The sequence below is a fragment of the Chanodichthys erythropterus genome, chromosome 24 (assembly GCF_024489055.1).
Source record: "Chanodichthys erythropterus isolate Z2021 chromosome 24, ASM2448905v1, whole genome shotgun sequence".
In the NCBI taxonomy this organism is placed as follows: Eukaryota; Metazoa; Chordata; class Actinopteri; order Cypriniformes; family Xenocyprididae; genus Chanodichthys; species Chanodichthys erythropterus.
Window position 1 is genome coordinate 1,240,040 of NC_090244.1, and position 72,089 is coordinate 1,312,128.

The following is a 72,089-nucleotide window of genomic DNA, read 5'->3' on the forward strand; positions in this document are numbered from 1 at the left end:
CCACGCCAGTCCATACACCAACTCCGACGCCTACGCCGACACCAACGCCTACTCCAACTCCTACCTCTGAGATGCTACCAGGGGGGCATAGCTTGACCAGAGAAAGCCCTTGTTCCCGAATGGCACCTGTTACCCCAGTGGATAGCATCTTAGGTGGTCGCCATACACCCATCAGCACTCCACTGTCAAACTGCAGCAGCAGTGTTCCTCCAAGTCCCATTGAATGCCGCAATCCCTTTGCATTCACTCCTATCAACTCCAGTATAACTGGTTATCATGATGGTAGTGTTGTGTCCAGCAGTCCAGTGAAACCCATGCAGAGGCCCATGGCCACCCACCCAGATAAAGCCAAGCTGGAGTGGATCACCAATAGGTACAACAGCACCGCAGGGTCTCCTGTTATCTCCACCAACTCCACCATTGGCATCCTGCCCAGTTACCAGGATCTGGTCGAGGACCACTTCCGTAAACCACATGCCTTTGCCATCCCTGGCCAAACTCTCCAGTCTCAGTCAAGGCATCAGGATGGAAACTTGGGAAGGTTAACAACCGTTTCTCCAGTGCAACAAGGACAGCAAACCACCCTTAGTAGCAAGCAAGAAAGTTTTGCCGTCCCAGCTCCATTGGACAACAAAGGGGCAGGAAGCACATCTGCATCTGGAGGTGGAACCTTCCGGTGTCGCAGCGTTAGCCCGGCAGTTCGCCAGCGTAACCTCAGTGGCACCACTGCACAAACAGTCACCACCCCACGCTCTGTTGTTTCTCCCTTTAATTGCCCCCTGACATCTGAGGTCCTGAACATTCTGTCCAACAACCAGTCTGTGGTCAATGCCAGCACCTTGGCCCAGAGGAGCCAATCAGTGCCACTAAACATCATGATGCAGTCAGAGCTGCTGCCCGTCAGTCACCAGGCGCAGCAAAGCAATAGCGCCAAGATCACCACCGTGCTCCTCAGCAAGATGGACACGGATGGAGACGATGCAGTGCGAGGGCTTGGTGTAAATAACCTGCCCGCCAATTACACAGCACGGATGAACTTGACCCAAATCTTGGAGACGACACAGGGCTACCCCGGAGGCCCCAACCCTCAGAACCAGCAGCTGCCTCTGGACTCAAGCCCTTCGCCATTTGACTTCCAGAAGACGGGTTACCTCATAAGCACGGGGGAGGAACAAGTCACCTTCACGAGTGGTGATAGTCAAGCACAATCAGGCCCTGGACTGCAACAACCGGAAGAGCAGCTTGAGCTCCAAGAACCGGCATTGGAGCTGCAAGATCAACATCTACAACTCCAGAATCAACAGCTGCAACTTCCAGATCAGCAATTGCAACTCCAAGACCAACAGCTGCAACTTCAAGACCAACAGTTGCAACTCCAGGACCAACAGTTGCAGTTGTCGGACCAGCAACAGTTACAAGATGATCCAGACCTCACCCAGCAGCACTTGTTGCCCCAAACCTCGCAGCAGGTTGTGGATCACGATCAGCAAGAGCAACTGGACTTCAACACTACCGTCAAGGATCTCTTGGGGGAGGACAGCCTCAACCCCAGTTCGCAACTTGTCGGACAGGTGGCGTCAGAACTCAGTGCTGTTGCCTCTGACTTTTCCAGCGACATCCGGTTGACTTCTGACCTTTCTAGTAGCATTAATGACCTGAACACTTTGGACCCAAACTTGCTGTTTGACCCTAGTCAGCAGCAGGACCAATATGAAGATGCCACACTGGAAGAACTGAAGAACGATCCTCTTTTTCAGCAGATTTGCAGCGATACTGTGAACTCTGCTGGTTTTGATTGGCTGGAGAATAAAGACCAGCCAACCGTGGAAATGTTGGGATAATATTATTTCCTGTTCCTTTACTGTTAATGTCGCTGTTGTCGTCGTTTTATTTATGGTTTCTGTTTTGGTTTTTTGTATTGCGATGTTTTGTGTATCCAAAAATATTGAATGACGTGTCTGTGCAGCAAAAATCTGGATGCTCTGGACTGTCCAGTGTAAAGTGCCAGCCTGAGGTAAAACTCTTACAGGCATGTGCTTTATCTGAATTTTTTACAGTTGTTTTGTTTGTATTCCTGTTGATTTCATAGATCATTCCAGTCATTTCTCCCTATTCAGAAGTATGGTCAAATATTTCATCTGGTTCCAATTGGTAGTAAAGTTCGTTCAATATAATGAGACATCACCTGGTGCACAAGCATATCCTTGATTTAATTCACACTGTTTTATATATTTCCATCCACTAAAAACAGTGGATATTGAGGACCTGCATGCATAATTTGCTCTTGTATTTCAACGAAATGCAATATTCCAAGCTGACTTTGGGGAAATGCCCTTTCTAGATGGTCATATAAGTATGTTTTTGGAGACCAAAAGAGTGTATTCAAATATCGTAAGTACAGCAGAAGTGAAATATCATCTACATATCGTAAATCAGTCAGTTCAATGAACTGCAAAGATCTTAGGTGCTACTTGGTGCTGACTTAAAAAATCGCATTTACTGAATCTTTCATCAGCCGTCATTTGTTTTGTCAAAGTGATTTTACACATTTTTTGGGGGGGGGAAGTTATTTAAGGCCATAAAACTTGTACTGTTAAATCCAAACTGTTGGGGAGGGATGAGATTTCTGCTATATACGTTTGTTTTTTCCAGAAAAATGGGAAGAGAAGAGACTCGTCTGCCTTATTTCCAGAGTCTTAAGGCCTTATTCCATCTCATAAAAGGCTTTGATGTTCTGAAATCAAGAACGAATTTGGTGCACTTAAAAAAAAGGTGTTGTGAATTAGTGGTGAACATTATGGATCATCTCTTTAGATGGTTGCTAGCCATTTGTAGGTTTATGCGCCTTTTTTTGCACATCATTTCGAACTGGTAGTGATGATGGTATGGTGATGGCTAAATATTCTTTCCAACTCGAGATCAACAGGCAAACCTGTGTCGTTTCTCCAGCCTTAACTCCATACCAAAGAGAAGCTGTCGAAGAGCAAGAGACGTTGCGGTTTCCATCTTTAATTGGCGTCATTTGAAAGGGGGACTTATAGGATGCGACAATGTATTTGTTTTGTTTTTATCAGATTGCGGGATGTAAATTATGTATATGGCGGATGTACAGATAACTATGGATGGGGGAGCATGTTGTGCAAGTTCACAAAGGCTAAATTTCTAGGCTGTTCATAGACATTAAGGTAGTGCGACATTTGTAAAAAAAGGACATAGTGGTCATTATGAAATTTCCATTTTATCAAGATGCTAATGGTGATGATTTGTAGGTAGATGAGAGTGCCCAAAAGAGGAATCATAACGAGTCCATAGCCAGCACGATATCTCGCTTGTTACGTTTCTGGCTTCCTGTGATGTGCTAGTAAATGCTGTCTGTTGGATCTGTAGCTTGCTAATGTACCATTTTTCTTAGGAGTTTATTGGTTCCTGCATACGCAGATGTGATGTGTAAATGGAGAGAGGATGTTATAGCATGGATTTATCGAGGAAAAAATAAGAAATTAGATGAGACTTAAATATAAAGGCGTTAATTTTATCGTGACAATGTTGTGTGCAGAGACGAATCAAAGGAGCAGACACTGGAAATGGTTTGAAATTCATCTTATTGCACTAAAAGCTTTCTTATTGTTTGTTTATTTCTCTGTCATTTTAAGGAACAATTGGTGCCCACGCTGTTTTTCTTCTAATGACAATAAAAAGCTAAAGGGGAATTACTCATGCTAGAAAATGACAGTGAATAATTGCCTTGTGTAGCAATGAGCTCTAATCTCAATGAGATCCGCGTTGTACAACTTCTCATACCCGAGAAGAAAATATGAAAATACAAGATTTAAAAATGACATTAAGCAGTGTTTAAAAAAAAAAAAAAAAATTCCAACATGCTTCACCATGTTATAAAATGACTGTATGTGCGCATGTATGTTAAACTATCTATGGTAGTAATTGTTGTGACCACTCCTTTAGCCAATCAGAGCACTGGTATCATTAACCAGGTCAAGAGGGGGCAAAAGTAGTTCTATATGCATTTTATGATGTTTACTAAGTTAAAATAAGTCTGTTTCTGTTCATGAATGTTGTTTTATTGTTACTGTTTCTTATTTCATTTTGAATATATCCTTTTTATATATAAAAAAACGCCTATGTGAAGAAAGCTGTAAATATTTTTTATGTTCTGGCATTCATTAATGCACTGATTAATAACGTTTTTTTTTATTATTATTTTACAAGTACGACTCCAGTTCTCTTTTGATACGCAGGGATTGATGCCGCAGTTGGTCCGATGTCTGGTAGGAAAACATGTTCATCCTGTCTGTCCGTTTGGATTTGTAGATTTGAGCCCTCTGATGTGCTTGTTTATCTGCTCTATGTGGACAGTAGCTTGTTAATATTGCAAAAGCGTTTCAGCGATGTTTTGTTCTTTTCTCTTTTTTTTTTTTTCCAATGGAAAGTACTCACAGGTGAGATTTTTTAAGTGGTTTTAAAAGCCAATAAACATTTTTTAAACAACACTGTGTTGTGTTGTCCTGAGCTGTGTTTATGCCGTTTTGGTGGTTGAGTGTAACGCTGCCCTCTGTTGCTTCATATTGACACTGCAGCAAAAAAGAAAAAAAGAAAAGAAAATGAGGTCATATCATGCATGCTGGGATTTCACAAATCCTTAAATCAGCAACATTCTTCAATATAAATATTAAAATATATAATCCAAAAATTCTGTTCATATCAGGCATGCGTATTAGGAGTTTTTAAATCTTATTAGGTTAGCTTTTATTTCATTTTACCTGATTTTGTGTGTGTATATATATATATAATTTCTTTAATGTTTATATGCAATATTCTAAATAATTGTATTTAACAATAATTATTATTTATTAATAAATATATGTATAATTATAAATATAAAATTATATATATTCTAATATTTGCATTTATACCTGCTTTTGTATTTTATGTAAAGTGTATTCTTTTAGTCATTATTTTTATCATTTTATATATATATATAATTATATTACAGTGCCCTCCACAATTAATGGCACCCTTAGTAAATATGAGCAAAGGTGGATGTGAAAATAAATCTGCATTGTTTATCCTTTTGATCTTTCATTCAAAAAATTCACAAAATTCTAACCTTTCATTGAAGGAAAACAGGTGAAAGTGGGAGGAAACTTACATTATGAAATAAATGTTTATCTCCAATACATGTTGGCCACAATTATTGGCACCCCTAGAAATTCTTATGCGTAAACTATCTCTGAAGTATATTTCCATTCATATTTACATTGTTTTAGCACACCAAGGTGACTAGGAGCATGAAATTGTCCAGCCATGACTTCCTGTTCCACTGGAATATAAACATGAGGAAACACAAAGACCAAATTCCCGTAATCATTCATCACAATGAGGAAAACCAAAGAATATAGTTCTGATGTGCAGCAAAAGATTGTTGAGCTTCACAAAATAGAAAGTGGCTATAAGAAAATAGCTGAAGCACTGAAAATCCTCATTTCCACCATCAGGGCAATAATTAAGACGTTTCAATTAACTAAAGATGTCACAAATCTGCCTGGAAGAGGATGTGTGTCTAAATCGTCCTAATGCGCGGTGAGGAGGAGAGTTTGAGTGGCCAAAGACTCTCTAAGGATCACAGCTGGAGAATTGCAGAGATTAGTTGAGTCTTGAGTCTCAGAAAGCCTAAAAAAATTATCGAACATCATCTAAATCCCCACAAGTTGTTCAGGAGGGTTTCAAGAAAAATCCTCTGCTCTCATCCAGAAACAATCTCCAGCATATTCAGTTGTCAGACAAGACTGTAACTTCAAACGGGACCGGTTTCTATGGTCAGATGAAAATAAAAAAGAGCTTTTTGGCAGCAAACCCACCAGATGGGTTTGGTGCACACATGGATAAAAAGTACCCCATGTCCAACGGTTAAATATACTGCTGGATCTTTAATGTTGTGGGCCTGTTTTTCTGCTGGAGGTCCTGGACATCTTGTTCAGATACATGGTATCATGGATTCTATCAAATACCAACAGATAAAAAATCAAAACTTGACCGCTTCTGCAAGAAATCTTATAATGGGTTAGATCATCCGTTGGGACAATGATCCAAAACAAACATCAAAACCAGCACAAAAATGTGTCACTGAGCACAAAATGAAGCTTCTGCCATGGCCATCCCAGTCCCCTGACCTGAACCCTAAAGAGAATGAGTGGAGTGAACTGAAGAGAAGAAGCACCAACATGGAGCTGGAATCTGAAGGATCTGGAGAGATTCTGTATGGAGGAATGATCTCTGATCTCTGGTCAGGTGTTCTCCAAACTCATCAGGCGTCATAGAAGAAGACTCAGAACTGTTCTCTTGGGAAAAGGAGGCTGCAAAAAGTTTTGAATAAAAGGGTGCCATTAATTGTGGCCAATGAGAAAAACATTTATTTCATAATGTAAGTTTCCCCTCACTTTCAATTATTTTCCTTAAATGAAAGGTTATAATTTTGTGAATTTTTTGAATGAAAGATCAAAAGGATAAACAATGCACATATATATATATATATATATATATATATATATATATATATATATATATATATATATATATATATATATATATATATATATATAATTATTTAACAATAATTATTTGTTAATATTTAATTTAATTTGCCATAGTGACATTTCTCATTTACATTTAATTTAACTTAATGTGCTAAAATAACTAAAACTGAAATAAAATAATAAAAAATAGACATAAAAAAAACTAAAAAACAAAAAACAAAAACCTGAACAATAATGAAAACTAATTGAAACTATTAGTAACTAAAATAGCATATCTGTGTTATATCTAAAATAACACTGTTACGAATTACATGCCAAAGTTGAATTACGGCTCCTGACTCATCAAACCGCACTAATAATAATGCTCTTCTGCATATTCGATCATATCTGCTTTCGTGGGGAATAGAGGTCATTCTGTCCAAGCCAGAGGTCAAAGGTCAGAGGTTCCTGTAGATGGAGGTTCACCCTGGACGTGGATCTGACCAATGAGAGCGCAGCGGCCGAGTGTTGTGTCCCTTTCCCATGGTCCAACGCATATTCACACAATGCTAATGACTCCGGCCCTATTGATCCTCGCCCCTGCTGTCGCTCACGTCACACATCACGTCTGTCGGACAAACACACAAGTACAAATATTATATTTTAGCATAACTTGTCTTACTATGCTGAGAAAGAAACCCACGACTGATCAATCAGTGATCTTCTCTAATCAATAACTGATTACATTGAGCACACAAACACATCTGCTGAGGTTCACTATTCTCCTCTGACTCTTCATGTCATAGTGATTGATAATACTGATTTAAGAATGTTTAGATATTTGTACTGACAAATATCAAGGAAGAATACTTAAATTTTGAAGTAGAAAGACTGAAATAGTATTAGTATTTTCTTGTAAAACCCTCCAATGATCTTTGTTTTATTTACAACTTTGAAAAATCATTTTTACTGGTGATTTGAAACCACTAAACGTGCCCAAACTGACCCATCCTGTCCTCTGGATGAATGTAAACAGAAAGCGAGTGAGTTTCTCTGATCTCACAGCTGTTTTGCTATTGTCCTGCAGGGTGAGGGGCGGATCGGCCGATACAGCTGCTCTCTGGATCAATAACCGCATTTGCTGCGCATGCGCACACGCACAAGACCCGTCGCACGTCATAATTACTCTGCGTTCAGCTGTTGACCATTTATTTTTTATTTATTTATATATATAAAAGGTATTTTTAAAAATTAAAAATAAAAATTAATATTTTAAACAATATTTACACTTGCGGTAAGTGTGTCAGATTAGCTAAAAAAAATCACTTCATTAGTTTACCATGGTTATGTTGACCAAAAATGGGATGAACAATATTTTATGTGTTTACATGTTTTGTCAAAGAAAATTTATGATATTTACACTTGCTGAAAAAGACCACTTCATGTGGAAAAATATTGCACATCTTAAAATATTTATCAGAAATCTTTCTTGGTCTAATTTTTATATTTTATACATGTTACTACCTACTTTCACTAATTATTCCCTAATATTTACTAGATTTAACTTAACGTTTCAACAGTTAATCGACTGCTGCACATTTGACAAATATAACTTTTTATTTGAATTCATCACGAGTCTGTTGTAACTTATTGTATTCAGTTCAAAGATGCAGAATGATCCCGATGAAATCAGAAATGATATAACTGGAAACAAGAGGAAATCATGGTCGATAGCAGGAATATTTAATGATGTGTGTGTGCTGGGCGTGTGTCACGTGTTCAGGGGGTGCGCGAGCAGCGCGAGCAGCAGCGCGAGCTTCAGTCAGTGATCGGATCTCTGGAGAGTCATGACGCGCTCCGGACTCGCGCGGGTTTAACGCACGGAATGATTGTGAATTATCGATAAATGGGGTCTGTGAAATGGAAAACACATCAGCAACTGCTGATTTTTCTCTGGGTTTTATCGTTTTCAGGTAAGAAATGTTTTATTCACTCATATTTTGACAGGAATCTCGTGCGTAAAGACTGAAGGTCTCCAAGTTCAGAATGAAAGATGCTGAAGGCAGATCGCTTGTTTACTACCGCTGAACAACACCTAAACTTGATCCATATTACATTATTTGACTGTTTTTGTTTGATTATTTAGTTGGGAAATAAACTTTTGAGTGAATATCTGATCATGAACCAAAATTAACCACGGTTTTACTACAAATAAAACCCAAAAACCATGGTTATAATAGATCAACTATGGTAAATACAATTTAACCATGGTTTTGCTACACTAACCATATTTTAATCATGATATTTGTGGTAAAACTGATCAATCCGCTAAAAAAAAAAAATTACTATTTTACTAAACCATTCAGTTTCAGTAAATATTGCAGTTTAAACTGAAATATTTGCGTTCTTCGGTGTTTGTTTTTATCATAATTGATTATTCTTGTGTGAAATTATTATTTTTAACAATAATGCGTGTTTTCATCTGCTATATTCATCATTTGGATGTAACATCACATCTTGAAATGGCTTTAAAAGACATATCATAAATAAAGCCAAATATATTATTGAACTGACTTATGACTGAACCAACCTGACTACATTAATTTTAAGGGTCAGATTAGGCTCCTTACCACACCAACACATGGCTCAATTTCACTTTTTATTGTGAGAAAAAGCCAAAGTCCTGAAGATTAGAATGAAAATGCATCAATGTCCAGCAGAAGCACCATGACAGGCTGATTCTTCTCGCTCAGTTGACTGTGACTAAATGGATTAGGCTCATTCTTTCATATTCAAGTCTTGGTTCGCTGGAATCATAATTTTAATTGTGTAAGCTTGAACAGAATGTGTTGATATATGTTTGATATACCAGAAATACCAATGTTTGTAATGCCTTCTCATCTCCAGGGGTTTTTGGCTTTAGTGAGTTGTCTTTCACCATCCAGCCCAAGGACGTGACTGCATCTCTGGGCGAGGATGTTATTTTGGACTGTCAGGCTCAAGGCGAGTCGCCCATCGCTGTGCGGTGGAGGAAGAACGGCGTCCAGCTCCAGGAGAGCGGCCGCATGCGCGTCCTGTCCAACGGATCACTGTACATCTCCGATGTGAGGAGTTCAACAGAGCAATCAGATGAAGGCTTCTATCAGTGCCTCGTCCAAAACAAATACGGAGCCATCCTGAGCCAAAGATCCAGCCTTACAATCTCAAGTATGTATGGAGGGGGCAAATGGGTTGGAAATGCAAATGTTAAAGAAAAGTTGGGCCATGACTGACCACATATTTTGGGGGTTTGTGAAAGATAGAAGAAGCGCAGTGCTTCCAGCTCTATTTATCCCAAATTCTGCTATTTTTTTTGTCCCAAAATCAATGTAAAAAAAGGCCACACACACTATCTGGACCTTATACATGCAAGCATTTGAACTGGAAATGAGTTGCGGCAATGATTCAACGATTGTTATGTGATGAGGCGGCTACAATAAAAAGGTTTTATATGTTATATTTGGGCAAAATGTTAAATAATCTCTCACAATGTGCTCGGACACATTCACAGTGTTGGAAATCTGTATTGAAATGATTCTATAATATTTAATTAAATATAATTCAATAAAATAAAACTGCCCTTTAGATATTTTTCTCACAAAATCAATGAAGAAAATGTAAAACAAAACAAAAAAAAAAGGCCACATGCTCTATCTGGACCTTATACATGTAAACATTTGAATTTGAAATGAGTTGTGGTAATGATTCAATGATTGTTATGTAATGAGTTGGCTATAGTAAAACGTTTTAATAAGTTATAGTTGGGCAAAATGTTAAATAATTTTCGTAAAGACTCAGTAAAAGAGCTCAAGATGTGCTCTGACAGATAAACAGTGTTGAAAAACTGTGTTGAAATGATTCTATAATATTTAATTAAATATAATTCAATAAAATAAATCTGCTCTTTAGATATTTTTCTCTCAAAATCAATATAGAAAATGTAAAAAAAAAAAGAAAAAAAAAAAGCCACACGCTCTATCTGGGCCTTATACATTTGAAATGGAAATGAGTTGCGGTAATGATTCAACGATTGTTATGTAATGAGTCGGCTATAATAAAAAATTTTAATATGTTATAGTTGGGCAAAATGTTGAATAATCGCTCAAGATGTGCTCTGACACTTGCACATTGTTGAACAATTGTATTGAAATGGTTCTATATTATAAAATTAAATAAAATAAATCTGCTCTTTAGATATATTTCTCTCAAAATCAACATAGAAAATGTTGAAAAAGACCACATGCTCTATCTGGACCGTATACATGTAAACATTTGAATTGGAAATGAGTTGTGGTAATGATTCAATGATTGTTATGTAATGAGTTGGCTATAGTAAAACGTTTTAATAAGTTATAGTTGGGCAAAATGTTAAATAATTTTCGTAAAGACTCAGTAAAAGAGCTCAAGATGTGCTCTGACAGATAAACAGTGTTGAAAAAGTGTGTTGAAATGATTCTATAATATTTAATTAAATATAATTCAATAAAATAAATCTGCTCTTTAGATATTTTTCTCTCAAAATCAATATAGAAAATGTAAAAAAAAAAAAAAAAAAAAAAGCCACACGCTCTATCTGGGCCTTATACATTTGAAATGGAAATGAGTTGCGGTAATGATTCAACGATTGTGATGTAATGAGTCGGCTATAATAAAATTTTTTAATATGTTATAGTTGGGCAAAATGTTGAATAATCGCTCAAGATGTGCTCTGACACTTGCACATTGTTGAATAATTGTATTGAAATGGTTCTATATTATAAAATTAAATAAAATAAATCTGCTCTTTAGATATATTTCTCTCAAAATCAACATAGAAAATGTTGAAAAAGACCACATGCTCTATCTGGACCGTATACATGTAAACATTTGAATTGGAAATGAGTTGTGGTAATGATTCAATGATTGTTATGTAATGAGTTGGCTATAGTAAAACGTTTTAATAAGTTATAGTTGGGCAAAATGTTAAATAATTTTCGTAAAGACTCAGTAAAAGAGCTCAAGATGTGCTCTGACAGATAAACAGTGTTGAAAAAGTGTGTTGAAATGATTCTATAATATTTAATTAAATATAATTCAATAAAATAAATCTGCTCTTTAGATATTTTTCTCTCAAAATCAATATAGAAAATGTAAAAAAAAAAAAAAAAAAGCCACACGCTCTATCTGGGCCTTATACATGTAAACATTTGAAATGGAAATGAGTTGCGGTAGTGATTCAACGATTGAGGTGGCTTTAATAAAAAGATTTAATACATCATAGGTGGGCAAAATGTTAAATAATCTTCGTAAAGTCTCAGTAAAAGAGCTCAAGATGTGCACAGACACATGTTGAAAAATCTTTTGCATTTGAATTGGAAATGAGTTGCGGTAGTGATTCAGCGATTGTTATGTGATGTTTCTGTCAGTAGACGTCTATAATAGAAAGTTTTAATCTTTCATAAGAGGCAAAATATTAAATAATCTTCAGTATTTGTGCACTGACACATGCACAAGCAGGTTTTCATGTTCGCTCATGCTAGAGTTTCAGCTGCGTCATTCCTGTGGCCTCCAATGCAATTGTTTCCTGGTCTGTTAAAGGCTATTCGCTGCCTTCTTTTGTCCCGCGTGGCCCCGGCTGCCCTCTGAGCGGGGAGAAAAGAGCTCTGCTGTGGGGACGTTTGTTCGGCCATGAACCTGTGGACAGAGAAACATCTGTGCCTATTGAACTCGCTCAGCCCTGACCTTCACAAAGAGACCGGGAGAAGTTCAAGCACAACTCAATGCGGTTCCATACAGCTTTATACGGGATCAGGGATGCTAGGGAGAAATTTCTGATGTGGAAGATATTGCTGGTGATGGATTGACATGACACTCTCCAATAGGCCATTTGTAGTGATTGAATGATCAGGCATTATTATATTGAATTCATCAGCATCAACTGGCAACTTTTATAATATAATATAATATATTTTACAATTAGCTGATATTACATATTATTATTGGATATTATTCAGTTATTAGATGGGCTAATGCAATTAATCAGACATAATTAACACAAAATTTTACGTAATTTATTTAAATTATCATTATTATTACAAGCATAAACCAGTAGCTTTTATAATAGAATAAAATGTTTTCTCTAGATATTGGCATTGTAATAAGCTGATATTATTATTATTGGATATTATTAGATGGGCTAATATATTGATTAATGGGATTAATCAGGCGTTATTATTTTGAAATGATTGTTATTATTACCAGTATAAACCAGTAAATATTAAAATAAATTAAAATAATATAAAATATGAAATGCTCTCTAGATATTGCAATTAGCTGATGTTAGATATTATTATTAGATATTATTAAATTATTAGATGGGCTAATATACTGATGACCAATGGGATTAATTGGGCTTTGTTATTTTGAAATGATTGTTATTATTACTAGCAAAAACCAGTAATTATTTAATTTAATTTAATTTAATTTAATTTAATTTAATTTAATTTAATTTAATTTAATTTAATTTAATTTAAAATAAAATAAAATAAAATAAAATAAAATAAAATAAAATAAAATAAAATAAAATAAAATAAAATAAAATAAAATAAAATAAAATATGACATGCTCTCTAGATATTGCTATTGCAATTAGCTGACGTTAGATATTATTATCAGATATTATTCAATTATTAGATGGGCTAATATATTGATGACTGATGGGATTAATTTGGCTTTATTAATTTGAAATTATTCTTATTATTACCAGAATAAACCATTAATTAAATTAAATTAAAAATAAAGTAAAAATTCAATTAAAATAAAATAAAATAATAGAAAAAAATTATAATAAAATAAATTAAAATCTGCCCTCTAGATATTGCTATTTGCATTAGCTGCTGAAAAACCCATTTTTATTTTGGTCAACCAGAATAATTTTCATTGCTGATTATTAACTTTATATCTGATTTGTAATTTAGCAAAAAATATATTAAACTACATAACCTTTGAAGACCTTCATAAGTCAGCGTCTGAAGGGTTAAGGGACCTGGAGCAGAAGAGAGGGGGTGTACACTGCAAAAAATGCTGTTCTTACTTAGATTTTTTGTCTTGTTTCTAGTCAAAATATCTTCACGTTCTTAAATCAAGACGCATTTTCTTGACAAGTAGAAATTATTTTCTTGTTTTCAGGAAAAATAAGTCAAAATTAAGTAAGTCTTTCCTTAAAACAAGCAAAATAATCTGCCAATGGGGTAAGCAAAATAATCTTATTTAAAACCAAGAATAAGCTATATAATCTTGTTTTCAGTTTGGACTAAGATTATTTTGCTTACCCCATTGGCAGATTATTTTGCTTGTTTTAAGGAAAAAAGTACTCAATTTTGATTTATTTTTCCTGAAAACAAGAAAATAATTTTTACTTGTCAAGAAAATGCTTCTTGATTTAAGAACTTTAAGATATTTTGACTAAAAACAAGACAAAAATTCTAAGTAAGAACAGCATTTTTTGCAGTGTATTGGTTTGCCTCACCGCCCGTCTGTCCAGAGGCCAGTGTGGGAGGTCAGAGGTCACAGGGGTTGTGGGACTGGCTTTATTCTGCAGTGGGCCGCCCCATGGCCTGGTCCGCCTGCTGTCCACAATCAAGCCTGACTGATGCGTTGGATTCATTCACAAATGCTGGTCTTCAGAGGGGCAGTGGGGTGTTTTGTTAGAGCTGTCAGACGCTGGAGGGGGTTTGTGCTTACAGCTCAAGTACAAGAACACTGGATCTTTTCAAGGAACAGCTGGATAATTGTTCGTTTCTTGGTATCTGGATGTTTCTTCTGTGTAACCCTCTAATTTAAGATCAAGTTCAAGTCAAATACAAGTTAAAACCCACAGATTTGATTTGTGTAAATAACAATTTGCCAGGAGAAACTCAAACATGCACATACACACACATATAATTCCTTATTTCTTCTGATTTGGGGATAAATTATGACTCAGTGATGTTATTGACAGGTCCGTATAGCTCCAGATTTTATCTCTGTTACTCATTTTACATGGTTTCATCTCAAAGTCAAACATGTTATTCGTCTTTCTAGGGGTGTAAATGAATTATTTTGTTAGTATTCTAACAGCAAGTTTCATTATTAGAATCTTTCTATAAATTACACAAAATCACTGATGGTTTCCATCCTAAACACATTTAATCAGAGTCTCTGACTGAAATTGGGTGGACAGACGGATTTGACTGACCTCTGACTTTTGGTAGGAAACCTTTGTCCTGTTTGACCTAGGCATTGATCTGGCCTTTACAACCCAGCTGACCAGACACACACACACATACACAGACCCTAAAAAGGCCTGATTTAATACTGTGGCTCAGCTTTGGCTTTTTTGTGTTATTGTGTGTTTGCATGGCTATATATGTGCACATATGTGTTTCATGTAAATATATTGGTATATGAATATGATAATCATGCAGTATGAAGGTATACTCATTTCTTAGTGATATTCACTTTGCTAGTTTTACACTCTTTCCTAAAATAGCATCAACTCTTTGAAGATTTTGATCAGATATCTGCAGTTTCTTTCTCCGAACAGTAACAGCTGTGTAACCAGTTCAGCTTAATGTCTACAGATAAGATCTTTAAAGCAATATTGAATGTTTTTTTAACATCGAACCAGTGTTGTTCTGTATGATCGTTTGTGTGTATTCAAGCGAAAAAAATAATAGTAACTTAAACCTGATTTTATTTATTTTTATTTCATTTTCCTTCTTTTTTTAACCTTTCTGTGCAGAATAAATGGCCCAGCTAATAGGGAATGTTCTCAGAACGTTCTAACGAACAAACATTCTTCCAGTAACGTTAATAGAACGTTCGTTCAAAGTGTTCTGGTCTTTAATAATGTTCTCAAAAACATTAATGGAATGTGTTAATGTTACTACTTTTTTTTTGGAATGTTCAGAGAACATCCAAAAGTAACATTCGTGTAATGATGCAAAATGGAATGTTCCCTTAATGTTCGTATAACCAAGGAAAAACATGTTTAAAACATTTTAAAAACTAGACATTTTGAAATTACGTTTACATAATTTAATGGTAATGGAACATATTTCGTTAGCTGGCGTAACCCTAACCATAAAGTGAGAGCGCTGAGTTATTTGACTGTCAGTTAGTGGTAATTACGCCTCACATGTAAATAAAGGTGCTTTTTAATTCCTGTCGTCAGCTTCGAACACGACTGACAAGGATTCTATCAGGAGATGAACTATCATTGATTGCCTTCAGAGGATTTTGGCTGGGCTCAGCAGGAACAAGAGGGGGAGGGAACAAAAACCAGTGGTTTATGGGTAAATTTGGGGGCTGGTCTTTATGTTATTGTTTTGAGAATGCAGAAATGTCCTGCTCTTCCCATAGTGCCATTTGTAAAAATGGTGAACAGACAGACGAGATTGTTAATGTTATATCACCTTTTGCATGTGCTCATTTCATTCATTCAAACTCGATAATACACTCCTCGAATTACAGTACTGGTCAGTACTGGTCGTTTGTTTAACAGTGCATAAAACATCATTTTCTGCATTTATAAGCCTGTTCATCGCCTACAGTAACAAGCATATATTGACACTCATTAAAAATGGGAGCATCATTGATTCATGCTGATCTATAAAGGGTCATTATTCACTGTCATTGGCCAATTGATTCATTGATTAGAGCAGCTGTTTATTATTGGCTGCTGTGCACTCTGGCCCTCAACAGACAACCAATCACTGTTAAGATCAGACAGAGTGCTTTATGCTTTAAGCTTCATATAAATACACCATCTGAAACAGTTTGATCTGATTTCATGCCCTAAACCCTCAACATCACGGCCTGAAACTGTTTGTATTGACATTATGTTTTGAGTCCACTGAGCAAATTATCAATGGAGTTTATAGGCGAGAGCATCCTGCTGAAAACACATTTAAGTGTTAAATGGCCGTACAGAAACTGAGAGAAGCATTAGGGAGGACGGTCAGATGTGTTCTAGCACGTAACTCGTCTTGTGTTATTAGTTAGCGTTTACTCTTATCTTCAGTTTCAGACCTCATTACTGATTATGATGGATTTGTCTGTGCTGTTAACTTGATTCATTTTAAAAGGAATTATATTGATTTTTTTAAAAAGAAAGCCAAGAACTTTCAGTGTTTGCTACTGATCTAGGTCCAAAACAACTAGTCTCTTAATAAATGATAAATATATTACAAATTTAGATCAACATTAAAAGCTTAATTGGCCCTATTTGCTTTGTACATGTTTGTGAACCAATGTTATCAAGATACTATTGTAGATTTATTAATATTTTGATATTTAATTAGATTTTTTTTTATTTTAATTTTAGTTTTAATAATAAAAAATAACCCTGCTGTTTTTCATATTTTATTTTATTTCAGCTAGTTTATTTTATTTCAAGTAACAAATGTTTTTATTGTTTTTTACTATAATAAAAAAAACTAATAACCCTGCTCAATTTTATATTTTATTTTATGTTAGTTAAAGTTTCATTTATTTCAAGTAATTGTTTTAAGTATAAAATACTTATAAAAAAAGTTTATTTTATTTCAATTAATAAAAATGTGTTTTTTTATGGTTTTAACTAAAGTAACTATAATAATAATAAAATAACCTTGCTGTTTGTTATCTTTTATTTGATTTCAGTTAAAGTTTATTTTATTTCAAGTAACGAAAATGTTTATATTGGTTTTTACTATAATAACTATAATAAAAACTATAATAACCCTGCTATTTTTATATTTTATTTTATTTCAGTTAGTTTATTTTATTTCAAGTAATAAAAATATTTTTATGGTTATAAGTATATAATAACTATAATAAACTAATAACACTTTTGTGTGTTTTTTTTATATATATATATTTTATTTCAGTTAAAGTTTATTTTTATTTCAAGTAACTTTTTTATGGTTTTAGTTTAATATATAAATCCTGGTATGAACCATTTAAATCTATTTTCTCTCAGAAATGTCACGTTACAGTGGGATGTGAATGTGGTTTGATGTTGACTTCGAACATATAAGACTTGGTTATGGACTCTCTCTCTCTCTCATCCATGCTCTTCCACAGATGTGTTGTTGTTTGTGACCCATCCTGTCCCAGTGGAGGTTATGCTGGGCTCCGTGGCCCGATTCTCCTGTGCTGTCAGTGGATCTCCAGCGGTCATCCGCTGGGAACTCAACCAAAGATCTCTACCTCTGGATTCAGACAGGTGCGCACTTCACCAACAAAACAACAGGAGCTTTTTAAATTATAATATTGAATATTTATTATTAATAGTAGCCTGTTAACTGTTAGTATTTCAATAGCGGGACACTTTAGGTTCATTCAAATGTATAAACACTCATCTTGTGAAAACCATTTTGAAAATGGACATTGTGTTACTATAAAAACCTTTTACCAGCACAATTTTTGTGATATAAACTTCAAATTTGAAACACAACTTGGTTGGACATATGGCTTTGATTCTACCAATTTTAGAGTCCATATTATTCTGTAACATACACATTATATATAAAATAATAAATGTTTAGTTCAGTACATTTGCTTTACAGTAAATGTAAAAGTCTATATTGTAAATAGCATACTGAAAGCCCTTGGGATGAGTAACTCATTAAACATGTTTTTGTTTGTTTCAGAATCACCGTTTTGCCAAATGGAGTGCTGCATATCCGCGACGTGACAATGAGGGATGCTGGGAATTATCGCTGCTTAGCAACATACATGGCCAGTCGAGTCAAGAGCCGAGAGGCCGAACTGTCCATCATCCCAGGTCTGTGTTTGTGTGAGGATGAACAGTGATCGTTACCAGAATCATTTCAGAGGAAGTATTATAATATTCTGCATTCTCTGTCCAGCATCAGGACCCAGGCCTCTCATGAAACCACACATCATAGCTGGACCTCAGAACATCAGCGCCGGTCTGCATCAGTCTGTGGTTCTGGAGTGTTTGGCGGAGGGCAACCCTCGGCCGCTGGTGTCCTGGAGCCGGGCCGATTCTAAACCCATAGATGTGTTCGGAGCCAGGGTGCTGGGAAACGGGAACCTGATTATCACAGCCATTAAAGCCCAGCACAGCGGCACGTACCTGTGCCGGGCAACAACACCGGGAACACGCAACTACTCCATAGCGGCCGGAAACCTCACCGTACTCGGTAAGAGATAACAGTTATATTAGCGTTCATGGCAAGATCAATAACTATAACGCTAACTATAATAGCGTTCGCAACTAGAAAGATAAATTTAACAATAACTATATTAGTGTTCACACTAAGATCGATAACTTTACCGATAACTATATTAGTTCACACCAAAATCTATAACTTTACCGATAACTATATTAGAGTTCACACTAAAATCGATAACTTTACAATAACTATATTAGAGTTCACGCCAAGATCGATAACTTTACCGATAACTATATTAGAGTTCACACCAAGATCGATAACTTTACCGATAACTATATTAGAGTTCACACCAAGATCGATAACTTTACTGATAACTATATTAGAGTTCACACTAAAATCGATAACTTTACAATAACTATACTAGAGTTCACACCAAAATCTATAACTTTACCGATAACTATATTAGAGTTCACACTAAAATCGATAACTTTACAATAACTATATTAGAGTTCACATCAAAATCGATAACTTTACAATAACTATATTAGAGTTCACACCAAAATCGATAACTTTACAATAACTATATTAGAGTTCACACCAAAATCGATAACTTTACAATAACTATATTAGAGTTCACACTAAAATCGATAACTTTACAATAACTATATTAGAGTTCACACCAAAATCGATAACTTTACAATAACTATATTAGAGTTCACACCAAAATCGATAACTTTACAATAACTATATTAGAGTTCACACCAAAATCGATAACTTTACAATAACTATATTAGAGTTCACACCAAAATCGATAACTTTACAATAACTATATTAGAGTTCACACCAAAATCGATAACTTTACAATAACTATATTAGAGTTCACACCAAAATCGATAACTTTACAATAACTATATTAGAGTTCACACTAAAATCGATAACTTTACAATAACTATATTAGAGTTCACACCAAAATCGATAACTTTACAATAACTATATTAGAGTTCACACCAAAATCGATAACTTTACAATAACTATATTAGAGTTCACACCAAAATCGATAACTTTACAATAACTATATTAGAGTTCACACCAAAATCGATAACTTTACCGATAACTATATTAGAGTTCACACCAAAATCGATAACTTTACAATAACTATATTAGAGTTCACACCAAAATCGATAACTTTACCGATAACTATATTAGAGTTCACACTAAAATCGATAACTTTACAATAACTATACTAGAGTTCACACCAAAATCTATAACTTTACCGATAACTATATTAGAGTTCACACTAAAATCGATAACTTTACAATAACTATATTAGAGTTCACATCAAAATCGATAACTTTACAATAACTATATTAGAGTTCACACCAAAATCGATAACTTTACAATAACTATATTAGAGTTCACACCAAAATCGATAACTTTACAATAACTATATTAGAGTTCACACTAAAATCGATAACTTTACAATAACTATATTAGAGTTCACACCAAAATCGATAACTTTACAATAACTATATTAGAGTTCACACCAAAATCGATAACTTTACAATAACTATATTAGAGTTCACACCAAAATCGATAACTTTACAATAACTATATTAGAGTTCACACCAAAATCGATAACTTTACAATAACTATATTAGAGTTCACACCAAAATCGATAACTTTACAATAACTATATTAGAGTTCACACCAAAATCGATAACTTTACAATAACTATATTAGAGTTCACACTAAAATCGATAACTTTACAATAACTATATTAGAGTTCACACCAAAATCGATAACTTTACAATAACTATATTAGAGTTCACACCAAAATCGATAACTTTACAATAACTATATTAGAGTTCACACCAAAATCGATAACTTTACAATAACTATATTAGAGTTCACACCAAAATCGATAACTTTACCGATAACTATATTAGAGTTCACACCAAAATCGATAACTTTACAATAACTATATTAGAGTTCACACCAAAATCGATAACTTTACCGATAACTATATTAGAGTTCACACTAAAATCGATAACTTTACAATAACTATATTAGAGTTCACACCAAAATCGATAACTTTACAATAACTATATTAGAGTTCACACCAAAATCTATAACTTTACCGATAACTATATTAGAGTTCACACCAAGATCGATAACTTTACTGATAACTATATTAGCATTTACATCAAGAATGATAGCTTTAACGAAAATTGTATTAGTGTTCACACCAAGAAACAAATTTACTATATCAGCGTTCACACCTATAAAGATAACTAAACGTTTGTTAAATCTCTGTTCTCACTGTTTTTACTCATTTTTGCAGTTCCTCCATCTCTGGTGGAGAAGCCAGAGAGTCAGACCCGACCCAGAGCTGGTACAGCCCGTTTCAGCTGCCAGGCTGAAGGCACACCTGCGCCCCGCATCACCTGGTTTAAGAACGGTCAGGTGATCCACTCCAACGGACGCACCAAGATGTACAACAGGTACGTACAGACAAACAGCTCTAGTAAACATGGTAATCTCTTCTGATACTGACATATTTCTCTCCGTCGTGTGTCAGTAAACTGGTGATAACTCAGATCATTCCGGAAGACGACGCCTTTTACCAGTGCCAGGCGGAGAACTCTCAAGGCTCGGTCGTGTCCACGTCCCGTCTCATCGTGGTGCTGTCGGAGGACCGTCCCAGCGCTCCACGCAACGTCCATGCGGAAACCATCTCCAGCTCGGCCATCTTACTGGCGTGGGAGAGACCGCAGTACAACGCGGATAAAGTCATCGCCTACTCCATACACTACATGAAGTCTGAGGGTGAGCGTTCGAAACCGCCATGAAGTTCCACGCTGGTTCAGTTGTTTCTGTTCAGTTTGCTCTCTAATCTGCATGCTGCAAATAATTATGTTCTTCCTCATTATATTTGTCTTGTTTTTCAGTAAAATATCTAAACATACTTAAATCAAGATACATTTTCTTGAGAATGTCTTATTGTACACTCAGGTCTAAACAACGAGGAGTATCAGGCCGTGATCGGGAACGACACGACCAGCCACATCGTGGACGATCTGGAGCCGGCACGGAACTACACATTTTATATCGTGGCCTACATGCCGATGGGTGCCAGTCGCATGTCGGAGCAGGTCACGCAGCACACGCTGGAGGATGGTGAGTCCGTGTACTAATTTCCCACAATGCACTATAGCACATCTGCCAATGAACAACATAATAAGTGCTGAGATTAATTTCCTGGTGAAATTGAAATTGATGCTACATAGAGAAAAATATTGAAGCTTGTTTCTGCCACAGAATAAAAGAATTAAAAAGGTAATTGCAACTTTATCTCACAATTCTGACTTTTTCACGCAATCTTAAGAAAAAAGTCAGAATTGTGAGATAAAGAGATGCAATTGCTTTTATTTTTTTAAGCTCAAATTCTATTTTTGTAAACTCAGAATTCTGAAGGAAAAAAAGTTAAAATTGTGAGATGTAAATTTTAGAATTCTGAGGGAAAAAAAAGTCTGAATTGTGAGATAAAAAGTCACAACTTTTCCCTTTTTTTAAAAAACTTAGAATTCTGTTTTTGTAAACTCAAAAGTTTAAATTGCAAGTTCTGAGGAAAAAAGTCAGAATTGTCAGTCACAACTACTTTTTACATTAAAAAAAAACAAACATCAAAATTCCACTGTCGTAAACTCAGAATTCCGAGAGAAGAAAAGTTAAAACTGCGAGATGTAAATTTTAGAATTCTGAGGAAAAAAGTCAGAATTGTGAGATAAAAAGTCACATGTTTTTTAGAACTCAGTATTGTGTTTTTGTTAAAGTTAAAACTTTGAGATGTAAACTCAGAATTGTAAGACAAAACGTTTTTTTTTTTTATTCCATGGCGGAAACAAGAATAGAACACAGAGAAAGAGAAAGCTAGACAAAAAAGGTGAAAAATGTGGAGTTTTGCTACATCCGGCAGACTTTTGCTGACAAATAAATGGTCACACATAAATCTTGGTGCGGGTAACACACCTGTACACGCTCATTTACATATACTACTGACATTTCAACAACAGCTGGTTGAAAAACTTGCCCTTTAATATCTTTAATGACAGTTAGTTGACATGTATCTGCAAAGTTACTTAAATTTAGTAGAATGTCTAAAGTGGATTATTGAAATAAAGTCCCGAAATCATGCTTTTGATCTCTTGTTTTTTCCCTAGTGCCCCTCCGTACTCCTGAGCTGAGCCTGACAAGTCGCAGTCCGACCGATATCCTGGTGTCCTGGCAGCCGCTTCCTCCCAAACTCAGCCGCGGACGCTTGTCTGCGTACCGTCTGTCCTACCGCACGGCCACCGACGAACAGGTGACCTCCGTCGAGCTGCCCGTCCCTGGTGAGAACTGTACCCAGTACCTTCTGCAGGGACTGCAGCCCGACACCATCTATCTGATCCGCATGTCCGCGTCAACCCGAGTGGGCTGGAGCCAACCGTCCGCCTGGAACTCCCATCGCACGCCCAAAACATCCAGCGCCACAGGTGAGAGCACAAACCTCCGTACTCTGGCCCATAATCATCTGTGTTTCTGTAACCATCCAGAACCACAGTCAACTTTTGCACCACTCTCAGAAATTTAGTTTTGTTTAGCGCTGCTTTTAGAAATGATCTCTGTAAAGCTGCTAAAGTGGTCAGCTCAGACCGTGACAGATGCCTTTGGCTTCAGACTGGCTTTGTTCCGGCATTCCGTTTGTTACTCGATGACCCTTGACCCCGGCTGTCAGTTAGGAGCTGAGTTTCGGGTCATAAAGGGAATGCTTCAGGCAGCCCAAAGAATAGACCTGCTTCAGTCAGACACGTGTGTAGGGAAGGTGACGGGGCCCCAAAACTGCCTTTATTTTCCCCTCGGCCTCTTTTCTGTTATGCTTAAATAATTTCCACCTTGGACAAACTTATGTCTGGTCGAAAACAGAGAAAGTTTTGGGCAATGGGCATCACGGTGACATTGTTCAGCTTGTACAGAAGTTGATTTAATGTGTGTTTCTGTCCTCAGTGCCTCCCGCCCCAAACCTTGAGCTTGAACCTCTCAACTGCACATCTGTGATAATCCGCTGGCATCCAGCTCCCAGTGACGCTGTCGTACAGGGATACAAGCTCTGTTTTCACCCAGACGGCCAATCAGAGGACTCCGTTGTCCAGCTGCCCCCTCAAGACCACCAGCACACCATCACAGGCCTCAGTGAGTCACACACATTCATGTTTTTAGCTGGGAAATAAGTTATTATTATTATTATTATTTATTATTATTAGAACATTTGATTTTTTTATGACAAAATTTTCTTAGTAAATTTAACATTTTTCTTACAAAAAATTCTTAGAAAAGTTCTTATTTCTTAAATGGGAAATAAATTAAATTTTAAGTTTTAATTTTTAAGTTTTTTATTTCACTTAACTTTTTGGGAAAATGAATAAGTAATTTGATTATTTCTAAATAGATAGAAATGGTTTACTTTCTAATTTTTATTGGGAAAATAAATAAATCTTCTTAGGAAATTTCTTAATTTTTAAAAGTTAAATAATTCAATGCAAAAAGAAAAAAATTTAGAATTTTTTTAAAAGAAAATTAGTGAGTAATTTGATTGAGATTTCTATAGAGAACATTTTACATTTCTAATTATTTACTGGGAAATAATTACATTTTGCTAATGTTCAACCTGCATATTTTTTAATATCAAACTCAAATATGAAAATGTACAGTATATTTTGCCTAATTTTAAGTAGAAAAAATCTTAATTCACTTAAACCTTAACTTTTTAACAAAATACATGAGTAATTTGATTATGATTTCCATATAGATATATATGGTTTACCTTTCTAATTTTTACAGGGAAAATAAATTCATTTTCTAATTTTCTTAGAAAGTTTCTAATTTTAAAAAAGTTAAACAAATCTTTATTCAATGCAAAAAGAAAACATTTTAGATTTTCTTTAAGGAAAATGTGTAATTTGGTTAAGGTTTCTATAGAGAATGTTTTAAATTTCTAATTTTTTACCTGGAAATAATTAAATTTTTCTAATTTTCAACCTGCATGTTTTTCATATTAAGCAGATATGAAAATGTAAAGTATATTTTGCCTAATTTTAAGTAGCCTGCATAACATCAAAAACATTTAGGCAGGTCACTAGATAATCTGAACTAGCTGCTTAAAACAACTAGAAATTTACATTTAATTAATGTAAAACGAAGAATCTACCTACATATTTTTATATTAAGTACGCATATGAAAATGTAAAGTAGCATCCCTGAAAATGCACACTTATTTTAAGCCAAGCTTGTTCTGAAACATAAAACTAGGAAGGAAATATTCCACAGTTCTTTGAGCATCTTTCCCATCTTTGCGTTTGTCATCGAGTGCATCTGATCGTCCTCGGACAGAAAGAGAATCCCAGTTTCATTGCTGATCAATAATTACCCTTCTTCTGTTCGGACTTATGCACGGTTGTCCTGTCCACTGCATCCAGAGCTTTGTACGTGTCACGTAATATCCCTTTAGGGTTAAAGGTCACACCCCAGATGTCTCCTTCCAGCTTTCCCATCATTCTCCATAGCCGTCTATTGTGCCTGGGTTTAAGGTCGGCCAAAGGCCCGTGAGATCGACCCTCCCCCATCACCCCTACAGCTGGACACTCAAGCTCCAACAAAGGATGCTGGGGTTGTTCTGAACTGGGCAGAAGTGACCCAAGAGCAACGAACTTGTGGGGTTTTTAGAGTCAATCTAAATTTAAGTTCAATGTCCTGATGAATGTTTGGATTGGTTAGTTTTTAGCTTAGCTAATCAATAATAATAATAATTTTTATTTATATAGTGCCTCTCATGACCTCAAGGTTGCTTTACAAGACATAGAAAGCACTCATAAAACAAAACAATTAATATAAAGCAGGGTTACAACACCAAAGTCCAGAACTAAAGCAACAGGACAAAATAAAAAGAAGCAAGGATACAGATATATTAAAAGAAATATTAGAGTAACATGGTGAAAAAATGTGAATATTCAGCTGAGTTTTAAGCTCTGAAAGTCCAGGATTTCAGAATTTTTATGAAAGTTTATCATGTTTTTACTACAGTACCTAAAAAAAGGTCAACCATTTATGTTGCACAATCACATGAAAGCATGCAAACGTTTATCCTATAAGTGCATTTTCATCTGGAAGTTGTTTTAGAAGGAGTTTATGCATCTGCAATGTTTGGCTAAAACACTCCTGAGACTTTCATGTCAGATTTAGACACTTATCTAGGTTTTGCATCAGTAAATAGTGAATGTAAAGAGTGGGTTTGGTCTGAGAGCTGATCAGTGTGTGAAGTCTTGGGGGGGTTGAGCTTTTAAGCCTCTAAGGGTCGAGAGGTCAGAGATCGGAGGGCACCTTCACAGGCGGCGTTCAGCTGCCGAAACGGCCCGTCTCCTGGGACCAGAGCTTTATGACCTGAGGTCGGGGGCCGGACCGGGATAAAACTTTATGCTGAACTAGTTAGGAAGAAACAGGCCTAGAGATAATGCTGTTTATATCTTTAAATTCTGAGAAAAATGTCATTACAAATTATATTTTCCATGGTTTTCCATCAGTAAAAAATGAGAAAGGTAAAACATTTCTGTTTATATGGAAATCCTAATCAAGTTACTCATGAATTTTCTTTAAAATAAAAATGATTTTGAGTAAATTAAGATATTTTCTTTAAAAAAATAAATAAATATTGATTTCCTATTAAAAATATGAAAGATATAATGTTTCTATTTATATATAAAGTTACTCAAAAATGTTCTTTAAAAAAAAAGTTTTGAGTGAATTAGAATTTGCTTACTTGAAAATGTATTTAATTCCCAGTAAAAATGAGAAGATAAAACATTTCTATCTGAAATGTACTTACAAATCTTCTTAAATTAAGTTTTAAGTGAATTAAGATTTACTTTCTATTGAAAAAAGTAAGACTTTTCTAAGAAAATTACACAATGTATTTCCCAGTAAAAATTAGAAAGCTAAAATGTTTCTATTTTTTGGAAATCCTAATGAAATTACTCACAAATGTTCTTAAAAAACTTAAGTTTTAAGTGAATTAAGATTGATTTTCCATTTAAAAAAACAGAAATATTCTAGAGAAATTAGACATTGTATTTCCCAATAAAAATTAGAAAGCTAAAACATTTCAATTGATATAGAATATAATGCTAATCAAATTACTCATGAATGTTTTAAGTTTTATTCATGAATTTTTAAAATATTAAGTCAATAAAGATTTATTTCAAACCAAATATCAGCCCTGTTTTTAACTTTTTGTGTAATTTTCCTTTGTGTAAATCTCATAAATTATGATGTACTTTATTTATTTTATCATGCTTTATGTTCTTCAGACCCCAGAGTGAAGTACCATGTGAAACTGTTAGCGTTCAGTGCTAATGGAGATGGCTATCAGGCCCATCAGACGGTCAACACTCCAGGATGTCCTTGTAAGTGTTGAATGCTGAATCATGTGGGATTTGTATTCAATCAATGTTTAACTTGAAAAGCAATGTTTGTTTAGCCAATATTTCAGTGTTAGCATGAAAAACAGATAAGCTAACATAGATACTGCAGAGTGCTAAAGGAATATTTGCCCTTGTGAAATAGAAGCGCACTTCTAGTGTACTTCATATCTTAAAAGTACATTTCAAAGACAATAGAAATAAATTTAAAAAAAAATTACCTATAAAGATGTACTTAAGTGGGTCAGAAAGCACACTTAAGTTCAACTAAGTGCATGCAATATAAATTAAAACTACTACATTTTCATTTAATTTTAAATAATATGTCTGAAAACATTACATTCAGTTCACACTTAAGTGCTCTTTTTAAAAGTATGCTTAAGTGCGTTTCTTTTTCACAAGGGTAACCAGTTTAAATCCTTTTATTGTAAATTATGTCAAGCATTTGTCTTGTAAACCAAAGCTTCAGTATGTAAACTGTGTGTTTCAGCCGCACCGAACCGGCGTTTGGCCGCCCTGCCGCCGCCCGACCACATCCACGCCAAAGCCAACAGCTCCTCGGCCGTGAGTCTGAGTTGGGGCCGTCCTGCATTCAGTTCTGGGAAAGCAGTCAGCTATTCCGTCCGCTACGGGCCCGTGAGTCCGTCCGACGCCACCGCCGTACGCTACGTCCAAACGTGAGTGTCGCTGCCTCAATAAAGGCTTGACATCAATAGCAGTTCATCTTCAGGATTCAGATGTCAGACATGTTTTCTCTCTCTTCAGCTCTGAGCAAACCGTAATGGTAGCAGGTCTCCGGCCAAACACTCGTTATGAGTTTTCTGTTCGTCTGCATATGGATCAGATGTCCAGTCCCTGGAGCGCAAGCGTCTATCAGAGGACTCTCCTGGAAGGTAACGGTCAAAACTAGCACTGAACTGTTCAATGATATATTTTAATTTTGTTAAAGCAAAGTACCAACAAGATAAATAATAGACTGTCATGTGTTTGAATTACATATGAAAATGTGAGAAAAAATACACAAAATAAGTCTAAAGATATTACATATTTAATATTGTATAATATTAAACATTTTAATATATTAATAATTCATTTAATTATCAACTTTTTCCTCGAAATTCATTTTAAGAAATACACCCAAATGTGTCTAAAAATGTTATAGTTCAGATGCAATTGTTATTGTTCAGCTGTTTCCGTAGTTCAAGAGATTTCATATATTATATAACAAACAATAAATAAAAAGGCATTACATATATTTAATGAAATATTATTTATAGTTATATAACATTTCAATATATTTTAATATAATCACCATACACTCAACAAATCTTTATGCCTAAATTTATTATTTATTATTATTTAATTTTGAGAAATAAAAATAAACACAAAGTTTATGTCTAAAAATTGTATTGTTCACGTTTCTTTTATAGCTCAAAAAACAATATATAAAACAATAAATAAAAAGTATGTATATTTAATGAAATTTTAAAAATTATATATTTTAATATATTCATATTATATTTAATTTAATTACCAACTTCATCTTGTTTTTCCCCCCAAAAAATAAAAATAAACACAAATAAGTTTAAAAATGTTATTGTTCAGATGTTGCTCTTTCGTAGCTCAAGAGACTTAATATATTATTACAAAATATATAAATAAGTATATTTAGTCAAATATTATATATTATATTATTTATTATATTTACTTATATAATATTTCATTATATTTTAATATAATAAGCACTCAAAAAATATTTATGCCTAAATTAAAGATTAATGTATTTGAATTTCATATAAAAAAAGTTTTAACATAAACAACTTATAAACTTAATATGAGCATATTTATCATAAATTCTGCACTCAAAAAAAATCATGGAATAGTTTATTATGAAATATTTGCATCTATTTGATTTGATTTATCATATTTTCAAAATGCGTTTAATCAAATTGACCAGAATAATCATAAATCTGTTCATTGTGTTCATCACTTTTATTCTCTTGAACTTTTTAGTTCAAAAGTCTGAACATGGATGAACATATTCAATTAGTTAAAATGTATGAATATTTATTAGAACTATTACAGAAATCTGACCAGTTTCATGTATGAATGAATGACAAATATGATCAAATTAAGTTCATTATTTTGTGTTAAACTGTGTAATCAAACTGGACGGAATTTTATAATGCAACTCAATCTTAAATTGAGAGTACCTGATCTGAGATCATTCTTTGCTCCCGCAGCCCCGTCTTCTCCGCCGCTGTCCGTCAGAGCGACTCTGATCGAGGACGACACGGCGCTGGTGTCCTGGAAGCAGCCGGATCAGCCGGATCTGTCCGTGACGCACTACACCATCCTGTACGCATCTCAGAGCGCGTGGATCGCCGGGGAATGGCAGGTTCTCCAGAGGGAAGGTGAGCAGAACCCATCTACAGATGTTCTTCTAATGGCAAAATCAGTGATACACACACACATATATATACAGTATATATATATATATATAAGAAATTCTCATTCCAGGTACAAACACAATGGCTCTTCTGGAGAAGCTGGAGTCAGGTAACGTTTACCTGGTGAAGATTTCGGCCTCCAACAAGGCGGGTGACGGTCCGTTCTCCAGCACCATAGAGCTGCTGGTCAGGGCTAAAATTCACCAGGGAAAAAACCCTCGACATGCTGACAACCACGCCGAGAAAACCGGTACACAAATCAGTTTATTCTTATATGACATTCTCAGTACAAGCCATGCATGTCTGTGAACATGTGAACATTAATTCCCTTTTTAGTACTGCAATATAACAATATTGTTGCTCACACGTGCATTTCTGCAGCATTTATCGACAGCCTGTACCACATCGATCAGAAGTCCATGACGGGGATCATCGTTGGCGTGTGCATCGCTCTGTCCTGCATCATCCTCTGCATCTTCATCCTCCTCACCAAGAGTGAAACCCAGTGAGTCTCCAGCGTGATCCTTCTGTTTGAACAAACACTCTAGATCGCTCTGTTTGTGTTGAAACAAGTTAGGCTGTGTGACAGTCAGTGTTGTTTTCTCTCAGCAGGAAATCTGCTTCTTCAAAGATGATTGGACAGGTGAGGAATGAGGTCATGCATAGTGGTGCGTCATCAGCCAATCAGCAGCAGGCGGAGAACGCAAACATTCTGATACCGATGATGAGGACACACTTCATTGACGCCAAAGTAAGAATCTGTTTACTTTATTTATTGTTAAAAATGTTTAACCTTCTGGTACTCTCCGGTCATTTTTGAATGAAAAATGTTAAGTTTTGGTCTTTTAGAATTTTAACACACAAAAAAGTTTATGGACATGATTTAAAAAGGTTAAATGGTCTTGAGTAGAACAGACACACTTGTGCTCCACGCTGTCAAAAATGAGCACATTGGAAACGAATGGGAAGCAAATCTCCTCTAGTGGAAGCGTTCGGTACTGCACCCAAACAAAATCTTACTGAAAGCTCATTTTTTGAGATATCAACCTCACATTTGGAGCAAAACTTATTGAGATATATAGATTTGATTTTCTCATAGTTTTAGAGTAAAATGTGTTTTGGAAAATATATATTTCATATAAAAATCAGGGAAAAATTGCATTTTTCATAACAATAAACGCACAGTTCTATAACTTTTTTGTTCACTTTTTAACTTTTTTTCAGCAAAAATCTACCAAAAAGTGTCTGTGTTTCAAACCATTCAAGATTTATGACAGTTTAAGTTGGAAATTTCATTTTCAGGTCCACAGTATGCTCAAAAAGTGAATAAATTGATTATAACTACTGCATAAATATAATTTAGCACCATAAAATCCCTTAAAAATACAAAATATTAAATAAAAAACATTATCAAACATTATCATGCAAGCAGCACCAGAGGGTTAAATACAACTTTTTCTCTTTTTTAATACAAAGTTTATCACTGTTTTGGCAGTTTTAAGAGGTTTAAATGCATGTTATGTTTGTTTTCAGGGTGGCACGAATCTAATAATAAACCACGCAGGACCGATTACGAGTGACGCTCAGAACAAACTAAACAAATGGAGTGTTTTCAGTAACACTCAGAAGTCTAGTGGAAATAAAAGCAAGGTGAGTGACTGATATAAATGTTTTAATTCTGTGTATCAAACTTCAATTTACATCACAGTCAACATCAAACAGCATTGGCCCAGTGTTGTTTTATTAATATTTTGAACTAGCCTTTATTTTTATATTTTCAGTTCATTTTAATTTTAGTGTCAATTTTATTAGGTTTTTTTTTTTTTTTTTTTCAGGTTTAGTTTTTATTTATTTCCAGTTAGTAACTTTAGTGTATTTCTAATTTTCGTTTACATCTATAATTTATATTTTATATAAATTATTTATTTTAACTTTTCAATGAACACATTTTTTAATAGTTTTAGTTAACAATAATATTAATTAACAGTATTATTTATAGTTTTTATTAATATTTTAAATTAGCTTTTATTTTTATATTTTCAGTTAATTTTTTTTTAAATAAATGTATGTGTTTTTGTCAATTTTATTAGTTTTATTTTTTATATATTTCTATTTAGCTTTAATTTTTTTTATTTCAGGTTTAGTATTTATTTATTTCCAGAAAGTCATTTTAGCAATTCAGATTTTATTTAGTTTACGTTTTTTATTTATTTTTTATTTATTTCAGTTTAAGTTCACAATAACAATTCTGATTGTGATGCATTTCTGAATAAAACAGATTATTCAAACTTACCATAATTGTTTCTTAAATACAGTTAACATTTGTTAATGTATTTACTAACATTATATGTAGGACATAAATGTTTAAAGCATATATTAACCTTTGTTTAATATTAGTTAATAAAATGTTTGTTCACAGTGCATTAACTAACAAATTTTGATCTTAAAAATGTTTTAGTAAATGAACAAAATGCTGAGAAGTATTGTTCATTGTTATGTTAACGATTGTTACCGGTAAATCACAGTTTAGTCATAATGTTGCTGATCATGAGCTTTGATGTTTGTGTTGGACAGATTGAGGATCCTGCTTGTCTTTATGAGGTGGGGAAGACGGTTCTGCATTACGAGGACGAGCACATCCTCTATCGGCCTCTAGGGGAGTCGGAGAGCTCGCAGACCAGCGCGGGAGACTCCGGAAACTTCTCTCACGACGAGACGGACAGAACCTCGGATCGGTCGGACGACAGCGAGCGAAACAGACAAGAAGTGCCCGTGTGCGTCTGTGCGTGAGAGTTCATGACATCTACCTCCACTTCCTCTTTCACTCACCTGTCAGTCTGTGATGTGAGTGGGCGTGGCCTGTGATTCCATGGCCAATAAACACAAGTTGCACCATTTCTTCAGGATCAGATCGCACCGGAGAGAGTGTGATCTGGATATTTGTGCCAAAAACCCTTTAAATAGCTTTACTAAGTCGCAGATTGCTCTGTTGGCTTTGACAAACTTGCACAGCCCTTCCTAATAACTTTCCTGTTCGGAGTGATTCCCAAAGATGAAGGACCTGTTTCCGACCAGCTTTACCTGCTCAAGATGATGAATGTGTTGAAGAACGCCTGATGTGCTTTACCCGAACGGACGCGTGTTTTTTGTGACAGAGACGGAGTTTGTTCTGCTGTCTCTCTACCTCATTCGCCCTCGTACGGGTTTGTGCAGCTTCTTGATTTTATATTATTCTTTTGATATAAACACTGAAGGTGTTTGCCGTATATAATCCAAAGAGTCCAAAAGTCGAATGATAATGATGGACACTTTACATTAAGGTTCAATGAGTTAACATGAACTAACAATGAACGATACTTAATTCAGTTTTTCATTCTTTTCTAGTTAATTATAAGAAATTTTTCAAACCTGACTAATTTCATTGATCTCAGACTTTTAAACCTCACCGTACATATTTATTTTTAACTTGAAGATACTAAATAAGATGAAAGTAACCGTTTAAGGTGCCTCAGGTTATGAATGCTGCTTTATAAGTCGTCGAGTTCAGATGCGGATCGATCCGGATCAGTGAACCGCTTACCTCAGTTTATTTAATTCAGTTCATCATTCTTGTGTTTTACTACCTCCTGTTTATTGTCGTGTAGCGTATGAGCATTTTACGTTTGCCAAACGAGATCCATTATTTTAAGGTTTTAAGCATGTTGTTCGTTGAGTTCGCTGTGATATTGCGCAGTTTGCGTTATGGAGGATTCTTTTTTTATTCATTTTGGTTGCTCATATAATTTAGCTCTTGCTACTTAACTCTTTCCCCGCCAGTGTTTTTTTAAAATTTGCAAGCCAAAAGATATATATCTCCAATATATCAGAAGAAAGAACAGAGCCGCTGTTTTATAGCTTCATGCATATTTTTTTAATCAACACATGAATGTTTATAAAAACGTTTTTAAAAAAGCTGAGAAAATCATGTTTTTCAAAGACTAAAACATACATAATCACTGCTTTTATTGCTTGTTTCTGCTCCTTTTTTGCCTGTTTTGAACCACAACTTTCAGAAGATGCTTTTCTCCACTGAATAAAAAATAAAAAAGGTAATTGCGACTTTTTTTCTCACAATTCTTACCTTTTTTCTCACAATTGCGTGATATAAAGTCGCATTTGCGAGTTATAAAGTCAGATTTGTGAGTTATAAAGTCAGAATTGCATGATATATAATAAAGTTGGAATTGCAAGTTATAAAGTCAGAATTGCAAGTTATAAAGTCGGAATTGTATGATATAATATAGTCAGAATTGCGTGATAAAGTCGAGTTATAAAATTGAGTTTTAAGTCAGAATTGCAAGTTATAAAGTCGGAATTGCATGATATAATATAGTCAGAATTGCGATTTAAAACAATCGTAATTGCAAGATATAATAAATTCGGAATTGCAAGATATTATAGTCACAATTGTGAGTTATAAATTCAGAATTGCGAGATATAAAGTCACAATTGCGTGATGTAATGTTGTCAGAATTGTGACTTATAAAGTCAGAATTGCGTGATATAATCTCACAATTCTGAGAAAAGTCTTTTTCCCCCTCAGAATCGGACTTTATAACTCGCAATTGCGACTTTATATCTCATGATTCTGAGAAAAGAAGTCAGAATTGTGAAATAAAAAGACACAATTACCTTTATTTTTTATTTAGTGTGGAAACAGGCTTCCATATAATAGCGCCCCCTACCGTATAACAGTGAAAACACTGAAAGCCAGAAAAGGCGAGAAAACGTCTCATAAACGATGGAAAATTCCGCCAATGGCGGGGAAAAAGTTAAAGAAATATTCTGGGTTTATTCAAATGAAACCGTATTGATGGCATTTGATTACAACAGAAAATGCATTCAATCTGTCCCTCAGATTTTTCATTTACGGTAAGCAACCAAGTTATATTAGTCATTTTGTGGTGCATTTGTAATCATCAGATGCATTTTTTGTTGGTTTAAGGAATGAGTTGAATTTTTTTTAGGTTTGTTTTTGTACGTCTTCCTAAGATTTCTGTGGTGAACAAGTATAAAAAATTACCAAAAAAAAATTGGTGATGTCGGTCACCAAACTCTGAAAGCTTTATAAGACGTCGTCGGCCTTATGATGGGAGGATCGTTTGCAATATATGAAAGATGTCTGATCCAAAGAGTGAAATAAAAAAAATTATACAGAGGTGTGAGATGATGCTGTTACCTCCAAAGATAGATACTATATATTTCTGTATATTTGAAAGTGCCAAAAGAAACGCATTTCAGCTTTACGTTCATTTTCATGCTAGTTCTAGCGCGCGGATTGTGGGTGAGCGCGGTATTTTTCTTTGGCTTCCATTTTAGATCGTAGTGACGCGGGTGTGACAGACGCTAGAATCCAAAGAGTTGTTTGCTTCTTTCACTGGGTTGAACTTATGATTTCAACATCAAGTATGATTGTGATTGTGTGATTTTGAGTGTTTGTATGAAGTGTGGCTGAACTACATTACTGTTATGCGAACAATATTTTATAACGTGACTTGGGAAAAATATAATCATAGAGTTTTGGAACAACCCTTTAGATTGAGGTGACACAAAATCATCATTTCAGAAAGCAAATAAAATCTATACCAAAGATTGATATGGTCGCCCCTGTGTAGATTAGACTTTTGCTTTTGTAAAGTTGCATCCTGTTTTGACTACGAGCGCTACGATCACACATCTGTAAACTTTCAGAAAACCGGTTTTAAACGTATTGAACGTGTCCAACCAATCTCAAACAATGTGAATTTACTCCTGAATGTAAAAATGAATCATAACAACTTTGAATTAGGGGTGTAAATGCTTAATTATACTCTGTATTTTTCCATTAGTGTTTTAAATATTCTTATGAGTGATTTTGAACTTGTCATATGTGTATATGTGTTTTATGTTTTACACTTTGAACAGTTTTGCTCATTGAATGTCCCTGAACAGCCAAAGAAATGTATTTTATACTGTTAATTCAAACATCTGTCAGGAACTTTAATGGACTTTAGTTTCTGTTTCTTGTTTTGGTTTATTACAATTTGTATTATTATTTAAGCCCCGCATGTTGTACCAGTTTGATTTCATTACATGCCAAAAAGTGGTCAGAACATTGCACATTATAATAAAATATTTCTCAAAAATAACTGTTTGGCTCATTAATTTTCTTTATAGTTAGTTTGTTACATCAGAAAAGTAATCGGATTATGTAATGTATGCTACTTGTAATGCTTTTATCGTTACATCAGAAAGTAATTTGATTACGTAATGCACGGTATTTGTAATGTGTAACTTTTTACATCAGAAAAGTAATCTGATTATGTAATGCATGTGCTTGTAATGTGTAACTTTGCTCGTTACATTAGAAAAGTAATTGATTATGTAACGCGTTACTTGTAATGCACGTTACTTGTAATGTGTAACTTTACTCGTTACATCAGAAAAGTAATCTGTTTATGTAATGCACGTTACTTGTAATGTGTAACTTTACTCGTTACATCAGAAAAGTAATCTGTTTATGTAATGCACGTTACTTGTAATGCGTTACTCGTTACATCATAAAAGTAATCTGATTACGTAATGCATGTTACTTGTAATGTGTAACTTTACTCGTTACATCAGAAAAGTAATTTGATTATGAAATGAACGTTACTTGTAATGTGTAACTTTACTTGTTACATCCGAAAAGTAATCTGATTATGTAATGCACGTTACTTGTAATGTGTAACTTTACTCGTTACATCAGAAAAGTAATCTGTTTATGTAATGCACGTTGCTTGTAATGCGTTACTCGTTACATCATAAAAGTAATCTGATTACGTAATGCATGTTACTTGTAATGTGTAACTTTACTCGTTACATCATAAAAGTAATCTGATTATGAAATGAACGTTACTTGTAATGTGTAACTTTACTTGTTACATCAGAAAAGTAATCTGATTATGAAATGCACGTTGCTTGTAATGCGTTACTTGTTACATCAGAAAAGTAATCTGATTATGAAATGCACGTTGCTTGTAATGCGTTACTCGTTACATCATAAAAGTAATCTGATTATGAAATGAACGTTACTTGTAATGTGTAACTTTACTCGTTACATCATAAAAGTAATCTGTTTATGTAATGCACGTTACTTGTAATGCGTTACTTGTTACATCATAAAAGTAATCTGATTACGTAATGCATGTTACTTGTAATGTGTAACTTTACTCGTTACATCAGAAAAGTAATCTGATTATGAAATGAACGTTACTTGTAATGTGTAACTTTACTTGTTACATCAGAAAAGTAATCTGATTATGTAATGCACGTTACTTGTAATGTGTAACTTTACTCGTTACATCAGAAAAGTAATCTGTTTATGTAATGCACGTTACTTGTAATGTGTAACTTTACTCGTTACATCAGAAAAGTAATCTGTTTATGTAATGCACGTTACTTGTAATGCGTTACTCGTTACATCATAAAAGTAATCTGATTACGTAATGCATGTTACTTGTAATGTGTAACTTTACTCGTTACATCAGAAAAGTAATCTGATTATGAAATGCACGTTGCTTGTAATGCGTTACTCGTTACATCAGAAAAGTAATCTGATTATGAAATGCACGTTGCTTGTAATGCGTTACTCGTTACATCATAAAAGTAATCTGATTATGAAATGAACGTTACTTGTAATGTGTAACTTTACTCGTTACATCAGAAAAGTAATCTGTTTATGTAATGCACGTTACTTGTAATGCGTTACTCGTTACATCATAAAAGTAATCTGATTACGTAATGCATGTTACTTGTAATGTGTAACTTTACTCGTTACATCATAAAAGTAATCTGATTATGAAATGAACGTTACTTGTAATGTGTAACTTTACTTGTTACATCAGAAAAGTAATCTGATTATGAAATGCACGTTGCTTGTAATGCGTTACTCGTTACATCAGAAAAGTAATCTGATTATGAAATGCACATTGCTTGTAATGCGTTACTCGTTACATCATAAAAGTAATCTGATTATGAAATGAACGTTACTTGTAATGTGTAACTTTACTCGTTACATCATAAAAGTAATCTGTTTATGTAATGCACGTTACTTGTAATGCGTTACTTGTTACATCATAAAAGTAATCTGATTACGTAATGCATGTTACTTGTAATGTGTAACTTTACTCGTTACATCAGAAAAGTAATCTGATTATGAAATGAACGTTACTTGTAATGTGTAACTTTACTTGTTACATCAGAAAAGTAATCTGATTATGTAATGCACGTTACTTGTAATGTGTAACTTTACTCGTTACATCAGAAAAGTAATCTGTTTATGTAATGCACGTTACTTGTAATGTGTAACTTTACTCGTTACATCAGAAAAGTAATCTGTTTATGTAATGCACGTTACTTGTAATGCGTTACTCGTTACATCATAAAAGTAATCTGATTACGTAATGCATGTTACTTGTAATGTGTAACTTTACTCGTTACATCAGAAAAGTAATCTGATTATGAAATGCACGTTGCTTGTAATGCGTTACTCGTTACATCAGAAAAGTAATCTGATTATGAAATGCACGTTGCTTGTAATGCGTTACTCGTTACATCATAAAAGTAATCTGATTATGAAATGAACGTTACTTGTAATGTGTAACTTTACTCGTTACATCAGAAAAGTAATCTGTTTATGTAATGCACGTTACTTGTAATGCGTTACTCGTTACATCATAAAAGTAATCTGATTACGTAATGCATGTTACTTGTAATGTGTAACTTTACTCGTTACATCAGAAAAGTAATCTGATTATGAAATGAACGTTACTTGTAATGTGTAACTTTACTTGTTACATCAGAAAAGTAATCTGATTATGTAATGCACGTTACTTGTAATGTGTAACTTTACTCGTTACATCAGAAAAGTAATCTGTTTATGTAATGCACGTTGCTTGTAATGCGTTACTCGTTACATCATAAAAGTAATCTGATTACGTAATGCATGTTACTTGTAATGTGTAACTTTACTCGTTACATCATAAAAGTAATCTGATTATGAAATGAACGTTACTTGTAATGTGTAACTTTACTTGTTACATCAGAAAAGTAATCTGATTATGTAATGCACGTTACTTGTAATGTGTAACTTTACTCGTTACATCAGAAAAGTAATCTGATTATGTAATGCACGTTACTTGTAATGCGTTACTCGTTATATCAGAAAAGTAATCTGATTATGTAATGTGTTACTTGTAATGTGTAACTTTATTCGTTACATCAGAAAAGTAATTTGATTATGTAATGCACATTACTTGTAATGTGTAACTTTACTCGTTACATCAGAAAAGTAATCTGTTTATGTAATGCACGTTACTTGTAATGCGTTACTCGTTACATCAGAAAAGTAATCTGATTATGTAATGTGTTACTTGTAATGTGTAACTTTATTCGTTACATCAGAAAAGTAATTTGATTATGTAATGTGTTACTTGTAATGTGTAACTTTATTCGTTACATCAGAAAAGTAATTTGATTATGTAATGTGTTACTTGTAATGTGTAACTTTACTCGTTACATCAGAAAAGTAATTTGATTATGTAATGTGTTACTTGTAATGTGTAACTTTACTTGTTACATCAGAAAAGTAATCTGATTATGTAATGCACGTTACTTGTAATGTGTAACTTTACTCGTTACATCAGAAAAGTAATCTGATTATGTAATGCACGTTACTTGTAATGCGTTACTCGTTACATCAGAAAAGTAATCTGATTATGTAATGTGTTACTTGTAATGTGTAACTTTATTCGTTACATCAGAAAAGTAATTTGATTATGTAATGTGTTACTTGTAATGTGTAACTTTACTCGTTACATCAGAAAAGTAATCTGTTTATGTAATGTGTTACTTGTAATGTGTAACTTTATTCGTTACATCAGAAAAGTAATCTGATTATGTAATGCACGTTACTTGTAATGCTTTACTCATTACATCTTAAAAGTAATCTTATTATGAAATGCATGCGCTTGTAATGCATTACTTTATTTGTTACATCAGAAAAGTAATCTGATTATGTAATGCACATTACTTGTAATGCGTTACTCGTTACATGATAAAAGTAATCTTATTATGAAATGCATGTGCTTGTAATGCATTACTTTATTTGTTACATCAAAAAGTAATCTGATTATGTAATGCACGTTTTGCTTTAATTGTTACAGCAAAAAAGTAATCTGATGTAATGCATGCTACTTGTAATGCATTATTACCCCCAACATTGCTCATTTCAGATGAGATTTGAAAACACCTGATTGCTAGTTTTGTCTGAAACATTAATAGATCAAGCAGATTTCAGTCTGAGCTAAATTTGCCCATTTTGAACATAATCACAATTAAGCGTTTTCTACACAGTCTGAGTTGGTTTCCACAGAGTTGAACCTCCTCCAGATCTTTGACAGAATCACATCCCCATGTTCTGATATTAAAGACACACAAAGTTCATCTTGAAGTTCTTCTCTGTCTGTTAGTTGAATGGAAACAAACTCAATTGCGTTTGCAACATAGACTGTAAATAAATATGTTTGCAATAATGGAAGCTGTATTATACTATTTGTATATATTTTATGGTTTTCACATAATTTTATATATCTTTGGTTTGTTAACTACACACAGTAGAACTAACTTCAGTTTAATACAGTATATCTCCAGTTATGTATTTGTGTCCACTCAAGTGGACATCTGAAAATCTCTTTGCCTAAGAACAATAAAAACACATAAGAAAAATTCCCGGTTGTCATAGGAATACATGAAAGGGTTAAACTCAAAGTACGGAAGAGCAGTGATTGGAAGCCTTTAGAAACTTTCGAAACGCCACACGCTGGTGACCCCTGTTGGTCAAAAGGTGTAAATGCCATGACTGTGACTGTGAGGTAATGAAACTCCGGGCCTCACGGTGGCAGTAAACGCGGAGGGCCTGCGCGATGACGTCATGCTGCGGAAACGGAAAGACGCGTTCTCTTTTCCGCCTGTGTTCGCAGCTCCGCGACACATGTGCGAGTTAAATCATAATAATTGATCAAAATGCGTATTGAGAAGTGTTATTTCTGCTCGGCTCCGGTTTATCCGGGACACGGAATGATGTTTGTGCGGAACGACTGTAAGGTAAAGACTCGATCGACGCCATTATCAGGATTATTCCTGTCGTGTGTGATCGTGTTTATATCAGACCGACACTGATGGACTTGGTTTTATATTCGCACAAAGTTGGTTTTATATTCGCACATTCGGACATCCTTATTCAATAGCCTTGTTAATCACACTACACTGGACATTCACAAGTAAATATGCCATTAAAACAATACTTGCCTATTTTGATCGACTGTGAAAAATGTTGTAAATTGACAATCGTTGGTTGTCAATATCATGTCGCTGCTTAAAATTCGCAAACATTAATTTATTGCACATTTATTGGAAAGTCTGAATTTATCAGAAGTCCGAATGTGCGAATATAAAACCAACTTTACCGAAGTCACTGATGGGCATTTAAGTGTCTAACATTGATTATTATTAACGAATGACATATGTGTTTTTGAATGAGTTCCTGTATTCGTGTATGTGGTATTTACAGTCGAAGTGTTGAGAATACATGGTAAAATGCATATAAAGGAGAAAACATGGTAAAACCATGTTATAATTTATAATATAATTTTATATAATACATAGCAATGTAATATCATTTATATAGTAAAATATACTTTTATTTTTACTTTTCATAAAATGTTATATTTTAAAATGTGTTATAATGTATAATAATAGCTTATATAATAAATTAATATAATTTGTTTTTTTAATGTGTAATGTAATTTAATAGAATACATAATTTAATAATTCATAATAAAATATTATTTTATTTTTACTTGTATTACATTTTAGATTTGTATTATTAATGTTTTTATAATGTATAATATCATTTTATATAATACATTATTTATTATAGTAATTTATATAATAAAACATGCTTTTTTCTTTTATACAATTTTATATTTATATTTTATAAGTGTTTTCATAATGTAAAATATTTGTTATAATTTAATATATTTTATTTAATAAAGTATTTATTTTTACTTGTATTAAACTTTAGATTTTTATTATTATAAATGTTTTATAATGTATAATATCATTTTATATAATATATAATTTACTATAGTAATTTATATAATAAATGTATATATAAAATATTTTTACTTTTACAAAAAATTTATTTTTATAAACGTTTTTATATTGTATATAATATTTATAATATAATATAATTTTTATATAATAAATAATTAAAATAATTGTATAATAATAATACTTTTTTCCCTTGTGGAACATTGTAGATTTATTTAATTTTAAATCTTCTATAATGAACTAATATTTTTTTAAATATAATTTTAATATTTTGCCACCATTCTATCATGTCCAAAAAAGACGATATTTTGGCGGTACGATGGTACTCTCAGTGTGAATCCTGACAGATGTGTGTTTGTGGCTTTGAAGATGTTCAGGTTCTGCAGGTCCAAATGCCACAGAAACTTCAAGAGGAAGAGAAACCCAAGAAAGACCAGGTGGACCAAAGCGTTCAGGAAGTCCGCGGGCAAAGAGCTGACGGTGGTGAGAGACCCGACTCTTTTTTTGGACTTAGTTTTTGGTCTTATTTCTTAGTTAATTCTGTTTCAGTTCTTGAAATCATATTAATGATGGTGATTGTGTCTGACAGGATAACTCACTGGAGTTCGAGAAGCGCAGAAATATTCCTGTCAAATACAACAGAGAGCTCTGGAGCAAGACGGGTGAGTCCGAGAGCAGCAATGTGGCGGTAATAAAGTTAAAATGATCAACTCTCAATCTGAACCGTGTGTTTGTGTTGAACAGTGGAGGCGATGAAGAAGGTCGAGGCCATCAAAAACAAACGTCAGGCGCGGTTTATCTTCAACAGGTGAGTTGGACATATTTTTACATCTGTATTTGCCTTTGTTTTGTGTGTAATATTAGTTGAAACATTGACACTAGTTATGTTTCCATCCACTTATTTTTATGGACATTTTGGGATATTGCATAAAAAATGAATGGAATGGAAATGTGCATAAATTCTTAATATTGTGCAATTGAGGCAGACAATTTCTTTATTTCGTAAGCGCATAAATTATGGTGGAAACACATTTAACGAATTAATTCCTCAATGCGCAACACAAATCTCAGGTGACTGCCTCAGCAGAGGCTGTGATTGGATAACTGGACTAACCAGCAGAGAGACCAATCACATCACAGCATCTGAGATGGGTTGGGGGTTCTGAAATGCCTTGTTTTGTCTGATGCTCTGAGACGAATTCATTTATGATGGAGGAAATAAAGAGCCACTTTCATTTTTATTACTGATAATTTATGCAAGAAATTTCCCAAGAAGTGATGATTTAGTTCTCTTGAACACATGGGATGGAAACGCTGCTTTATTCGCAAATATTTTTGCCATATTTAAAATTTTCACACAAGTTAAATTAACAATGTTGAATGGAAACCATTTTAAGAGCTGGTTTTTCATATTTGATGGTTTGCATCATTGATTCTGTCATTTTCTTGTTTATTTCTGTTGTTTAAACTGCTATAGAAATAAAGCTTGCTTGACTTGAAAGGGTCATGTGTTTGTGTTTCTGAGCTCAGAAATCCAAGGATTGTTTTAGTTTTGAGTTTGTGAAGTGTTCAGTCAGTAATTTGATTCCTCCATGTGGTTGAAATTTGCATAATTTCCATGATCATTTCCATGTTTGTGCAGGTTGAAGAAAGGCAAAGAGCTGGAGAAGGCGGCAGACATCAGCGAAGTCAAGAAAAACATTCACCTCATCAAAGCGCCACACGCAGGTAACGGACGCTCGCGATTCTGGATAAACCGAGAACCAAATCAGATAGATATCATGATTCTGAATAGACTAAACAAAATGTCATGTCATTTCAAAATGGCAGTCTATTTAAAAATGTTACATTTGAATGAAAAGGTGGCTTGAATGATTCAATGACTCACTCATAAAGACTTGTGTCATTGCTGGATGAATCAGCGCTTCTAAGTGAATCACTAGAATGAATGATTCAATGACACATTATTTAACAGTCACGTGTCGCCACCTACTGGTGTAACAATGTCATTGATACAATCGTTATTTTAAGCGTCAAGTTGGTGATTTGCTCTATTTTGTTCATTATTGTAGACAGCAATGTTTATATCCAAAACTATAAACTTTTACATTTAATAGACTGAGTTGAATCACTCATTTAGGAATAAGATTTGGATGGGTGTTTGAATCGAGCTAGCCATCTTTTATTAATAATTAATAATCGTGCCACACAATGTGACGTCTGTATCCCAAAAAACACTGTTCTCACGTCAGACGTCTCTATTCAGGTCAAGCCAAGCAGCTGGAGGACAAGATGGTCCAAAAACTGGCAGAAGACGTGGAAATGGATCAGTGAAGCGAAGAAACTGTACATTTGGACTTTCAGAATATTTCTGCTTTGAAATATTGAGAATTAGTGGTGCCATCACTCCTGATCTACATAAACATGAATATTCATCAGAATCCAGGCGGAGTCGACAGGACTTATTTGCATGTTTCTTCTGCAGAAATCCTTCTTGTTACTCTAGTGGCTAAAGATTATTTTGGACATCAAGTGTCGTGTGTTATAACTGTCCATACATCTGATCAACAACACTTGAACTCGGTGGAATTTGTGCAAAATCTTAATTCCAATAAAAATCTTCAAATACGGTTTTGATCTGTTTGAAAGTGTAACATTTAATTTTCATGTTTGTATATGCATAGTTATCAGCTGAAAAATATACATAATTTTGTCAACTTAATTAGGCTTAAAACATTGTGATGCAAAAAAAGTGTATACTGTATATTCAGTACCCGGACTATAAAAGCACAAAGGTTTCTTTCTTGAAAGTAAATAAATTAAGAAAAGTAATACGATTATGAAATATAATTACATTTACTTAAAAATGCATTTGTTTCGCAATATTCATAATCATATAAAAATGTCTAATTGTTTGGTTTCTTTAAATGAATGTGAATTATGAAGACTATATAGATCTATATGGGCCATTCTACAGAACTGATGTAAACTACTGTCCCACAACCAAAAACATTTAAAAAGAACAGTAAAATAATCATTTATTCAAATTTGAGGTGTCCTTCTAGTATCTATTGAATCCCACTCATCATTCTGAGTTAAATGAATTCAAAAGTCTGAAAATCTGTGTGGAGCTTTAAGGAACGTCACTACCAAACACCTTTTTCTGCAATTAAGCAAACTTTTTTGGGTGTTATTCCATGAAATGTAGTTTTTACGTATAAAACAGTGCTAGATAACATGTCCTGATTGTCCTCTCTGAGCTAGGTTTAAAAGTATCGAAAATTGTCACTACCGAAACATGGTGAAGTTTCGGTGGTGACATCGCTTTTTGGAGGTTATTCGATAAAATTTAGTTTTTATGTGTGTACAACTGTGATAGATAACCATGTGCTGATTAACATCTCTGAGCAACTCAAAAGTGTCTAAAATTGTCACTACCGAGACTTCAGCACATGACTGTTTCAGTAGTGACATCATTGGTTTGGTAGTAACAAAAGAGAACATATTGTTTATTTGGGGAAATAAAATGTCAGTACAGTTATGCAAATCAGTTGGTGTTTTAGTATGAGAGTTAAATTATGTCATGTGATGCGGTCACTACCAACACATTACTGTCACTACTGAAAATGTGCAGTCACGACCGAAACATGGGATTTATTGTCAAAAATAAAGACTAAGATGTTATTATAGTGTTTGGTTCAATGTATTCAAACTAATGAATCCTTCACTTTGAAATCAGTTTGATAAACTTTATAACTTTTACAAAGATTTGATTCAAAATACAACAAATCTCATAAATTACACTTGAAATATTGATAAAATTGGTATTGTTTATTTACATGTGAAGTTTTTAAAAAAAAAATAGCAAAAAATATATTTACAAGGCAGATGTTAGTAGATCAATGTAACTTCTTATTAAATTATTGTGTTTCGGTCGTGACAAATTTGGGGAGAGGAAAACAATTCCAAAACGTTCTGAAAATACAATATGGGAATTAACTGTACAATTACTAGAAATGAGAACCCTGGATAATATACAGTTTGAAAACATACAAAATTTGTGGAAAATGACATTTTTTCAAGACGTTTCCAACTCTGACTTTAAACCAATTCTGTAGAATGACCATTTGTGTGTGTGTGTGTGTGTGTGTATAACCAGTGACAGAAAAATTAGATATGGAGAGAAAACATGAGTCATAAATATGAAGTTTAATGAAGTGAGACCAACGGTAATCATTTTACAGTGTAACAGTTAGACCCAGGTAAAGGCAAATTTAGCAGCTTCATAAAATGGCTCATATTTAATGGTTCCAGTCACTAGCTAAACGTCAATATGTGACATTGTTGAAATGAAGTTCTGAGAGTTATATTCATTCTGACACCTGAGATAAAGAAAGGGAAGTGAAACTGGATCCCAAAACCCAGAACCTGATATTAGATCCAAAATAAAAAAATAAAACCAAAACAAAACAATTTTTTAAAACCGAAATGTAAAAAGAAAAGCTTAACACAAATACAATTTTTTTTTTAAATATTGTGCCATAATTTACAAATGATTTAGTCAATGAACATAAAATAATGTAAACATTCCTATGAAACACTTTATATACTTTCAGTGGAAAATAAGAAAACTGCACATATTGCAGTTATTGTTGCAAATTCAGTAATACACAATTAAAAATATGAGATGAAAATGATATGAACCATAAGTTATGGATGGCTGCTTGCATCAGATGATCAGCCAAAATATGTAACGTTTTCATTATAAAAAGATAAAAAGGCACTGTTTATATTATTGAATCTTTACATTTAGTGCAACTATATTCCTTTAAAAACGCTTTCCTCGAGTATCTGTGGCATCACAGGCTTATTTTGTGCTTCCTCACGAGATCTTCGCAGGGCTTCCAGACGCAGTAGAGATCCTGCAGTGTCCTCACGTCCTCGGTGGCGTCGTGCGCGCCGTACGACTCTCGCAGGAAGTGCTGGACGAGGAAGGGCTGTGAGTATTTCTGCAGCTGAAACATCTCTCTGCTCAGTCCCAGCGTGTCCACACATCCCGACACCGCGCGCTCAAACTCCTCCAGCAGGCAGAAATCCTCCAGGACGCGTGTCAGGATGGGCCAGTCGAAGCGTTTGCTGTTGTGTCCCACCAGAAAGGGTCTGTTGAAGGTCTTGAGGAAGGAGATGAAGTCGGTCAGAGCGCGTCTGTGAGGGACGGTGCGCACGGGACGCCGTTTGAAGAGCAGAGATTGACCGTCGACGGTCAGACCCGTGACTCGAGACGCGCCGTCCGTCATACTGCAGCGGGGCAGGAGGTACGCGTTGAACGTCCGGTCCCCGCTGATGGCCGACAGCTGCACGATATCACATGCAGACGTGTCTGAGAAGAGGGGAAAAAGATGTTAGAAAAATTAAAAAAGTTTCAGGCATTATGGGATGGCATTTTATACTTATTAAAAAATATATTTTTACAGTATTTTATTGTAGAATTACATGCATTGTGCTATTATTTTTCACTTATAGTTAACCGATTACACTTAGACATTATGGGATGGTATTTTGAAAAAAAAAAAAAGTACAACTAGTATATCAAAATGCCATCACATAATGCCTAAAGAAACTAATTGGTTGGTTAAATAAGTGGAAAATATTATATTTAAAAACTTGTAACTGTACAGTAAAATATTGTAAAATATATATATTTTTTATTTTACAATATTTTACTGTAGAATTACATGCATTGTGTTTTTAAATATAATATGTTTACACTTATAGTTAACCAATTACATTTTTTTAGGCATTATGGGATGGCATTTTGATATATATATGTATGTATATACATGTACATATATGTATGTTATAAAGTGTATAAAATATATAAAAATGCCACCACATAATGCCTAAAGAAAATTAATTGGTTTGTTAAATATAAGTGGAAAATATACAGTAAAAAGTAAATAGTATACAGTATATTGTAAAATAATTTAAGTATAAAATACATTTTACAATATTTTACTGTAGAATTACATGCATTGTATTTACATGCGTTAACCAATTCATTTTCTTTAGGTGTTATGGGATGGCTTTTTTATATATTTTATACTCAACAATACTGTTTTTTTTTTTTTTTAACTGTAGCATTTTGGGTGACTATGATTTTCATACTTTAAACTAATTAGAGACAATTTTTCAGCTATGTGAACAGCCATTGACGGCCTGGAGATCGTATCTCCGAAAACGTCTAAACAAATTTTAAAATAGGCGCTATGATTAAATATAAGTCACAATTCAGGTCTAAACAACTACATTCTCGCCTAAAAAACTCTTAAAACTACAGTTCGTGGTACAACAAGTAGTATTAGCAAAAATTAGGTTGGATTTGCTCGGCTGCCATGACGGTTACTTCTAGCGGAGTGATACAGATGGTGAAAAGGTAAGAGTGCTGTTATCACTGAAATATTGCATGGCTATCAGCCAATCAGATTCGAGAACCAGAAAGAACTGTTGTATAAATATATATATATATATATATATATATATATATATATATATATATATATAGTGCTGTTAAATCGATTAATCGCATCAATATATTTTCTTCATTGTCGAATCTGCGGTTCGAAGCGCGTCAAACCACCAAACTGCTGAAATCATGTGACTTTGGCACTCCGAACTGCTGATTCGATACACCGATTCATAACACTCTGAATCTTCCTGAAGCAGTGTTTTGAAATCGCCCATCAGTATATAAGTCGATATTTTGTTTTTTTTGCGCACCAAAAATATTCTCGTGGCTTTATAATATTAATATTGAACCACTGTACTCACATGAACTGATTTAAATATGTTTTTAGTACATTAATGGATCTTGAGAGAGGAAATGACATTGCATCGGATTTCATCAAAAATATCTTAATTTGCGTTCCGACAGGTGTGGAACGACATGAAGGTGAGTAATGAATGACATCATTTTCATTTTTAGGTGAACTAACCCTTTAATGTAGAGTATGAAAGTGATACTTGTAGTCGTAAAATGCCACACAAACAAACTTTAAATGATACCACTAATAAAATGACTTGTTAAAGGGTTTATAAGAGAGCTGTACCCAGTCCAGTGGTCTCCAGGTCAAAAAACACCGGCGTCTCTTCATCGCAGATCATGGCTTTATCTGTTAAAACAGACCAGAACAATCTCACAAAACACTAAAACACAGGTGTTGTTGTTGTTATTATTATTACTGTGACATCATGAGAACACGAATCAGTCTTTTGTTGTTAAATGAACAGACTGAAAGTATTATGCTTATACTGTTGAAGTCATGATTACATGACGCTGCTCTTTTACCCCTTACACAACTATGTTTAGCACAGTGAATCTCTGTAAGGAGTGAAACGACACAACAACAGCATGTTTAACCCTTCAACAAAGCTTTTGTTTGAAACGTATTGAACAAATGTGAAGAGAAAACACGGGAACTCACCGCTCGCGATCCACCGGAACAGTCCCAGCAGGACTCGAGCGATCGAGCTTATCAGGGACACGATCAGACCCATCAATGACTGTTTGGGCTGATTTAGCACAGATTTCTCGCGTTTGGACTCTTTCATTTTGGTGTCTCAGATCGGTTTCGTTTCTCCTCAGCGATCACATTCGCTTTTATTATGAACTGATGATGAGTTTATGACGAATGAGGCTGCGCCCTCAGGAGGACGAAGACTAGTCAGTAACGCTCACCATGGCAACTGAAGTTTGTATGTTTGTTTGTTTGTGTTACCACAGTTGGTAAGTTTATGTTACCACAGTTGTTTCTTAAATAAAAATCGCGTTATCATACAAAAACACTTTTTAAATTTTTTTTAATTAAAAAAAAAAAAAAAAAAAATGAGACCCCGTATTATCTGAATATGATTTTACTGTAGTAAAACTATCCTTGTTATAATAAACCGAAAGTTTAGCACGGTGCCAGAACATTATTTTGAGTCATAATTTCAATCGGGGAGAAGTTTGTTTTATATAATACAAGTAAAACGATTCAAATGATTTAATCAAATGCTTTGTTCTGCCCAGCAACAGACACGCCCACTTTGTTCTGACACGTGACTGAAGTTCTAGTGAACCTTTGAGGGGGGAAAAGATCTGTAACGTTATTTAGTTTATCATATTTTAATTAGATTTTACAGTATGGAAATAACATAAAATTGCAGAAATGTGGGTGTGAACGTGTTAAAAGAAAGGTAAATCCGTTCTACTTAAAATAAAACATAGTTAAAGTAATTAAAATAAACATGATGACAATGACATGAGTTTCACTCACACAGATTACAGAAAGGCTCGTCCATATGTCACTTTAGACAAGTAGACTTTGTTTCGACAATTATATGATGATGATAATAATTATGATGATTAAAATAATAATAATTATGATGACAATAATGTTATGGTAAATTTTGGTTGAAAAATATTCACCTCTTATTAGACATTATATATCTGGAAAAAAGGAAAACATATGCCAGGTTTATTTTCTTTCTTTTTTAATAAGACAATGATTATTTTCTTTTTACATCCTTACACATTGATTTACACATTAAAGAAATATTACACAAATTGCACCGTTTACAACTGCGCTCACGAGAGCACAAACACAAAGTTAGAAAGCACAAATTTGCAGACTGTCTCGGTCCATCAAAACACACAGCGCAGGATCATTCAACATAAAATAATCGTCATACGCGAGATATTACATCCCTCAATTACATCCCTTGTTTTTAAACATACAGCCCGAAACATACTCAAGTGCGTGAGCGCACATGCTTCTAGCTACGCAGGGTCACGTGCCTTTGCGTTCTGAAAAGCGCGCGCTTAGAGCATAACGGTCAGGTTTTTTTTTTTTTTTTTTTTTTTTTACCTCAGTTTGAAGATAATTAAGTTAACGTTAGACTGTTAACATGTTTATAGCTAGCTATCTAAATCCGGTTTCACGACAGACATCTGAAGGTAAGTACTAAAGCCACATGTTAAATATGTACGGAACTGCATTCGGGTTTGCGTATTTTGCATAGAGTATGTTTCCGGCCTTAAACACGATCTTAAATACAGTGGCTGTAAAAGAGAAACTTTGACAATAGTGTGGCATGCTACAGTGATTACATTCACTTATGCAGGACGCAACAAACAACCGTTTCCTTCTTCCCGCCAGTTTTTGATTATTAGTGGACTTAAGGTTAAGATAGTACCTACGTATACTTCTCAAAACATAAAAAACATAGCTTAAGTCTTTTGTGACATTGCACCATGGTGATGATTTCTTGCAACAGGCTATGATATGACATAAATATAGACATAGATATCTGTAACAGCACATCAAAAAGGAGTAAACAGCTTCTGGAGACACATTCCCTGCACATAAACAGCAATGTTCACTGTGTAAACTTACTATAGTTTATATTAAAGCTTTGAGCTTTTTGCTGTTATGTGTCCTTGTTTTGAATTTAACTGCTATAAATGGCCATGTTAAAGGATTAGTTCCCTTTCAAATGAAATGATAATTTAGTCACCCCCATGTCATCCAAGATGTTCATATCTTTCTTTCTTCAGTCGAAGGTCAAAGTTTGAACTAAATTGTCATATACAATATGCTAGTGCAAGTATATAACAATTAGTTCAAACTTTGACCTGTGGAGGGCAGTAATACATTTAGCAGTGTCTACACTGCTGGAATTCTAATAGAGAAAAAGAAGAGAGCTAGTTCAAGATGAGCATTTATGGTTAAAATGTATAAATTTTTTTTTTTTTTTTAGAAAATGAGTGATGGTTTTTCCAGATAAGACCCTTATTTCTCTTCTGGGATTGCGTAGAATGCTTTGAAGTTGCAAAGAAACCATAATTTTGACCTTCAACCGTTTGGAGTCCACTGAAGTCCACTATATGGAGAATAATCCTGGAATGTTTTCCTCAAAAACATTTCTCCATTTCTTTTCGAATGAAGAAAGAAAGACATGAACATTTTGGATGACATGGGGGTGAGTAAATTATCAGGTAAATTTAATTTGAAAGTGAACTAATCAGATTAAAGGGTAAAAAGCACAGCAGAGGACCCTGTTATAGATGTTTGTGATAAACTAGCCCTAAATTAAAATGAAAAGTTTTAACCAAAAAGTATGTTGTGGCCAAGAGAACTAAATATGTGACTCCGGATGGCACAGTGGAACATTACACCAAAAAATATATTTATATACTCAAATTTCACAATAAAATATCAGCATGTATAAAACACAATATACTTTAAAAAAGCAATTTACAAAAAAAAATGACAATAATATTTTTCAAGTCCTGATTTTGTTGCACATAACACTGAGGAAAAAAAGGATGAAACAAACAACAGCGATTGAAATTACAGCAAAGAATCATTTGAGGTTACGCACATCTGACTTTTCATCCCTATTCATCCTTTTGATTTTTCATCTGAAGGGAAAATGTGTTTCTGGAACCAAAATAAAAGGGAAAAAAGAAAAACGTGGATGAATCTCACTATAGTACATGTCCGGGTCAGATTTCACCCCACAATCAAAATGATTTTGCATAAAGAAAACAAAAATTGTTTGGTTTATGCAACAGAACTGTTTAGGAAAGAAATAAGACCTGGACCATGTGCGTTTTTGTCAGACTCACCCATAAGAAACTCAACATACAGACACGGACACCAGATTCACACAAGTTTTCGATCTGCAACACAAAAAGTCGTTATTTTCACACGGGTCAACCAGCAGCACAGGGATTTCAGCTATTTACACGATTCATTCGACCCTTATCAATAATATAATATTATTTTACATATTTAGCACTTTATCAAAGGTTTTAATCATAGAGTGAAAACAAAATGGTAGCAATACGGCATGCAGTCAGTTGAAGTCATGTGACCTCTCATTGGCTCAGTTCTGTAAACATGAAAATGGACATCACAGGTTGATCAAAAAAAAAAAATCAATCTTTCCCTGTTCAACTCTTCTTAGAATCTGTGGTGAAAAACGGACCGGTCCAGCAGGTCCACTTTACAGTCAGTAGGTCGTAGATTATGGGTGCGTTAATTTTTACACCATTCTTCCTTCCTTACATTTTGTTCACTGGAAGGGCGGGTGACTCTGCAGTGAAAGGCTGTGGTGGTTGATTTCCAAGCTTTTCTCTTTCACTTCAAATGTTATTTATTGGTGTCTCTGCTTTACCAGCTCCAGCTAATATTAGACAGTATCATGGTCACACCATGAATTCATTACTCCCGTACAGCACTAAAGGCTGAGAAGAACCGAATTCATGCTCTCTCCTGCGGCCGCCACCTTCCCCCGGCTCGCGGGACTTTGGTGGGCAGCTTCGGTTCCCTCTGGGCCGCGGACGGCTTTTCTCAGAGCTGGAGGCACATCGGGTGGTCAGGGAAGCCTGTTCTGAGCCCTCCTGGTCGGGGAGAATGTGCAAGTCCCCGCCAGGAGAGGTGGAGGAAAACAGAGGCCCGGAAGAGGACGAACGGAACCGATAGTGAGGCGTGGACGACACGGAGGAAAGCGAGGCTACGGCAGAGTCCACAGAGTCCAGAGATTCGGGCTGACGCCGTAAACCACGTCTGCTTTTGGACTCGGACTTCCTCCAGCGTGTTGCCGACACTGCGCCGAGGTTTTTTTCTAAAAGGGAGACGTTTGACACTACAAATCATGTGCAAAACGTAAAGGGTTAGTTCATGCAAAAAACACAATTCTGTCATCATTTACTCATCTACAAATGAAGATATGTTTAATGAAATCTGAGTGGTTTCTGTCCCTCTATTTAAAGTCCGGCTAACCAATACGAAGTTAGTAAGGATGCATGATATATCGGCCACAATATCGGTATTGGCAGATATATGTTTTTAATGCTATTAATGCCAATATATCAGTTATCGGCTTTCAAATATAGAGAATTATCGGTTATCGGTATCAGCCAAAATGTTCATATTGGTTCATCCCTACTTTTAAGATCCAAAAAGGTCATAAATGTGTCATGAATCAAATCTTGTGAAGAAATAGAATTGCTTTATATGATGAACAGATTTAATTTAGGCTTTTATTGACATATAAACACACACATAGAGAACATTGCATCATCACAGTGGTTAGATGCAGATATAAGCTTAAATTAAATCTGTTTATCATTGCAATTCTATTTCTTCACAAGACTTGGATTAAATGTCTTGATTCATGACACATTTATGACCTTTTTGGATCTTCCAAGTAGGGATGCACCGATATGAAAATACGATAACCGATAATTCTTTATATTTGAAAGCAAAAAAAACGATATATATAGATAAAGTGATCGTATCTCTTCACAAGATTTGGATGAAACTGCTTGATACATATGGATTAGTTTTATGATGACTTTATGGCATTTTTGGATCTAAGTTTTGGCTTAGGACAGAAGCCTCTCAGGTTTCTTTACCTTAAAGTATTAGTTCAATTTCAAATGAAAATTTCCTGATAATTTACTCACCCCCATGTCATCCAAGATGTTCATGTCTTTCTTTCTTCAGTCGAAAAGAAATTAAGGTTTTTGATGAAAATATTTCAGGATTTTTCTCCTTATAGTGGACTTCACTGGCCTCCAAATGGTTGAAGGTCAAAATAATAGTTTCAGTGCAGTTTAAAAGGGCTTTAAATGATCCCAGACAAGGAATAAGAGTCTTATCTAGAGAAACGATCCGTCATTTTCTAAAACAAATTAAAAATGATATACATTTTAACCATAAATCCTCATCTTGAACTAGCTTTCTTCTTCTTCTTCTTCTATTAGAATTCCGGCAGTGCTGCTAAGTGTATTACTGCCCTCCACAGGTCAAAGTTTGAACTAATGGTTATATAACTTGCACTAGCATATTGAATATGACAAATTTAGTTCAAACTTTGACCTGAGGAGGGCAGTAATAAACTTAGCAGCGTCTAAAATGCCGGAATTCTAATAGAGAAGAAGAAGAAGAGAGCTAGTTTATCAAGATGAGAATTTATGATTAAAATTTATAAAATTTTATTTATTTTTTAGAAAATGAGTGATGGTTTCTCCAGATAAGACCCTTATTCCTCGTCTGGGATCATGTAGAGCTCTTTGAAGCTGCACTGAAACTGTAATTTTGACCTTCAACCGTTTGGAGGCCACTGAAGTCCACTATATGGAATTTTTTTTATCAAAACCCTTAATTTCTTTTCGACTGAAGAGAGAAGGACATGGACATCTTGGATGACATGCGGGTTAAGTAAATTATCAGGAAATTTTAATTTGAAAGTGAATTAATCCTTTAATTTGTGTTTTAAAGATCAACCAAAATCTTACGGGTTTGGAATGACATGCGGGTGAGTAAACGATGACAGAACTCTTTAAAACTACCACTTGCTTTTAAGCTTTTGCAAACAAAATAGCACCGTTACCCCATTGATCGGACATGGCACCTTCTGACTCCATGAGGTTTTCCGAGCTGTCTGCTGTTCCAATAGATGCTTCCGACTCCAGCATCTCATCATCGGACGCTCTTGGATCCAAAGCCAACATCTCATAGGTTAGTTCTTCCCTAAAATTAAGTGATAATGAACATAAGAAATCCATACAGGAAAAATAAACAATAATCATGACACAAAAGGTGTTTACTAACTTCTCTTTCTGCAGGTTTTCTATCTGCATAGTCAAAACTTTCTCTTCTTGCTGCATGGCCGCTTGCTGCTGCTCACTCAGCCCAGACTCCGCCCCTTCCTCGCCCGACTCCTCCCTTTCCGTCATCCGAGGGCTCAAGGGTGGCGAGGGCGTGTGGCGACCGCTCTTGCGTAAACGGGCCTTGCCCTGAAGAAAACAGCAGACCGGAGCATAAGAAGCGAGTAATCAATGATTGAAGTTGGAGTCACGCTACACTTTGTGAAATTACTTCAACATATAGAAAACAGGTAAGTAGGAATTAATATTTACAGTTAAATATTTTTAAATTAAATGTGAAATTATTTGTTAAAGGTTTTAAAAACTTATTTAAAAGTTTATGTAAATGTTTAAATGTTACATTTAATTAAATAGTAATTGGAATGTAAACGTTATTTAATTTAGATTTTAGTTATAATCAAGCAGCAAAATATTATAAACTTATAAAAAAAAATAATAATAAAATGTATGTATAATTGCAGCCTAAAATTTTGTAAACATGTATAGACAATAATGATAAAAATACACATATACACACACACAAATTATGTTTATATACACTTTATATAAAATATCTACACATATGTGATTGCATTACTTGTATTCGCATATGAATGAGTAACACACAAAGTCTAGCATGACCACACCTTACACGAGAGAGACAGCACTGCAGTGAGACGCAACTGCCTAAAGACAGACACACACTAACACACAGTCACTGAGCTTTACCTTTTTAACTGTGTTTGGCTGTGTAATAATGCAGCGAGAAGCAAATGCAGGAGAAATAAAAGAGGAAATGTTAGTAATATGGCAGCATGTTGCATGTGTGGTTAAAACAAGACAAACCAAAAAAATAAATAAAACAGAACATGACATTTGAGCACATCATTTGGACCGTACGCTCCTCCGATCAGCTCTCACAACCAGTCACACGACAGCATTTCACAGTTAGCTTGAACGTCTTCAACAGGCCCAAAAAAACATGTCATCAAACCACGGATGGCGGGTATGGCAACTAACGATGCTACACTGACACTCGGACTGACAAGTACTAGCCGTGTGACGTCACAGATGTTTCGGCGTGGATACATACCAGGGTGGCAGTTCTTGTAATGCCAATAAACCTAACCGCAATTAGTACTGGTTTCTGGAAGAGGAGGATGGGGAGAAGGGAATAGGGAAGGAGTGAAGGGAAGAAAACAGGATTAGTGGAATGTCTGTCTGGAAACGGAATGGGGAAGTGAAGATGTATAGCACTTTCCATGAATGTAGTACAAAATAAGACTATTTTTTATCTTTTTCAGCAAATGATCAGTGAAAGGAGCTGCAAGTGATAGTCCACCTGAGAATGTTAAACTCAATATTATATTAGCCATTTTAAAATTTATTTTGTTAGATTTGATCATTTTTGCAACTCTGTATCCCAGAAGTTGGGACATGACTGAATACAGTTTAAAACACTGATTTGTATGATTTAAATCTATCAGTAAACATTAAACAAACATAAAAATAATTAGAATATAGAAAGATAGATAGATATTAGGGGTGAAACGGTACAGGTCACTGTCATTTTGCCAAGACAGACATGTTCCTGAATCAACATTTTTGTTGATCCTGGAACAACATTCCAGTCTGAAAATTTAGTCTTAAACCTATTCCTACCCCTAAACCTAATCCAACAAAGATTTTGATCCAGGAACATGTTTTACTTGGCAAAATCATGACCAATGGACATATATATTCGTCCCAAACCGCCATGGCATGGACAACACAGCTCGGTTCCAACAGTCACAGGCGATCCACACTCCAATCCAGAAGGGGGCGCACAGTAATGCAAATTTCGTTGTATTGTATATATGTTTTGTTGAAATTGTTGAAAAAGCGCAGAAGAAGAACAGACAATCTATGCATAGATATGTTTACGTGTAATCTCTCGACCAGTGTTTCAAACGCAGAAAGACGTCAATAAAATAGCTTAAGAATATTATCTCGCATAGCATTATATTTACCTCAGGCAAGTCATTCAGTGTCCACAGCATGTTAGTTCACTTGAGAAATTAAATCTCGAGGGCAGCATTTCACTAAATATATGCACTATATTACCTTATATATACATTATATTTATTTTACCTGTTAGTAAAGTCTTAATTATTTAATAGTCACAATTTAAAAAAAATGAATCTGAGTAATTTAAAAGTAATTAAAAACATTTTTTTCAATTAACCACTGTTTAATAAAAAAAGAAGCAATTTTATGTTTAGTTTTCTCCCCCTGCTGTACCAAACAGTGACTTCAAAACCGAGGTACATACTGAACCATCATGTTTGTGTACCATTATACCCCTAATAGATAGACAGATACTTACATTTTTTGTCAGATTTAGCCTAAAATAAGCTGTCAAATATAAATAGTTAAAGCATCATTAAAGTCATTAATATTTGATCTAAGTTATTCAGCAGTTCTCACATTGGGAAGATGGGATTTGTGCCTCTAAAATACATGGCGCACAAAAGTATGTACCATATGCATGGAAAGTGACATGTCACAAAATGGGTAGGGGGCTAAAAATGTGGAAAGTCATGAGTGTGGCAGCATCGGGTGCAGATCCTGGGCAAGTCTGGAGCTCTGAGGCCTCGTATCACTCACCATCGAGCGGCGGATGTGCGTCAGGCGACTCTTGGCTTTGCTCTCAGCAAACTCCAACGTGTTGATGTCCTTCAGGCGGGCTTTATATTTCCTCATCTGCTCACAGATGATCAGCTCCACACATCTGAGAAGATAAAGATCAAACTGACATTTCACACAAAATTGCATTGAACATGCTAAATCACCATTTCAGTTATAACTGGACTGGACGGTATTTAACTGTTTTACAAATATATAAAATAGTATGCTTGTGAAGGTAGCATCTTACGCAGTGGTCTTGCCGATGTCCCGGACGCTCTGTAACGGGTCAGTGGTGTCGGGACAGCGCAGTATGCAGGGTGCAAACACGATGGCCAGCGCGTTTGCAGACATGCGGTTTGTGTCCTCTTGGAATGAGATCCTGAAACAAACCGAGGTAAGTCATGAAACATACAGTAAGTCGACCATGGTAAAACTGCTGTAGCAAAAACCATCCAGGCTGTCATGAGGCTGAAATGTCTCACCGGACCAGGTGGAATACGAGTCTCTCCAGTGTGTTCAGGTGAGTTCTGCTGAGCTGATCAATGACTGAATAAACCCCCTGAACCACCTCACGTTTATCCTGCAGACCTACACCGACCAACATGACAAAACACACTCCATTATATCAATGTAAATCAGCTCAAATTATGAGTAGTTTTTCTAGAAAAAAAACAAATGTCCGTTTTGATTTCAGGGTGACTAAGTAAGAAAATAAGTCTGAATCTGGCCCGAAGCGCACATACCCATAGCCCTGAGGAACTCCTCGTAAAGTTCAAAGGTCATGAGGGGGTTAGGAAGGTCACGCAGCCACTGTTTCAGGACACTTGCGATCACATGGATGTTGTAGTCATCTAAACTCACACTGTTCGCATCTGAAGGCAAACATGCGACGCTGTCAATGAAAGTTTCTACTTGAATAAATGTTATCAGAAGATGGCGTTCACGTGTAGCTCACCGGTGTCCAGTCCCTGCTTGAGTTCTTTGATTTTATTGGTGGATCCAGACTTCCGGTAGATGCCCTCAGTGTAGAGGCCGTGCATCTCGATGTAGTTGATCAGTTTCTCCACCACCAGCGGGACGGCTCTCTCGTCGCTCGTTAAACGAGACAACTCGACGCCAAACTGCCGTGAAGACAGCTCGGGGTCAAACTGGGCGCGCACAAACACACACAGACAGACGTACAGAAATGAATTACATGAAAAAATATGACTGGAATGAAGTCACAAAGATTCACATAGATGAGTCACATACAGCTGAAGATGGCACAGAAAGATCATTTATCAAATAAAAGAGAAAATGAGAGAGTATACGCATTTAAGATCAGTGGCTGACCGATAAGGGTTTTTAATGGTCAAATCCATTATCTAGAGCGTAGGGTATCAAATAGCCAATATATATGTCGGTCAACCACTGTTTTAAGGTGGTCTTACCTTCTTACTGCATTTGGTAGTCATCCTCAGACAGCACTTCTTGTGGCACGCATAGCGACAGACTGAAGAAGACAAAGAAACGAGCACTGAGTGGATCTGAGGACTATTTCCTTTTCAGATCAACAGGAATATGAGACAGTGACGCAAGAGGCCGTTATTGATCAGGTCCAGAAGAAATGGATGAATTTACAGGAATCTGATTACGCTGCTCTCAGACTAGCAGACAGACACTTAGTGACTGAGATCAAAATAAAAGAGAAGAGATAAAGAGAGAGACACTCCAGACTATGAGGTTATGAAAACACTCTTGCTTGAGTCCCGTTTTGAGCTATTCCGATGTTACGAGCGAAAACTTTCCCAGACTGAAATATACAAATTGTTAAACAGGACTCACGCTTGCAGACACACGCTTTGTCCATCATCCAGATGAGAGAAGAACAGAACTCGCAGTAGGTCGGGATGCTGTACTGAGTGGATTTAAAGATGTGACCCATGTGCTCTTCCACCTGCAGAGGGCAGTAGAATGCTGAAGATGTTAATAGACTCTTACCAAGGATTCATAATCCATAATACACAAGATTAATGATCTAAAATTAGGACTGACAGTGTCTGATTCCTTTTTCCTCCTCTTCTTTCTCTCAGGTTTAGGAGCCTGAAAAACATCATACACAGACTGTCAGAAGAGTGTTTGAGGATGATGTTCATTCGTGGATCCAGAGACACGTTTTACCTTACTAATGGTTCCATCCATTGGCTTGTGTTCGGTCATGAACTCATCGAGGAAGACTTTGAACGTGTTGACCCAGACTTTAACAGGCGACTCGCTCCAGTCTCTCTGCTCTAGACGCATGCTTTTCTCCAAAATGTGCTCGAACAGAGCGTAGAGATCTTTATAACGAATGCTCCTGCCATCATCCATCTGAGGAAGACACACATTTAGGCTTGGGATTTTAGGGATGAGAAGAAGTTTTCAGGATTTCTGAAACTCACAGCCAGAGCAGTAGAGTAGGAGTTGAAGATGTTGAGGCGAAACTCTTTCAGGGCCTTCTTGAACACCACGTCCACAGGTGTGTCCTTCTGACCATCTTCAGCTTCTAGATCGCCAATCTTCAAAACATCAGAAAACAGATATTTAATACTTTGGCTAATATGATGATGCTCAAGGCTTTTTAATCATATTTTGACTTTTGATCCATTCCGCAAAATTGTCACATAAAAAACTCAAGTAGCGCAGAAGTCAAGCGCACACCTTCTTCATGAGGAAGTCGTTCATGCTACGATAGTCTGCGGTGCTGGTGAGGATGTGCAGGGAGTCGTTCTGCCAGGCTGCAGGTTCTAGAGAAACACTGCTGATCTTCAAACTGCGTCTCCTCTTCATCGACATCATTCCCATTATCGGTTCGCGGTTCTCCTTGCTGTCCCGTCCGCGCTCAGATAGACCAGCATGCTCAGGGCTTCCAGGAGGAGAGTCTGGGAGAGAGAAACCATATTAGGAAAAGGCACATTTGGAACAAAAATTAGATTCAGTATTAGTAAAAAAAAAAATGGCACACACCGTTCCTCCCATCGGCGAGCTCTGAGTCATCTGAGCGCCCCCTGGTGGACATCTTATCTCCATGTTTGCTCTTACTCCAGAAGCGCATTTTGCCTCTGACCCTACGGACAATGTTGTTTGGTCGAAAGATGCATGAAGTCATGAAAATAAACCGTTAATTCTGATTTCATGTCGACTAGTTGCAGGAATTTTTTTTTTTTTTTTTGGTCTTAGTCCTCTGTTAGTTAACTAAAACCCTGAGAATTTTTATTTTTTGAACTACATTTTACTCATCTTTTTGCATGATTATATAATCACAGTTCATGATAAATTATACGGTCTCATCGTCATCTTGTCTCAGACATGAGAAAAAAAGGTTGTCAAAACATATTTGGTTACAGTTTTCATTAAAGAAATGAACACGAGAATGAACCTCCTCTGACCTGCTATCTGTGTGCGACATGGACTTCCTGAGTGAATCCATTTTCCCAAGGTCCCCTGAGGACATGGTCTTCTGGATCCTCTTCTGCTCTTTCTGAGACGACTTGAGATGGAAAGCAAATGCAGAATCAGAATCAGATCGTACGTAAGTGCTTTGCAAACATGAGACAAAACTGAATGGTTATCAGATCTCCAGGAACAAGGTTCTGGTTTCGTTTTAGGCTGATGAGTGTTTCACTTAAACCACTAAACAGTGTAAAGACACCAACCCCAACTCACATGAGGGAAAGTATGAGAGAAAGAGAGGGTGTTTTAGAAAAGAGAATGAATGAGTGAGTAATGGAGAAATCCCATCCTTTCCATGTTAAATGATAGTCACATGCTTCTTAACTTGCAAACTCGATATTCATCAATAAAAAAAGTTGTCAGAAGTGAACAGAAAATGACACATGAGATCCAGTAGGAGAAAGTCTCGTGTTCAAGACCTGAAATTCTCGAAAAGAAAGTCTTCATAGAGTAATGATTAATCTAAACATGGCAGCCTCATCCAGTCAGGTTTATTAGTCTTCTATTTGATTAGTCCTATCTAGAAAAGCAGCTGAGATTTGGTTATGAAAGAGATCAACGGTTGTGGTCAGTCAAGAGGCGTTAGCAGGTTTGCACACTGACCAAACATTAAAGAGGTAGTTTTGCACAAATTCTGTCATCATTTACTCACCATCATGTCGAATCCCTTTGACTTTCCTTCTTCCATCATTAATAATTTGAATTATTTATTTTTATGTTTCAAAGATTGAAGTACAGATAAATGGAGATATTGTCTCCTTAAAGAAAGAAGCAATTCTGAACTGCCTGAAAAGAGTCATCAGTAATTCCAGTCTTCCTGCTCGAAGGAAGTTACTAATTTGCATAATGCCAATGTGTGATTTTCACTGGCTGCCTGTGAACAATGTCTACTTTGACCCGCCCTTAAACACTGTTCAGATATGTCATAGCATTTGGTTTCCTATACGCACTGTTAATGGTAGACCAATCAGAACTGGGCCATCTGACCAATCAGAGCAGGCAAAGGCAGGGTTTAGAGAGATCGAATCTTTGATCTAACCATTTCAGACTCTGTGAGAAAAGAGCTGATGCTGCAATGGTTATTATGAGAAAATTGAAGTGTTTTTGACCTTGTATGCATGTAAACATATCGTAGGAGAACTGTAAAACTATATTAGGAACCTTTAAGCTAGCACAATGGAAGTCGCATGGGTGTGGAACGACATGAAGGCAATTTAATGCCAGAATTTAAAAATATTCATTTGAAAAATGATCCCTGATATGTTCTAGAACACATCGGGGGAACACTCTACAGGGTTCTGCTAGAGAACGCATCATGTGCGGTTGGATCAGTGTGCAAAGCTCCGCGGTCGCTTCCGCGCTCGGTTTTACCATCTCGGAGTCGCTGTGGCTGGCCGGGTCGGTGTCGGGTGAACTGGGGGATTCTGGGTGAGGCAGGGTGTGAGAGAGCACAGGTGTGTACTCGTATTCGTCATCCTCATCATCATCAGAATCCACCTCCGTGCTACAGGCACGGGTCAGGAAATCAGAGCGCGTCCCGGCCATGCGCGCTTTCTTTTTACGACCGGCTCCGGTCACCTGATCGTTCACATTGATGATGTCAAATCAACTGATAGACACGATCTCAGGAAAGAGTCAGAACTCATAATCCTGGACCTAAGAGAGACATCTCACCACTACTTGGTACCTGAACAAATGAAATTTCTCTGTGTTTTGTCTGCGCTTACCTCTCTGTTTTTTAGTGATCTGAATCCCGCTTCTCTTTGGATCGCCAGTGACCGTTCCTGATTCACCAGGTCTTTGTCCGACCTGAAAAAAACCACACACCGATCACAATCTGTCCCATTTGAGAACACCTAAAAATGTCTAAATGTCAAGCAGGAATATCTTTTTAACTCTTTCCCCGCCACCGACGGAATTTTGAGGCTTTTTCGCCATTATATGGTAGGGGGCGCTATTACACATCTTCTGAAAGAGTACAGAATCTCCTGATCAAAACACAGGCGAAGAAGCAGCAGAAACAATCAATAGCATATGTAAGCAGATGCATATATGAATAACGCAATCATCAAAATTAAACCGCATATAAATCAAAACTGCCTAATGTTACTGAATGAAATGTCAACCCAGGACAAGCTATTGGACTGTGAAGATTTGGGGGTGTTGATGGACTCGATCTAAACCATCTCTGTTTTGATCATCGTTCTGAATCCCATCCAGACAGTAGCCATTGACAAAATGGCTTTTTGCTCAAAATGGTGAATTTCAACATTCAAATGTTGATAAAAAAAGAAACAAAGAAACTAGAATAAAATGGGTTTTAAAAGCAGAGGCTCTGTTCTTTCTTTTGATATATTGCATGTTCAGATATTCAACACAATATTCTGGGGGCTGTGAAACTTTAAAACACTGGTGTAAGCCCTCCCGTCTGAACTGCCCGCTCTAAGCAGGACTCAAACCCGGATCCGCTGGCATGGGAGTTTGGGTGCTCTAACAAGGAGGCTAAAGACCACAGTCTCTAGCATCAGCTGCTAGAGTGCCCCTTGAAATCAGGGGAGTGAGGTTTACATACACGGTTCTTACCGGCCAACGCTTGTTACAAAACTCACTCCTATCTGGGTCACGGCACCAATGTAACCCCTCCTATTCTAACTGCCCACTCTAAGCAGGATTCAAACCCGGGTCCGCCAGTATTGGAGTCAGCCACTCTAGCAAAGAGGCTAAAGACCGCAATCTCTAGTGTCAGTCGTTAGAGCACCTTTTGAGATCAGGGCAGTGAGGTTTATATACACAGCTCTTACCTGCCTACGTTTGTTACACTCACCCCCCTAAAACTCACTCCTACCCGGATCACGGCACCAATGTAACCCCTCCTGTTCTAAATGCTCACTCTAAGCAGGACTCAAACCCGGGTCCGCCAGTATTTGAGTCGGGCGCTCTAACAAGGCTAAAGACCACAGTCTCTAGTGTCAGTCGCTAGAGCGCCTCTTGAGATCAGGGGAGTGATCCTACAACAGATACACTGGCTGGCAACTTTTTTCAAAAACGCTGGTGGGGAAAGAGTTAAAAGCTGTATAAATACTGTCTGAGTGAACGTAAACTCACTTGGAGAAGGTGAGACGGCTGCGTTTGGGAGAGAAGGCCAGATTAGCTTTCTCTTTCATACTTATGCTGATGCTTTGAGAAACAAACTTCTTCGGAACATCCTTCATGGGCTCCGAAGTCACTGCCGCTGCTCCCCTCAAGTCCAGCTGGAGGGGTTTGGAGGGGGTTGAAGTGACCAAGCCATGATTGGCTTGAGGTTCACGGGTCAAATGGACATCTGGATGATCCAGAGCGGAAGCTCCATTCGAGAGCGATTCCTGCTGGATCTCCTCCGCTTCCATCTCAAGTCTTTCCAGAGCTTCTAGACTGCTCTGGTCTACAGGATCTTCCTTCTGCATGCTGATGATAACCACCACTGACTCCTTCTTCTCGGTGCGGGTCGGCGTCTGTGGCGCACTTTTGAGCGAACTGTCGTCATCATCGGCGATGTAGAAGTGGGGTTTGAAGGACGGCGGGCTGGTTTGGATCTCATCCATTGGCTCGGGTTCGGAAACTTGACATTCGGACGTGGCCAACTCAGTGTGAAGGAGCTCGAAGCTTTCCTGGCTATCTGTGGAGGCCTGAGGAGAGGAAGTAAGATGTTTGGAGAGAGGGATTTGAGCAGGAAGCGAGGAGTCCATTATTTGAGATGGCTCCGAGATTGACGCAGAACTGGAGCGGACTTTGAGCAGCTCTAAACTGAAGGTAGCCTGCTCGAGTTCCCGTTGCCTCCTGCTTTCTCGCTTGGATCGGCTCTTTAGTGTGCTGTCGTCAACGATTCTAGGAGGTTCAGTGGATTGGTTTTCCTGTACCTCCTCAGACTTCTCTGACAGCTGTACGGTTGTGTTTTGAGGGATGTGCAAACTTTTGGTCACAGTGTTTGGATGCTCTTCATCATTGAGGGTTTTCTCTCCTTGTCGCAGCTCTCGCAGAGTGTGGCACCTTGGGAACAATACAGCATCTTAAAACATGAATCTTTAAAAGATATTTAATATGTGAAGGAACGATTGATGACCATTGAATTATTAGACACCCGAGGTGGTAATGTGATTATTCAATAATTCATCATAGATGAATCCATTGAATAAATATAAATGGATATTTATTTAGTCCATGTATCATAAATGAATAATTAGGGCATCATTCCGGTTTAGCTCATGGCCAAAGTCATGGGTTCAATTCCCAGGGAAATCATGAATACAAATCTTTCCCCTGAATGCAACGCAAGTGGCTTTGGATAAAAACATCTGGCAAATACATAAATGCAAATGTAGTTACCGCTGACGAGCCTGGCACCCCCTGCAGGCGGCCTGTAGCGTGACGGCGGCCCTGCGCTGCTGCAGGAATCTGTGTCTCTGTCTGTGCGTCCTCCAGACGGCCTGTATAAGGCCTGCCGCTCTCTCGCGCCTCTGGAGGAATCTCCTCCATCGTCTTTGGATGAGCTGCACCGCTCTCTTCTGCTGCAGGTACTGACGTCTCTCTCTGTAGCTTCTCCAGGCCGCCTGAAGACACACTGCTGCCCCCTGCTGGAGCTCAGAGTCACGTGCACCCTCGTCTGCACGAGTCAAGCAGTCACGCCACCAGTGCTGCGGTGAGAAAGAGACATGAGAGAATGGATATGAGAACATTAGCTCACCATCCAGTATATACTGAATGCTGCCTATTTATTAAAAGTAGCATGTGCATTATAAATTATGTTATGTTACTCTATACACAGACAGTTAAGCTGAGCTTACTTTTTTAACTTTAATTTTTTTTTTTGTGCTCGTGTTATATTTTGTTCTAATTTTATTTTATTTTACTGCTTTATTGCATGTAATTGGTTGGGGTTTTGTTGATTGGAATAATAACATTTGAATTGAGTTTGATATCTAATAGTTATTTTATATATTTGATTATAATAATATACTTATAATATTATACAATTATTATAATATATATTTGAATATATTATAATATATATATATATATATATATATATATATATATATATATACACACACACACTTTTAATATATTTTTTTACACATATTATATATATATATATAGTATAAATGTCAAAAGGATATATTTACATATTTCTAAAATGAATATATTTTATATTTAAAAAATACTTTAAAATCAATTATGGCATATGTTTAATTTTTTTTAAAAATAATTTATATATGTTTCAAATGTATATAATCTAAATAATTGTATATTTTTTTAAAGAAATATCTAAATAGTTTATGCATGTAGTTATTAAATAATTATTTTAAAAATGTAATTATTTATTGAATATTTGTGTATTTTATCATGCCACCATTTCATAAAATCAAAAGGTTGATCATTAAAGTACCTTTACCATGTTTTTTAAATTGTGGTAAAATCACAGTTATTGTGTTATTATGTATTAGTTTGTTTTCATTTCATTTTAATACCTTTATTTTCTTTTACTGCTTTATTGCATGTAATTTTTGGGAGTTTTGTAAATCAATGCAATATTTTATCTTGTGTTGAATAGGTTTATTATCTGAGCGCTTGTTATTCTGTATAGAACAATCCAATACTTTGTTTTCAATATTATGTGATAGAAAGTGACAACATGAAATGCCGCACACATGCATCTTATCAAACCTCTGCGCTTTTGCGTAACATCTTGTTTGTCAAGCGCCACATGTTTGTGAAAATAAATTTTAAAAGTCTCTCTGACATGAAAGCGGCTCTTTGTTTTGAAAGGCACATCGCGGCTGCTAAACCTTCGGCACATGCTGAAAACTAGTTTTGGCAGCACAATAAAACAGATGACTTGAGAAAAACCTTCACAGATCTTCCCTTTGTGCTCCACTAAATCAAACAAACAATATCAGTATCGTTTGAGAACGTTCTCTGCCTTAAAACACTTCAAAACATCGTATGAGCCGAGAAAACAAATGTGTTTGACGATTTCACGAATGAATCCTGTTATCAGTTATTCCTCAAAAGCGTTCACCTTATCAAACCTCAAACATTGTAAACATGACTTTGTTATCAGGCAGACGGATATAAACCTGTCTGTGAAATTTCATAAAATCAGCCGATCAGATTAGAGTTTGCCAGCTTGTGAATGTGCTTCCCAGGTTTGTGTGCAATATGAATCTGGAGGTCTGAGGCTAGAAACTCGTTGTCCACACATGTGTCTGCTGAAAGTGTATCTCTGGTTTACGCAAATTCTCGGGATGGTTTATTTGATCAGGAACAGGAAGGACAAACTTCTATAGTGCAGCGGGTCAAAGACGGGAACGTTCAGCCTCTCAAACGGTGACGCTCTTCACGCCCTGATGATTCTTCTAAAAACATTAACATTCTCCTCTTTGAGATTCGTTTAACTTCTAGCACAAATTCTACATTTAGTTCTATTTCAATTCCAGTTTATTCTGCCTTTTTGAAGCCACTGTAAAATAGTTTATATTTGCATCCATAATAGTTTAAAATGTATATTAAATGCACCAATAATTTGGTTATAGAATGATTATATGGTGGAATTGTTTATTGTGATTATTTTATTATTAAATGTAATTATTTAAAAATGTATAATACATTTTAATAGTTAAAATATATACATAAATATTAAAATAAATATTCATTTATATTTTGTAAAATTTAATTTTTTATATTAAATGTATATACTTCTTAAACTATATATTTTAAATTTATATAATTTTTGAAAATTTTGTATACATTTCAAAAGGACATTTTTTACATTTATATATTTTTAAAATATGTATTTTAATTTTTTTTATATTTTTTCAACAATTTACATATTTTGAAAAACAATTTATACATCTTTTTAAAAAATTACATAACGTGTATATATATATATATATATATATCTATATATACATATATATGTATAAATAATATTATATATATATATATTATATATATATATATATATATATATATATACACATACATACACACATTTTTAAAATCATATATTTTTAAATAATTGTATATGTAACATTATATATAAATATATATATATATATATATATATATATATATATATATATATATATATATATATATATATATATATATATACACATACATACACACATTTTTAAAATCATATATTTTTAAATAATTGTATATGTAACATTATATATATATATATATATATATATATATATATATATATATATATATATATATATATATATATATATATATATATATATATATATATATATATATATATATTGAGTTTATGTGACCCTGCCACCATTTTATAAAACCAATAGGCCATTTAAGGTTGGTCCATTACAGTGATTTTACCATGTTTTGTTTTTAATTGTGGTAAATTCACAGCGAGGCATTCTCTCATGGATAATAACTTCATTTTATCAGTGACATATATTTCCAACATATACCTGAATGACACGGGCGGCTCGTCTCTGACGGCAGAAGTGTTTTCTCTCCTGCAGCGTCCTGAAGCGCCTCTGCAAACACACGATTCTCCTCAACACCTCCTGATGAAGCTCGTCCTGCAGCCTCTGACGCAGCTGCTCGCGCAAAAACACCTGGAGAAAGACAAACACCGCTGTCAGTGTCACGACCCGATCGATCGTAACCAGCAGTGTGAATGCGGACGCGTTTGTTACCATGTTTCTGCCCACTTGATACCCGCTGGGATCGAGGTCTGAGTTCTGCAGGAACTGTCTGATGGCCGCTTGAGTGGCGTGAAATCCAGCCGGTAACATCACATGGAAATGATGAGCAAAATCCTGGAGAGACAAACAACGAGCTCCGTGAAGCGATTCATGGGTAACATGACCTATTCTGTTCTGTAGAGCTGCTTTACAGCTGAATCAGATCTGTTTCATAACTGAAAAACTTTGCAACAGCAATACTGTTTTGGAATTTAATTGAATCAAACAGAACTTAGTTGAATTTGTTTCATAATTGATTAAATTTGCAGCATCAACGCTGTTATTGAACTGAATTGAATCAACATTGAACTTAATTGAAACTGTTTCATAATTGATTAACTTTGCAACATTGACACTTATTGAACTGAATTAAATTACCACTGAACGGAATTGAGTTGAATTATTATTTTCTTTTTAGAACTTCTTTAGTTTCATTCAATTCTTTTCATAATTGATGAAATTTACAACATTGACACTGTTATTGAACTGAACAATCCAAATTGAACTGAATTTAATTTGTTTCATAATTGAACTTTGCAACATCGATGCTGTTATTGAACTGAATTAAATCACCACTGAACAGAACTGAGTTGAATTATTATTTTCTTTTTAGAACTGCTTTATATTTTTATTCAATTCATTTCATAATTGATGAACTTTGCAAGATCAACGATGTTATTGAACTGAATTAAATCACCACTGACCGGTATTGAGTTGAATTATTATTTTATTATTTTCTTTTTATTATTTTATTATTTTTCTTTTTATAACCTCATTATAGTTTCATTCAATTCATTTCATAATTGATGAAATTTACAACATTGTTATTGAACTGAACAATCAAAATTGAACTGAATTGAATTTGTTTCATAATTGAACTTTGCAACATCGATGCCGTTAGTGAACTGAATTAAGTAACCATTAAACCATTAAATTATATATAATAACCATTGAATTATTATTTTCTTTTTCAAACTGCTTTAGTTAATTCAATTTATTTAATAATTGAACTATGCAACATTGACACTGTTATTGAACTGAATTAAAATCAACATTTAACTGAACTGAATCAACATTGAACTGAACTAAATTTGTTTCATAATTGAACTTCGCAACATCAACGCTGTTATTGAACTGAACTGAATTAAAATTGTTTCAGAATTGAAGAACTTTGCAACATTTAAACTGTTATTGAACTGAATTGAGTTGAATCATTATGTTCTTTTTAAAACTGCCTTATAGTTTCGTTCAATTCATTTCATAATTGATTAAATTTGTAACACTGGCGCTGATATTGAATTGAACTGAATCAACACTGAACTGAATTGAATTTGTTTCATAATTGAACTTTGCAACATCAATGCTGTTATTGAAAAGAAATAAATCAACATTGAACTGAATTGATTTTAATCTTCATTTTAGAACTGCTTTATAGTTTCATTCAATTCATTTCATAGTTGATGAAATTTGCAACATTGACGCTGTTATTTAACTGAATTAAATCAACATTGAACTGAATTGAGTTGAATCATTATTTTCTGTTTAGAACTGCTTTATAGTTTTATTCAATTCATTTCATAATTGATGAAATTTGCTAAATTGACGCTGTCCTTGAACTGAATCAACTTTGAACTGAATTCAATTTTTCATAATTGATGAAATTTTCAACATTGACGCTGTTATTGAACTGAATTGAATCAACATTGAACTGAATTCAGTTTGTTTCATAATTGATGAAATTTTCAACATTGACGCTGTTTTGAACTGAATCGAATCAACATTGAACTGAATTGAAATTGTTTCATAATTGATTAAATTTTCAACATTGACGCTGTTATTGAACTGAATTGAATCAACATTGAACTGAATTCAGTTTGTTTCATAATTGATGAACTTTGCAAAATTGACACTTATTGAACTGAATCGAATCAACATCGAACTGAATTCAGTTTGTTTCATAATTGATGAAATTTTCAACATTGACGCTGTTTTGAACTGAATCGAATCAACATTGAACTGAATTGAAATTGTTTCATAATTGATGAATTTTGCAAAACTGACACTGTTATTGAACTGAATCGAATCAACATCGAACTGAATTCAGTTTGTTTCATAATTGATGAAATTTGCAAAATTGACGGTTATTGAACTGAATTGAATCAACTTTGAACTGAATTGAAATTGCTTCATAATTGATGAACTTTGCAAAATTGACGCTGTTATTGAACTGAATCGAATCAACATCAACTGAATTCAGTTTGTTTCATAATTGATGAAATTTGCAAAATTGACGCTGTTATTGAACTGAATCGAATCAACATCAACTGAATTCAGTTTGTTTCATAATTGATGAAATTTGCAAAATTGACGCTGTTATTGAACTGAATCGAATCAACTTTGAACTGAATTGAATTGGTTTCATAATTGATGAAATTTTCAACATTGACACCCTTATTGAACTGAATTGAATCAACATTGAACTGAACTGAATTTTTCATAATTGATGAAATTTTCAACATTGACGCTGTTACTGAACTGAATCACTGTTTTGTTTTTAGATCTGCTTCAATGTATCATTACTGATGAAATTGCATCATCTTCCTGTTTATCACAGCAACGCTGCTCTGACACACTCAGTCTTGTATAAAGCGCT

The 72,089-nt window shown here is 35.1% G+C and overlaps 4 protein-coding genes across 20 annotated transcripts in view; 3 read left to right on the forward strand and 1 right to left on the reverse strand.

Annotated features, from left to right (window-relative positions):
• The window catches only part of LOC137015279 (DNA-binding protein RFX7), a 14,974-nt gene extending 10,452 nt beyond the window's left edge, over positions 1-4,522 (forward strand). For both annotated transcript variants that reach the window (XM_067380139.1, XM_067380138.1), the window contains one exon: positions 1-4,522. This exon is cut by the window's left edge and continues 1,672 nt beyond it. In XM_067380139.1, the coding sequence (XP_067236240.1) occupies positions 1-1,841 (1,841 nt within the window). In that variant the 3' untranslated portion in view covers positions 1,842-4,522.
• Positions 4,523-8,436: 3,914 nt separating this feature from the next.
• Positions 8,437-32,788, forward strand: prtgb (protogenin homolog b (Gallus gallus)). The gene is made up of 20 exons (XM_067380622.1): positions 8,437-8,503; positions 9,438-9,737; positions 17,654-17,795; positions 18,223-18,356; positions 18,442-18,738; positions 21,053-21,212; positions 21,290-21,537; positions 21,724-21,888; positions 22,932-23,246; positions 23,758-23,943; positions 27,111-27,206; positions 27,712-27,898; positions 27,987-28,114; positions 29,465-29,635; positions 29,742-29,921; positions 30,053-30,176; positions 30,284-30,422; positions 31,205-31,321; positions 32,246-32,443; positions 32,684-32,788. The coding sequence occupies exons 1-20, from the start codon at positions 8,437-8,439 to the stop codon at positions 32,786-32,788; spliced, it is 3,459 nt and encodes a 1,152-aa protein (XP_067236723.1).
• A 7,880-nt stretch (positions 32,789-40,668) lies between these two features.
• rsl24d1 (ribosomal L24 domain containing 1) lies at positions 40,669-44,472 on the forward strand. The gene is made up of 6 exons (XM_067379920.1): positions 40,669-40,834; positions 42,212-42,325; positions 42,432-42,504; positions 42,587-42,650; positions 43,485-43,570; positions 44,109-44,472. The coding sequence occupies exons 1-6, from the start codon at positions 40,754-40,756 to the stop codon at positions 44,174-44,176; spliced, it is 486 nt and encodes a 161-aa protein (XP_067236021.1). The 5' UTR covers positions 40,669-40,753; the 3' UTR covers positions 44,177-44,472.
• Positions 44,473-44,615: 143 nt separating this feature from the next.
• The window catches only part of myo9ab (myosin IXAb), a 104,149-nt gene continuing 76,675 nt past the window's right edge, over positions 44,616-72,089 (reverse strand). For 6 of the 16 annotated variants that reach the window (XM_067379913.1, XM_067379905.1, XM_067379903.1 and 3 more), the window contains 24 exons: positions 69,389-69,511; positions 69,158-69,307; positions 66,042-66,349; positions 64,785-65,705; positions 63,407-63,488; positions 63,051-63,257; positions 61,616-61,716; positions 61,194-61,294; positions 60,888-61,108; positions 60,629-60,745; positions 60,369-60,557; positions 60,243-60,290; positions 60,033-60,144; positions 59,639-59,700; positions 59,164-59,356; positions 58,952-59,080; positions 58,691-58,796; positions 58,456-58,587; positions 58,188-58,311; positions 56,635-56,688; positions 55,507-55,691; positions 55,286-55,425; positions 48,949-49,011; positions 44,616-47,222 (listed from right to left, as the gene is read on the reverse strand). In XM_067379913.1, the coding sequence (XP_067236014.1) occupies positions 46,702-47,222; positions 48,949-49,011; positions 55,286-55,425; positions 55,507-55,691; positions 56,635-56,688; positions 58,188-58,311; positions 58,456-58,587; positions 58,691-58,796; positions 58,952-59,080; positions 59,164-59,356; positions 59,639-59,700; positions 60,033-60,144; positions 60,243-60,290; positions 60,369-60,557; positions 60,629-60,745; positions 60,888-61,108; positions 61,194-61,294; positions 61,616-61,716; positions 63,051-63,257; positions 63,407-63,488; positions 64,785-65,705; positions 66,042-66,349; positions 69,158-69,307; positions 69,389-69,511 (4,389 nt within the window). In that variant the 3' untranslated portion in view covers positions 44,616-46,701. Of the gene's footprint in view, positions 47,223-48,948; positions 49,012-49,464; positions 53,534-55,285; positions 55,426-55,506; positions 55,692-56,634; positions 56,689-58,187; positions 58,312-58,455; positions 58,588-58,690; positions 58,797-58,951; positions 59,081-59,163; positions 59,357-59,638; positions 59,701-60,032; positions 60,145-60,242; positions 60,291-60,368; positions 60,558-60,628; positions 60,746-60,887; positions 61,109-61,193; positions 61,295-61,615; positions 61,717-63,050; positions 63,258-63,406; positions 63,489-64,784; positions 65,706-66,041; positions 66,350-69,157; positions 69,308-69,388; positions 69,512-72,089 lie in introns of those variants that run through there. The other 10 variants (XM_067379917.1, XM_067379918.1, XM_067379919.1 and 7 more) reach the window with 8 other exon arrangements.

Coding starts and splice junctions, on each gene's coding strand:
- rsl24d1 (XM_067379920.1), top strand. CDS start 40,754: ATGCGTATTGAGAAGTGTTATTTCTGCTCGGCTCCGGTTTATCCGGGA. Junction 42,505..42,586: donor AGAGCTCTGGAGCAAGACGG/GTGAGTCCGAGA, acceptor TGTGTTGAACAG/TGGAGGCGATGAAGAAGGTC. Junction 43,571..44,108: donor CATCAAAGCGCCACACGCAG/GTAACGGACGCT, acceptor GTCTCTATTCAG/GTCAAGCCAAGCAGCTGGAG.
- prtgb (XM_067380622.1), top strand. CDS start 8,437: ATGGGGTCTGTGAAATGGAAAACACATCAGCAACTGCTGATTTTTCTC. Junction 30,177..30,283: donor CTCACCAAGAGTGAAACCCA/GTGAGTCTCCAG, acceptor TTCTCTCAGCAG/GAAATCTGCTTCTTCAAAGA. Junction 31,322..32,245: donor CTAGTGGAAATAAAAGCAAG/GTGAGTGACTGA, acceptor TGTGTTGGACAG/ATTGAGGATCCTGCTTGTCT.